This window comes from Ictidomys tridecemlineatus, chromosome 8 (genome assembly GCF_052094955.1).
Source record: "Ictidomys tridecemlineatus isolate mIctTri1 chromosome 8, mIctTri1.hap1, whole genome shotgun sequence".
NCBI classification, from domain to species: domain Eukaryota; kingdom Metazoa; phylum Chordata; class Mammalia; order Rodentia; family Sciuridae; genus Ictidomys; species Ictidomys tridecemlineatus.
The window spans coordinates 128,536,431-128,597,902 of NC_135484.1; the positions used below are offsets into that span (position 1 = coordinate 128,536,431).

The window sequence follows — 61,472 nt, forward strand, 5'->3', positions numbered from 1 at the left end:
GATTGGTTATTTTAAGTCACCTAGAGAAGATTTAAAGTATAGAGGAGGACTACATAGATTATATACAAATGCCAGGTCATTTTATATGAGACTTGAGTTTCTTCAGATTTTGGTGTCCGATAGTGATAAGTAATAGTTGTGAGCAGTGGGAACATGAACCCATAGTGCAGACCCTCACAAGCATTTTTTTTTTAACAAAAACAATTTACCCACAACCCTGCTTGGCTAAAATCAACAGAATATTTACATTCCTTAGCAAACAACTGTTATCTGCCAGAAATACCATAACACAAGTTACCCAAAGGTGGTGGGGGTATTTGTGACCCTTACACAGACCATGTTTTCAGAGCAACATGTCTGAAATCCTTCTGGCATGATCACAAGTGAGAGAGCTACCTCAGCTCTGCAATGGACCCTTGTCACATAACTTTAGGGTCATGGGCAACTGCATATATTTAGATTCTACTTCTGGTTCCCAGCATAGAATTTCTAAAGCTCTTGTCATTTTCCTGGGTGATAGGGATGAAACCTCCAATAAAAACCCTAAACAACAGGGGCTGGGGTTGTGGTTCAGTGTCAGAATGCTTGCCTCAAACATGTGAGATACTAGGTTCTATTCTCAGCACCACATAAAAATAAATAAATAAAATAAAGATGTTGTGTCTATGTATAACTAAAACAAAACAAAAACATAAAACAAAACAAAAACCCCTAAAAAATAAGATTTGGAGAACACATGGAAATTTCTAGAGCATGGCCTCCCTGAATAAAGAATAGATAATGTACCCTTCATGTACCCACCTTGCCTTAAGCACCTTTTTATCTGTACCCTTTGTAATATCCTTTACAATGTGAATCAAGAAATAATAAACAAACATAAAATCAAAGCAATGATAGTTTTTATTTGGGTACAGATTAGATTTGCAAATTAGGTGACCCAGGTTTAAGGGGCTAGGGATATAGCTCAGTTAGTAGAGTACTTGCTTTACATACAGTAAGGCCCTGGGTTCTAATCACCAGAAACAACAACAACAAAAACCCTACATTAGTATCCTGTCTAGGGAAGAAGGACTGAGGACTGAAGTTTTTGAAGATAGGGGAACACTGGAGTGAGTAACTTATTTTGAACAATTTTTTATTGGCTGTATTATTATAGAAGTCATTTTGAACAAATTGAGATTGGCGCTGAGGGTCTAGTCATATATTACTGGTTGCAAGGGGACTCTTATGGGTGGGTTTTTAGTTAAGTAGTAGGTAAATCCTTTGAGATTATCAGCAAGTCAGAAGCCCCAGGGTTGGAAATTGTCAAAGGATCTTGTAAATACATTTAAAAAAAAAAAAGAAACAAAAAGAAAAAGAAACAAAAAGGCAAAGCATTCTTTCTGGAAGTTAAAGATTGAGGGATTTGTGTCTGTAAGGTAAACTGATTGAATTCTTTACTCCTCATTCTTGATATGTAAGCCCTTGTCCTGCTGTTAACAAGAATCCTATTAGGCCAGTTTAGCAAAAAAATCTCTCTTCCCTTGATGTTTCTTCTTAGTAATTTTCCATCCACTAACTCCCCTCCCCTGCTTTTTGGCTATAAATTTCCACTTGTCCCTTTTGTATTCAGAGTTGGGTTCAGTGTTCAGTCTTTTCTCCTTATTGCAATGATATTAACCTATTACAACAATATTAAGTGAAGTTTTCCTTACCATTTAACAAATGTCAAAATAATTTTCTTTCACATATCTTTCATTTGACCCATATTGTGATTTGGGTCAAAACCAGTTCTCATTTTCTTTTGCCTTCATTGCTCTCACTACAAGTTTTCTCTTGTTCTTTCAAGTTTCAGATTACAAGCATTATTTTCTTTGAATCTCTGGGAAATTTTGTTCCCAATTTTGACCCTTTTTCCCTGTCACAATTATGGAACTAATAATAAGACTTGGCACCAATTGAATAGTGGAGACTTTTATTCTTGGTCAAGAATAGGAGAAATGGGAAATAAACTTACAAATCAATTTCCTATTTCCCAAGGAACAGAAGGTTATAGGTAAAGGGTAAAAGAAATGAGGAAGAGGGGTGAGCTAACAATGGGGAGTAATATTCAAGTCTTTTATTATAAAGAGGTTAGAGGTTGTCTAGGTCATGCTGGCAGCCATCTAAGATCTAACCACTTTTAGCTAGCCCTCCTGAAGAGGGCTTTCCAGCCTTCTGGTCTTCTGGCCTTAAATATAAGCAAGATTAGGGTGTGGTAGAAATTCAGCTAGGTCACCTAAGCAGTATAAGCTTTAGGGCAGGGTAACAGTTCCCAGATAGGAATTTTTACTTCTTCCCCAACTTTTCCTTACAGACTGTATACCTTTTCTTGCTTCCTGGTAAAGGGATGAGTAAAACTGTTTTAATTCTTTTAGATTCTCTTTGGTGTCTGAAAGACAATGGTCTCAACTCACTATTTTACAACCCATTAAACATACACAAGAACACACATTAAAAAAAATACAGATAACATATATCAACAAAGAAAAAATAATCTGAAGGAAAAGGGAAAAAGATTATAAGTAACTTCATAGAAAGGAAAAGCAAGTGGCTTTAAAATTTTTGAAAAAATATTTAGGGGAAAAATATCTATAGAATTTTCCTTCTTTCTTCTTCTTCTTTCTTCTTCTTTCTTCTTCCTTCTTCCTTCTTCCTTCTTCTTCTTCCTTCTTCCTTCTTTCTTCTTCTTCTTCTTCTTCTTCTTCTTCTTCTTCTTCTTCTTCTTCTTCTTCTTCTTCTTCTTCTTCTTCTTCTTCTTCTTCTTCTTCTTCTTCTTCTTCTTCTTCTTCTTCTTCTTCTTCTTCTTCTTCTTCTTCTTCTTCTTCTTCTTCTTCTTCTTCTTCTTCTTCTTCTTCTTCTTCTTCTTCTTCTTCTTCTTCTTCTTCTTCTTCTTCTTCTTCTTCTTCTTCTTCTTCTTCTTCTTCTTCTTCTTCTTCTTCTTCTTCTTCTTCTTCTTCTTCTTCTTCTTCTTCTTCTTCTTCTTCTTCTTCTTCTTCTTCTTCTTCTTCTTCTTCTTCTTCTTCTTCTTCTTCTTCTTCTTCCTTCCTCTCTCTCTCTCTCTCTCTCTCTCTCTCTCTAATATTTTTAGTTGTAGATGGACATAACATCTTTATTTTATTCACTTATTTTTATGTGGTGCTGAGGATCAAACCCAGCACCTCTCATGTGTCAGGCAAGTGCTCTACCACTGAGCTACAGCTCCAGCCCACCATTCTTCTTCATCAAATTGAGAAACAAAAAACAAAAGCAAAACCCTTTGTTACAAACCTAGATATATAAGCTTGATTCTTCTGTTCATTCTCTTTAAACAATCTATTTAAACTGAAAAAAAATTTGTTTTCCTATCTGTTAGGTATGGGGAAACAGTAATATTTTCATAGGATTTTTATGAAGATTAAGTCTTAAGAATGTAAAGATAGTAGATGCCCCATAAACAATAAGCCCTAAATAAATGCTGTTACTATTTCATAAACATTGCTGGTCATGGTATGGTAAATAGGTTCTCAAATGTTGCTGTTGGGCATAAAAAATTGTCATTAATGTCTAGGGGATAATCCATCAAAATTACCACATCAATTTTTGATTTATCCATTCCACTGGCAGAAACTTTCCACAAATGTGTGAAATAGTCAATGTTCACAGTTGTTCATGGCAGCTTTGACAGTAAAGGCAAGTGACTGATTGGATAAATTCAACAGAATACTAGCCACCAAAGTAATGGCGGGGGCGGGGGGGGGGGGTGGTTCGTGTTTTTCTATTTGAATCATTATATGATTAAGGGTTAGAGTGTTGGATACCCTATCAGTTAATATTACAGTGGGAATAATGATATACACACATGTACTACTTATATGTGCAGAACATATCCATAGAAGGAAACACAAAAGTTAGTGTTTGGCTTTAAGGCTGGATCTGGGAGATGAGGTGGGGTAGGGAGTGAGAGTTGGGTAAAGAGATGAGGACCATGTGCTTTGACACATTTCAAGTTTGGGACAAGTAAAAAATAAAATTCTATTCTTTTAGACTTCAAATCTTGCCAAAGATATGAAAAAGAAGGGGAAATAAGGAAAAAGCTCTTCTTGTAGCTGAAACTTAATTGCGCTTAATTCATTATGTTAAAGATAAAGTTTTTTCCTGAACACATCTCTTCCAAACCAGCAATTTCCAAGAGGGCAAAACACTGCAGCACAAAACGTGAGCTCTCTCCCTGGACCCCTCTGGGGGCTTATATCCAAGACTCACTTTGAAAATGATGGATGGAAATGGAGTTCCAATCGGCAAACTCCCAAGAGACTAAAACTGTGGATGGCTTACCTACTTTACTTCTACAAAGAGCAAATTCTTTTAGAGGCTATTTCTAATGTTCAAGAGACACGTACCAAATTTGAATTTACTACAAACATTGTGCATATTCTCCATTTCCTTTCAATACACACTCATCAAGAACTTCATGTCCTTTAATTTGGGAAAATCAGAGTTAAAATTGTGTGCAGAGACCTATTCAGGATTCCCACCTGCCAAACATCAGATGCTCCATCCTGCATCATTACTTTGTAGTTCTACCAACTAGAGTTAAAAAAAAAAAAAAATGCCGTTTTAGGTAGCTGTCCCTTGGTTCTGTACTGTCTTTTATGCTACGCAGTTGAAAAGAGGAAGTAGCTTTTACGCCCAGGAGAATAAAATCTTTTAGAGTCTAGAAAAATCAACTTTTGAGATTCATTTGAAAATCACCATGACCAACCTGGTTCTGAGACGGTGGTTACGCTTAGTGATCAAGTTTTCCACCTACGTTTTAGGCGTCATCAGCCGGAAGTTAGTTTTAACATCGCAACTGGAAGACAAAGAGCTCTTCTACCTACTCCCAGCCTCACTGGGAATTCAAATCCCTGCTTTTAAATAAAGTTCTTACTTTGAAAGACATGGAAAGAAATGTCTGTGCAGACAGACCTACTATTTTTTGTTGTTGTTGAAAGTGTTCAAGGCCTTAATTCCCAAAGTTCGGAGCAGAGAGCTTTTGAATTTGAAGAAGGTCTGGGAAGAGTCCTCCCAGTCCCTGAGAAGACGAACCCTGCCGCCTCTAACCCCACTATCCCTGATCTGGGATAGTGCCCGGGTCTCCCGCTCCCTGCCCCTCATCCCTTGGCGGTCTCAGCCCCCGCCAGTCCCTGGGGCCCGGGACCCACAGACTCACCACTACGCCCATCGCCCTTCCCCGGCCTTCCCCCAGGCCCCAAGCCTCGGTCAGGCTCACAGCCCACCCGCCCCAGTTTCTGGTGGGGGGTGAGAGCGGGAAGCAAAGCAGAGGTCACTACAGGCTGCAAGACTGAGATGGAGAGAAAGCGTTTTTCTTTTGCGAAATGATTTTTAGAACTGCCAGAGTGAAAAACAAACAAACAAACAAACAACAACAACAAAAAAACCAAGCTGAGCAGGCGAAGAGGACAAAGGGCGAGAGGACACTTGGCCGAATACTTGGCTTTTTCTTGGTGGGATTTTTTCAAGTGTGCACCCAATACCTTAGACCGGAGCCGCCCCTCTTGCATCTCTGCACTCCTCTCGAGGCTGGCTGGCCCCAGGTGGAACAGATCTTACCGTGGTCCTCTTGAAAACAGACAGTAGGAGGCTCGAAGAGTAACTAAACGGGCTGACACTTGCAGCTGAAGTTAATCTTAAGGCCCGTCCCCTGACAAATCTGGCAGTTTCAGGCACTCCAAGCGAGTTACTTTGTTACTTAGGGACCCCTTTTCTATGCGACTTTTTGAAGAGTCAGAGGTGTGTATTTTATCTGTTTGTAATGGTCTTTATCATATGCTGCATAGCCTCGACTTTCTGAAATGACTTTCCTTGAAATAATAGAGAAAAAAAAATCCTTTGTTTAACGCCGTTAACTGCCGAATACTTTTCCTGGTGTACTCTTATATCTTCAGAGCATCCAAAAGAAATGAAATGTCTTTTTGGAGTTGGTACATCTTGTGAGGACAACTGATAACACCAGATAATAAAAACCAATTTTTTAAAATATCTAGTCCACATAAAATGTGATAGATTCAGTTCTTTTTCCGCCTCTCGTGTGGCTCTATGGCTTAGTTGGTTAAAGCGCCTGTCTCGTAAACAGGAGATCCTGGGCCCTACTCCCAGTAGGGCCTTTCGTTCTCCCTTTTTTCTCGCCCTGGCAAATTAGCTCTTTCTGAAAATCATTTTATGTTGGCCAATTACTGATCATCCCTTCAAATTCTCACCAAACTTATAACAAAGATTCTTTACTTTGAAAAGAAGTAAATTCTTAAAAACGTAACAATTCAAATGCAATACCTTTCGGAAGTGGAATGCATACACCTTCAATCATTTTTAACCTAAGTTTTGCATTAAAATGTTTTTGAGCGGCTACAATGTGTTCAGTTTAACGTACTTAGCTGTATATATGATATCTCTGTATCTTACCAATCTCCAATTCTATAACTTATTTCATAAGGTACGATTCGTCAACTTAAAAGGAAAACTAGAATGTTTGCGGGGCAACCTCGTCTTGTTTTTTTAATTGCTAGAGACTAAACCCAGGGTTTCCCACATGCTAGGCAAGCACTCTGCCACTGAGTTATATGGCCAACTTTGTATTTGCCATTTTGAAGAAAAGAAGAAAAACAGTTATTTGCCGATATTAATCCTCTCAAGGAAAGAACCAGAAACCTTGCAAATGATGATTGACTGGAAGCTAAAATTTCCTAGACCCAAGTACTCCCAGATAGGACAACAAACTGTGAGAAAAGAGCAGACAGAAGAATTGTGCCAAGTATTTAAAGCAACTTAGCTTTGGGATTCACAGAATTTCTAATGCCTTTTGTTTTCCATTTGTTCATCCATTAACTCAACAAACATTGACTGCCTGTCTTTTATGCCCCATATATACTTCTGAAAGCAAGAAATATAGCAATGAAAAAAAGCTAAGAAAAATCCCTGCTCTGATAGATTTTATATGTATGTGTACATAAGTACATATTAATATGTACAATAAGTAAACTTATTAGCTACTTACAAAATCTGTGGAGAAAAATAAGGCAAGGAAAGAATATGAGAAGTACATAGGATGGGACAGGTAATCAGAGAGCATAGCCTCTTGAAATCACTGCAAAATTTTAAATTATGTTTTTACTTTAATGAAAAAAATGACTACTAAATTATTGTAAGTACCATAAATGGCAAGATAATTCTAAAATTATCCTTTATGCCTGGATGTTACCTCTGTTCATCTTGATTGAGAACTTGTTGAAGTAGATCCCACTGTCTATGCTTAAACCTCAGGTGGTCTACGTGATGACTGAGGTACCTGTAGCAGATTGCTTTTCTCATATGTGGAAGGAAAATAGTTATAAACTTACCTAATAGAATTGATGGGGGATTTGAAGAGTTAATGTACATAAAATATTTGAGAAATATTTAAGATGCTTTTTTTGCTACAACATAATATTTTATTATGCAGTTTTCAACAACAACAAACAATTGACATGTGCAAACACACACACACAAATAAAAAACAAACAAACAAAAAACCAAACCTGTGAATTATGATCCATCCTGAAGAAGGGGAAGATGTTGATTTGGTACATAAAAAAAGCAGTCTATAGCCAGGTGCAATGGTGCACGCATGTAATCCCAGCACTTTGGGAGGCTTGAGGCAAGGAGGATCATGAGTTTAAAGCCAGCCTCAGCAGATTAGCAAGGCACTTAGCAACTCCCTGTCTCTAAATAAAATATAAAAAAGGACTGGGATGTGGCTCAGTGGTTAAGCACCCCTGGGTTCAATCTCTAGTACCAAAAACAAACAAACAAACAAATAAATAAAGCAGTCTTTAAAGTTCACTGCATTGTTATTTATATCATTATTATCATTTACTAAATAATTGTTTGAAGCCAAATATTCAATCCTTTTAAAACACTCTGAGGTATTATTCTAAATTTATGGATAAAACTTCCAAGGATGTTGTGAATTGAATTGTGTCCCTTAGAAAGTCTTAATTCCCAGTACCTGTAAATGTGATTGTACTTGGGAATAGACTCTTTGCAGAAGTAATCAAAATCTTTCTTTCCTTTCCTTTTTGTGGTTGTTTTGTTTTTTTGAGGTTCTGGGGATTAAACCCAAGGTTATGTACATGCTAGGTAAGTACTCTACCACCAAGCTATACCCTCAGCCCTTTTTATTTTATTTTAAGGTAGGCACTCCCTAATTTTCCCAGGCTGGCCTTGAACTTGTGATTATCCTGCCTCAGCCTCCCAGGGAGCTGATTTTTTAGGTGTGTAGCACCAAACCTGGAAGTAATCAACTTTTGATGAAGGTTTAGGAGAACCATCATCCAGTGACTGGTGATTTTATGAGTAAAGAGAAAGAGCCAGCTTGGTGGCACATGCTTGTTATCCTAGTGCCTCAGGAGGCTGAGGCAGGAGGATCCCAAGCTTAAGGTCAACTTCAGCAATTTATTTAGACCCTGTCTCAAAATTTAAAAAAGGGGATGTAGCTCAGGAGAAAAGTGCCCCTGAGTTCAATCCCCAGTCAAAAAAAGGAGAGCAGGAGATTTAAACATAGATAACACAGATATAAAGGAGAAAGGTCATGTGAAAGTGACAACTGAGATTCAATTATTGGCCTTAAGCCAAGGAACACCAAGAATTGCCAGGTAAGTAAAAATTATAGTAGGTCATTGTTCTTACATGGAACCCCAACACTCAAAAATCAAAATGGAGTTTATTTATGCTAAAGCTTCACTTTGTCAAGCTGATAATAAGCTGTTTGACCTCTGGGGAAATTAAGATTGGAAAGATAACAGCCAAATTTCCAAAACAGACCAGTTTCAGTGGGCATGATAATGATACATTAATCCTTATGTAAAAGAAGTAACCCGAAATAACCTGATATTAGCTAATCAATTATTTTATTATTGTTATGTCTTCCTGTTCCTTCCTCACAAGGAAAGAAACTATGGAATGAGCAATCTGATTCTTGGTTTCTGTTTCTGCTTTCTTCAAGCTGTTTTCTGTCTGTAAAACCAAACTTTTCCACTCAGGTCATCAGAACACTATTCTATTTTAGGAAATGAAATGTTGCTTGATTCTAGAATAAAAAATAAAGCAAATTAGGTCTTGCCTATGACATGAGGCTCTAGGTTTGATTCCCAGTACAGTAAAAATAAATAAATAAAGTCAATATGTACATTTTTAAGTATTAGTTAAAAATAAATTTAATTTTAAAACAGAAAAAAAAAATGAAGCCAATTTAGATTTCATTTCCTTTTATTATTATTATTATTATCAGGGATTGAACCCAGGGGCATGTTTAACAATGAGCCACATCCCAGTCTTCTTTATTTTTTATTTTGTGACAGGGTCTGGCTAAGTTGCTTAGGGCCTCCCTAAATTGCTGAGGCTGGCCTTGTAATCCTGTTCCTGTCTCAGCCTCCTGAGCCGCTGAGATTACAGGTGAATGCCACTTTCCCCAGTCTCTTTTTCTTTTTCTTTTCTTTTCTTTCTTTCTTTCTTTTTTGTAGTAGGGATTAAATCTAAGTGTGCTCCACTATACCAGACCAATCTTCAATCAAAATTATAATTTTGTCCTTTAAGACTACATAGAAAAAATTAGGCCCCAATGTTTTTCAAGTTTAATTCTACCAACTATTCAAGCAATAAATAATACCAATTTTATACACATTCTTTCAGAAAGTAAAAGAGGAAGGCATACATTTGAACTTACTTTATAAGTTTAGCATCACTCTAATATCAATTCCAGACTAAGCCATATAAGAAAGAAACTGAAGACCCATGTTTCTCACAAAAATTTTTTAAAAATCCTTAAAATAATCAGTATATCAAATCCATGATTTATCATTTGTAAGATGATAATACATCATGGCTAGGCAGGATATTCCTTGGATTAAACTCTAAGAATCCAAACTCAGTATAATGTTCAAAGCAAAGAGAAATTGGAAATTTAAAAAAAGGTACTGTATTTAAAATCCTCAAAACTATGAAATATTTAAGGATAAGTTTTAATGTATGTAAAAGGCCTGCACATTGAAAAACTACAAAGTAAAATTAAAGAAGACTTAAACAACAAGAGAAATACCATTACCTAGAAAGTGACACCATTGTCACCACTAGGTGGGGATGACAGTAAACAGGTAACAGAGCCTATCACCAGATACTATAGGTCCAGGATGTCAACTCATTGCATGGTTTTGTTATGGGGAGCCACTCCAGAAAACACTATAAGTCTGAATTTCAAATCAAAAGAGAGCTTTGTTTACCTGGCCAGGGACTGTCACCCACCACAAAGACTCAAGCTCTGTGGGAGGACAGCAGCTTCCTGGTCCATCCAAGGAGAATATGAGCACAAAATTCACAACCAGTGACTTGCTTATTGTCATATTAACTAGCCAATCATAGAAATTACAACATTAATAAGTGGGACCTGTGGGCTTTAGGCAGGACTGAACTTTTCCAGTCAGCAAGCAAGTGATAAACGGAAGCTAAAAAACATTAGCTTTGCAGCTCAGTTGACCACAGTCCCAGGTTCAGGCAGGTGCTAGACAGTTACATCCTGAATTTGGGCAGGGGTTGCGGGGTGAGAATCTACTTCAAAGTCATGTAGACCCACAAGGCTATTCAAACCCAGAATGTAGCTCACCACGACCACCTCTGCATCCTGAGTAGGGTACAATTTGTGGGGTACAAAGTACAGAAAACCAATTTTTTTTTAAAATAAGAAAACAGCTTTAGTTTCTACTTCCTAGAAATGGGTCATGAAGTTCTCTCTTCACAAGGACAGTAAAAAAGAAACTAAGATGGAGTTTCTATAGTCACATCTTTTTACTCAAATGACTACAGTGACACCCTACCCTCATAATTCAAGCAAGGTGGAAATTGTTGCAAGTGACTAATGAGACTCTACCAGAGCAATTGCTTTACACACTCAGTACTAGTAACTTATTTGATGCCTACTTAAAACTACAGTTATCTTATGGCCTACACACACAGTTTCATCTGTCAGTTTACTAAGTTTATTTCATCTGTCATTTTACTAAGTTTACTAAGTTTATCTATAAACCCTATGTCTTTTATCCTATGCAAGTCTACAAGATCAAGTTGCTATGTTAATCTAACCTTGTCTATATCTATATTAACCTACTTTCTTATATTTATTTATAACTATACTGACACACTGACTTGTCCTATGGTTTAAATCCTATGTCTATTGCTTATTGATTATCTATTTTATCTTGCCTTATACCTATAACCTACATCTATGACATATTGATTATATTAATCAGTTCACACCATTATAGTTTACAGGTACTGGGATCTCCAAGAAAGACATGACTCACACAGGTACTGGATGGAATAACACTTTACTCACAAAGAAAAGATACAAGAAGATCAGCTTCAATAGTATATGTAGGTGCCCTGTGGCCAGCAGGTCTTGCCCTGCAGCTAATAAAGGGAAGTGGCTCTTTTACACCCCTCTTGTGTATTAGGTAAAGAACCCAGCTTTTTTCCCAGCCCACAACAGGTACAGTAGTGATGTAGGCCAAGTATATACTTAAGCAGAATAAAGAAGCACACATTAAGACCAGTACTGGATTCTCCCAAACAAAGTGATAAGCCAACCATAAGGCTATGAGGGTTCCATACCTCAGTGTAAGAAAATGTTCCAGCTCTAAAGCATGCCTTTTTGCAACTGTGCAAGGGTCAAATAAGGTGCAGCATGTCTGCCTTTCCCCAAAGCCTTTTCTTCCCCATGCTTGCTTATTTGTTGAAATAGCAAATAAAGCACATCAAATCTGGTAGGACTGAGTACTGCCTATTCCCAATTTGAAGCTGGAACCGGGGTCCATGAGCAGCCTGTATGGGTGTGGTCTGCTCACAAATCTCTCCACCCCCCCTCCACCTACCTCCACCCATGCTAAGGATCAAACCCTAGGACTTCATACATCTATACAAGCACTCTACCACTGAGCCATGCCTAAAACTGTCCTTGTGATTTTGAGACAACATTGCATCAGTCACTAGGCAAACCAGACTCAGGATCCCTGGAGGAAGGTACTTAATCAGAAACTCCAAGTGTCTGGTTTATGTCAACTAAAGAGGTCAGAAAATGAGTTAAGGGTGTATTTTGGTATACCACTGATAACTATCCCATGTAAGCTAGGAATTGCTAACGTATATATTACTGAACCAGTTCCATCTTGCCTGCCACATAGCATGCCAATCACTGAGACGAGTTTTGCAAGAGAGCTCATTCACAACGGAGACAATCATGGAAATGGGAGACTGAAGTCTCAAATCTGCATGGTTTGGAGGTATTTGTGAGATAAAAAAGTGGGATAATTTGGAAAGATGGTGAAATAGTGGTCTGAGTTATCGAACTTTGTGAATCTTCACAAGACATATGTGCAAGAACTGAGGGTGGAGTTATCTGCCTCCTGACATCAAAAGATTATTCATCAGAAATTTTCACAGGACCAAAAGAAGATTAGGTGGTTTTGACAAAAATGGCTTTCAAGGCCCTGAAGAGTAACCTAGCACTCCATATGCTAGAAGTGTTTTCTATAGCAAAGCTAGTAAGACAGTAATATAAGCTTGGCTATGTGACCAGGGACACTCCACCACTAAGCTATATTTCTACATCCCTATATCCAGGGTCTGATTAAGTTGCTTATGTTGTCCTTGAATTTGTAATCCTCCTGTCTCAGGCACCCAAATTGCTAGGATTATAGGTGTGCATCACCATATCTGGCTAGAACTAGTAATATTTAAAGTCAGCTAAAAGAAGTAACTAAGAGGGAGTCTGGGGGCTCTGAGTCAGAGCTGTAAAAAGTACAAATTGGTTAGTATAAATGAGACTAGGCCTGCTGCAGTCTGGCTGCAGCATAATAACCGGGGGGTGACGAATAACTTCTGTAGATTGATGCAGCAGGAATGGAAGCCGTTTATTATAGGACAACAGAGCTATTTATACATTTTGCACAGCTTATCTTAATTAGCATAAACTAGATACATCAGTCAACCAATAAGGAATCTCCACACTTAATGGCTCGATTTTGTTACTTCTCAAACCACTCCCTCTGACATTTTGCCAGGCACCATCCAGACTTGTTTATGAACTCTAACATTTCTCTGGCAAAATACCAGGTGTTATTTTGACTTGTCTACAGACCTTAACATAGGCCAACTAAGTTTGCTAGCTGGTAATAATAAAAGTAGTAGTTCTTCTTTACTACTTAGATACAAAGTTTATTGGTGTTGGAGACTTAGGTAGGAATCAGAGTCAGTTATTGGCTGAGGTGTTATTTCTGGGCATGTGTTCTGTCCAGAATACTTTATGTGACAGTGTTAAAGTTTAACTTTGATTCAGAAATTCTTGCACATGTGGGAGTCATGCAAGGCATGTAGAATGTGAAGGAATTTCTTTTGGGATTTTTAGAAAGTCCTTGAAATAGTACTTAACTCACACAAGCAGCTGTGAACTTTCCCCTTCATTATTTCCAGGTCCTAATTTTGTCTGACATTAAAAATTTCATCTTGGTATCAGTGACTTTCACAACCTAAATGTAATAATCTCTCCATGTTAGAAGATGGAGGTCCTTGTGAGAGTTAATACCTCAGTGTCCATCACAAACCATTCCTAGGGAATACATTCCAGCAGGAAAAAAAGAATAGTTGGATATTATGAGGTTGCGATTCATCCCATATTACTAAATTGACTACCCCATCCTCCATCTCTCAGCTCAGTATTGCTCAGCACATGTTGTAGAGCTATTTTTTTTCATCTGCTGCAGTGTAGTATTTAAGGCACAAATGACTCCAGTTAAGTAGAGGTACTACTCAAATTGTCTTTCCTGATGAACTTTTTGTAATTGTTGCTTGAATCATCCATTCCAGCACTCCATCATCATCCCTCCCTTCCTGTGACATATAAAGTCCATTGTATGCTGTGATAATGCCAATTTTCTTGTAAAGAAACTGTAAAGAAGCTGCTTTGGTCTGAGTAGAATCCAGTTGAAGAGCAGAAGTGTTTCTCCAAGACTGCAATGGTGGTCATTTTGCATCCACATTGTGCATAGGAATTTCTGTCCTAGAGTGGGAACGTATCAATGGTCCTGAACAGAAGCAGGATCATATTTCCAAGAGTTTATTACCTTTACCTATAGGGCAATTATGACTTCATGGACAGTTTTCTAGGGGATTTTACTCTTGAGGAAGCTGCACTTGTAATACAGCTCTCCTAACAACTCAAACAAACAGTGGTATAGGTTTATCTCTTGTCCCTGTCCCATTTATTCTCTCATTGGAACAGGCCAAATACCTTGTAAGGAGGGTCTTCAGTCTGTTGGCTCGAACTGCGCCACCTGGTGGGAGATATCTGACCTTGCAATGCCCTGTCATAACCAGGCTGCATGAGATTCCCCAGAGGCAGATAAAACAGAAGTAGAGGTCCAAGAGGATGTGACAACCTATAGAAGCTGAAAAAAGGGCAAGGAATGGACTTTTCCCCTAGAACCTTCAGAGGAAGGCAGCTCTGCCACACTTGATTTTAGGTCCATATAACTCATTTTCATACTTCTAACGTCCAGAAGTGTAAAACAATATATTTGTGTTATTTTGAGTTACTGGATTCGTAGTAATTTTCTAGTACAAATGGGTAACTAATACAGGTTCATAATATTAGATGGAGATTATGGCATTATATAATGCATCACAGTCAGTGTATTTAAAAAGTGTGTTGGCCAGGCCCCCTTTATCCTCGATGCTCAGAATAATTAGCAATTTCGAGATAGCAATTTTGAGCCCAATCTAACAAGTTTAGCAAGGTCCCTGTCTTAAAACAAAAAAAATTAAAGTAAAAAGGGTTGGGGATATAGCTCAGTGGTAGAACGCTCCTGGGTTCAATTCCCGGTACTACAGGGAAAAACAAACAAAAAACTATCTTTCAAAAAAGTGAAGTCCTTGAAGGACTGCAGCCTTCTCAGTTGTACTGAAATCTGGGTTTTGTGTTCTAAGTTGAGTGGGTTGAACTATTTTCCTCTGCCCCGAGTGTTTTGTATCAACTTTAAATACGCTGAAGTGACAGAAAGTGTTCTGAACCTGGAAAGGAAAACATACTGCCTTCTCTGAGGTTCGAACTCAGGACCTTCAGATTATGAGACTGACGCGCTGCCTGCTGCGCTAAGAAGGCACACACTGTTTAGGGTTTTTGTAAGTAAATCAATTCTCTTTCAAATTTATGTGCCATTTCTGAAAAGTTATTTTCACGATAGGGTACATAAAAATACATGCTACATTATTACATGTTCACCGAATATGTAATAATTATTGAATCAAAATTTTCAGGATTTTGTCCTTCACTAAATAAACGTACAACACAGTGGGCTTTCCTTTTATACCTTAACCACCACTTACTGGTGGGAGACAACATTTCACTGAGTTCACACTGTCCCAAACAACATTTGTAAACTTGTAACTAGAAGGTGACACACAGATATAAGAGGCCTGAACTGGATCCAGTCCATGAAGACCCCTCCAGCAGCAATGACAAACACAGAAAGCTGATGAGCTCTGGCCCTACACTTCCTTGCCTGCCAAGGTTCTTAGAATCCATGTCCCTAATCATGATACCTGAATGCCCTCTACAGGTCTAGAGCTCGAGAGAACAGATTAAATACAGATGAGGTAATGGGGAGGAGATGAGGTGAGATGATTGGAAACTGAGAAACAATTTATCAGATTTCAAGATAGGGCCATCTGAAAAAGTAGAAAAATGTCCTAAATTTGAAATTGTGGATGGACTGAAATATAAATATTCCATGTTCCATATATTAATTTAGGGGAAAAATTCTCTCTGTTTTATTGTGAATGTTACTTAATTTGACTTAAGTTAACTGCTTGTCTGTACAATGAGATATCTCATAGTACACTTAAAAGACTGAACACTTGACACAAAAAAAGTTGTCAGTAAAGACTATGTGGCACAAATAGTGATAGTAAACTTTACTGAGAGCTTATTATGAGCCAGATACACTTTTAAAAAATGTCTATGTATTTACTAAAAAATGAAATTTCTGTTATCAAATTTTTGTACAGACGAGGAAAGTGAAACTCAGCGAGTTTAACCCGGGATTTTGGGAATGAAGGACGTGAACACATTAAATAACTCCAACAACAAAGATCTGCTTGCACAATTGTGTTCTCTTCGAGGTTTTGCAAATAAGAAATCACAGATAGGCACACAAACCGTGGCTCAAGTTCCAGGTGGATTGGGATGGGAACTCTTCTATTTTCAGTTTGCAGATATTGAAATTGATTTCCCTTCCCACGGAGGATTCCCAAACTGGGATGACAAATTGGAATGCTCTTTATCTCCGCTCCTCGGAGTCCTGGTGCTGCGTCAGCCAGGCTGGTTTCTAACAATTTTGTCAAGGGCTGATTCTCTTTGAGTTTGAAGGACGCTAGGCTTTGGCTTCTTCTCTTTTCCTCTGGGGTTTTAGAGTTCTGGAGGTAAACGTGGGTGTGTGGGTGTCTCAGTTGCAGGGCAAGGGTCCGAGTCTGGACTTGATTGGTGGTTGGGATGGCTACAGAATCATTTGTGCAATATGTTCTAAATAATAATAATAATAATCAAGAGGACATACTTATGTCTTTTAAATTATTAAGATGAATTCCAAAGGAGTTACTGTGTGCTGCTGTGGTGGAGAGGTCTGAGGGCCTCAGATTAAGGTTCCATTCCCAACATGATCTGAAATCAGGTTCACTCCTAGGAATTCTGCAGTTTTCAACTTAAAGTGCTATAAGGTGTTATATATTCTGTAATATGAGGCAGTCCTAGGAAATTTTTCTTCAAGACTTTATGTCCAAGGGAACAATTTTGTTGTGTGGGTGAGTTTTCAAAATGTTCTTAATAAATATAAGTAAAACATATGATTCAAAATTACCACAACTTTCATAATGAAAGTCTACCCTCTCTTCCACCCTGTTCCACTGGGCAAGGGATTCTGACTCCTGAGCAACCATATTAAGATTTTTCTACAACAAAGATATGTGTGTGTGTGTGTGTGTGTGTGTGTGTGTGTATTACACAAAACAACAACAACAACTAAAACCTGTCCTCACATTTCTGGCAATTATAATGTGAGCTTCCATCATTTACTTTAAAATTTTGGTATCTATTTGTAATTTTAGTGCCACAGGTGGTATATTGACTTAAACTTTCATTTTCTTAGATGGTTATCCAACATAATATTTTAAATAAATCATTTCATTTCTACTGATTCAAATTACCACCTTCATCATATACTCATATCTATATATTTATTCCATTTATATTTAGACTTTTTAATTTTGCTACATAGACTACAAATGGAGTATTATAAATGGAGTATTTTGTTTTCCAAGTTCTGGGTTTTTCCATTAGAATAAGTACTATATAGATGGTTCAACTAACAATGGCTTGTTTACTCTGAATGTATTATTTATGAAAGAGTCTGTGTTGATATGAAGTTGAAGTGTGAGAATACAGTGTTTGTTGTGAATTTACAATTCTATTTATAAAGCCGCAAAATTAGCTTCAAAAGGTATTACCAGTCCCTATTAATGCTTTGAGTTTGAAGGATGCTAGGATGGACTGAAATATAAATATTCCATGTTCATATATTAATTTAGGGAAAATTTCTTTCAGTTTTATTGTGAATGTTACTTAATTTGACTTAAGTTATATATGCTTTTATAACAGATTTTGTTGTCTCTGCTTTCAAAGAATCTTAGTTACAGGGCAACTCTCAACCTTATCATAGGCAACAGATAGAAATAAAGTTGACTTCTGATCTTCTTCACCCTTGAACTTTTTAATTATAAATTTGTGTAGACACTTCAGAATTAATTGCTCTAATAATCCTTTTTTTTTTTTTTTGGAAACAAGATTGAGATTCCAGAGAACTCTCAAAAATTCCCTTTAATCTAAATGTATTCCCTTTCCTAACCAAGAGACATAAGTAAACAGATCCCCAGATCTTATTAAATGCAGCCAGGGAAATAAGTTAAAACAGAATGATGCTGGTTCTGAGAATTAGTGCTGAGAACAGGTCTAAAGAAAAATGAACCCAGAAAGCAAATGCTGCATTGATGCTAGCTTTGAATAGGGGTTGCTGACCTCAGTTCTCCCCTCCGAATCACTTCTGTTGAGCCTAAGTGCCTGTAAGGACTCGCATGTGCCCAACTTGGTCTCCCGGTGGAGTTCCTTGGTCTGGGATCCCCAGTTAGGACATTCGAATGAAGAATCCAAGTTTAGATAGATGAGATGCAGTAACAGGAAAGTTTGATTTTTAGAAGACTTTATCTCGTGTGGAAAAAGTGTGTATCCTTCGACTAACTGAAACGTTTTTAGTAATATTTAAGTTACCAAAACCTTTTCTGCTTGTATTAGTTTTGTAGTGCATGTACTTAAGTAGAATGTCTTCTTAGAGTTTATTCATTTTCTCATGATGATAAGTCGCGAACTCAGTAGGAAGAATACTTAGTGAAATTGATACATATAGTGCAAGAGAACTAGGAGCCAAGGGCTCCATGGCTTAGTTGGTTAAAGCGCCTGTCTTGTAAACAGGAGATCCTGGGTTCGAATCCCAGTGGGGCCTCAGGTTTTTTCCTCCTTCCACAATAACTCATGTTTCTACCTAAACTTTCCACAGTACTCAGCCTACTGTAAATTCCAGACATTATAAGCAGTATGACTATATAGTTACCGCTCCCAAAAGGGAGAATTTAACAAATTACAGGGACAATTCTTTTTCTTTGAAAAGTATGTATTGAAATTTATGTTATGCAAAGATTGGAAACCTATATACATGTAAATTATATCATCTCTAGTATCCAGCAACGTTCAGCTCTGTAACTGATTTCAGAAGAGTACATATAAATTAATGAATGGTTAATGCACAACAAACTGACAGAAAAATCATGATATCTGCAAGATCACATTGCCTTTTGGAGAGGAGAAGAAAATAATTATAAATTCCTATTAATAGTCAGTTAAAAACTGTATTTGCCAGAAGCTTATGCACCTCTGAGGTTGAAACAAAGGTGCTGAAAGTATAGAGCAAATTGAGGAAATTTCAAAAATATTGACACTAACAAGTGCCAACCTTAGTTGATTTATTTAATTCCATGTGTTTTCATCTTCTATTTAACCATTAGTTCAACCATTAGTTTTTTCTGCTAACTGTGCACCAGTGCCAAGAATAGGGCCATTTTAAAGGAGCCAACCCCCTAATCCTACATCATTCTCTGAAAGCTTAAAATCTAGTAAAGTGAGGAAGATAATAAACAAATAAACACTCAAAATAAATACTATGTTGGGTTGTGATGAGTTATGTGAAGAAAAATAAAACAAGGAAGATGAGGAGGGTGTATATGAAGAGCACAGAGGATTTTTTTTCTTAATAAACTACTAACACATCTATTTGGTTTTGTTTTCTTGTCCTTTACATGACAAGTACTCACAAGATGACTATGATTTCCATGTTACTCTAGTAAGGATAAATATCATCCTTATATAGTCAATTGGCCCTCAGCTTTACTTTTGCCCCATTACTGACCATGTGGTAAGAATCCATGTGATGTTATGTCAGAATGCCTTGGCGTAGCTTTCGTATGTTAGTGAACTACATAAATCCACTGAGTCTCATTTCCCTTATGTATTTGATGATAATAGAATAGCTATAAACATTTGAAAAATAAAAATAAGTAATCACTTTTTTTTAACAAAATGCTCCCCCCTAAAGCTTAGCTTTATTAGTACTTGAACCAATTCTTTTACGTATTATTCAGTTTGAGGTGGACACAATATCTTTATCTTGCTTTTATGTGACACTGAAAACCAAACCCAGAGCCTCCTGCACGCTGGGCAAGCACACTACCACCTGAGCCACACCAACAGTTCCTTGAGATTGTTTGTTTAAACAACTTTTAAGCTCTTACACTATCTTACAATGAAAATTCCAAAGTTTAAAAATTTAATGATTTCTAATAAGTAAACAAAAATATATCATTTTTCCTATTGGTTTGGGTATAGAAGCAATAAAAAACTTTAAAACAGTTATTAGGGAAATAAATTGACAATTAAATAAAATTATCAAGAGTACATGTAGTCAAGTGGGGTTGTATACATTATGATCCTAGCTATTCAGGAGGCTGAAGCAGGAGAATTGCAAATTAGTTGCCAGCCTGTCTCAAAATAAAATAAAAAAGTGCTGAGACTATAACTCAGTGTTACAGCACCTACCTAGTAGTGGCAGTAGACACTAGGTTCAATCCTCAGCACTGGAAAAAAATATATATGAGATAGTGATGGGCTCATATATTCTATTTGAGCTAACAAATATTCATAAAAATTACAAAATAATAAAAGGCAGGGTCAAAATTATTTTATGGTGCTTTTTTTTTTTTCCTGTACTGGGGATTTAACAAGGTGGGGACACTTAACCCCTAATCTACATTCCCAGCCCGGTTCATATTTTATTTAGAGATAGGGTCTTGTAGTTGCTTAGAGTTCTGCTAAAAATTGCTGAGGCTGATTTTGAACTCACATTCCTCTGCCTCAGCCTCCCAAGCTGCTAGGGTTACGCAACCATATCCCACAAAATTATTATATTGCATCATAATTCTAATCTTTGTTGTCAAACCAACACCCATAACATTAAGAATCTGAACTTTTGGGCTGGGGATGTGGCTCAAGCGGTGGCCCGCTCGCCTGGCATGCGTGTGGCCCAGGTTCGATCCTCAGCACCACATACAAACAAAGATGTTGTATCCGCTGAAAACTAAAAAATAAGTATTAAAAAAATAATAATAAAAAAATAAAGTGGAGTTACTCAGGCTCAGGCCTAAGGCCATCCTAACACTTAAAAAAAAAATCTGAACTTTTAAGTAAAATGTTAATTTTTGACTATTTCATTGCATTTAGAGCATTCATTTCCATTTAGATATTTTACTTATTAATATCCAGATATTATTTTATTAATAAAGCCCAAGTCCTTCAAGAAAATATTCTACTTTAATTTTATGAATGTGAGTTGTATAGACAATAAAAGTTATGCAAAATGACAATTTATTGTAGTTTTGAATATGCAAGTGTTAATTTTAAATAAAAAACTATTAAAATGATTATTACAGGCAACTAACCTGTAATAATCATTATTTTTGAAGTTGGAAGATTTTTTTCTAGTTTTCCCAAGCTATGAATATAAGGTACTCCTTCTAGAAAGCACATCGCCAAAAGTAATTTCCTCTAGATTACATTATGCTATGCACAAAAAATTAGTGCATAAATGTCCATTTTAGTGAATGAAGTGTATATTTTTATTATGACCATTAGACATTTGGATATGTAGAAATACTTGGAAAATTTTTTTAAGTTTAATGACATGTATGTTTAACAGGTAGAATTATGCTTTCGCCTTATTTGTTTCTCATGAAATTTCTGGATCTCAAATTGCTATCAAAAGCCGGGTGCGTTGGCCCACGCCAGTAATCCCAGTTTCTAGGGAGGCTGAGGCAGGAGAATCACAAGTTCAAAGCCAGCCTCAGCAAAAGCGAGGTGCTAAGCAACTCAGTGAGACCCTGCCTCTAAATAAAATAGGGCTCAGAATTATGGCTCAGTGGTCGACTGCCCCTGAGTTCAATCCCCAGTACAAAAAAAAAAAAAGAATTGCTGTGCATCTGGAGGCTCAGGTTGTGGCTCAGTGGTAGAGCGCTTGCCTAGCATGTGTGAGGCACTGTGTTCTTTTTTGTTTTGTTTATAGTTTTCTAATTTATTCTTTGTTTCTTTGGTTGTAGAAATTTAAGTTGTGTAACAGTATGTTTCACAATATGCACAAAGAAAAATTAGTGAGATAGGTAAGCAACTTAAAATATGCATCAGAAAGTATGTTATGTATTCACATAGGGGTATTATAATCCAATCATAAACAAAAACAAGTTCCTGTAATTTTCAGCAAAATAGATGGAATTGGATGACATAATGCTATGTGATGAAAGACAGACACAGAAGGAAAAGTATCACATTCTGTTTAGTATCTATTATATATGGCAGCTAAAATAAAATTGATATGAAAGTAGAGTACTGACTCTGGCTGGGACATCAAGTGTAGAAGGGGGGGTTGGACATTATCAGTACATGTGTATGCATTTATGAAATATCACACCAAATTTCATTAATATGCATAGTGGATATGTACTAATAAAATTCATCATCTCACATATTTATTCATTCTGCAGTAAGAACACCTAAAATTCTAGGCTCTTTGGAATTTATAGTATATGATGCACTATTATTAATGATCATCCTCTAGTAACCACCATTCTCTATGCATTCACTGTTTTTTCCCCAGATTCCCCACAAAGAGTATACAATAGATTTCTTTTTGTGTCTGGATCATTTCACTTACCATGAAGTTCTCCAGCTTCATCCATGTTATTTTAAATGGCAGCATATTCTTTGCTTTTGTTACTGGGATTTGAACCTAGGGTTGCTTTGCCACTAACATGTATCCCCAGTCATTTTTACTTTTTACTTTTCAGATAGTATCTTGCTAAACTGATGAGGCTGACCTTGAAAACTTGCCACCACTTCCACCTATAACATCCTTCTTCTTTATTCAGAGACACAAAAGCTGAGTGATAAGTCAGATGTGGTGGCACATTCCCATAACCCGAGGGACTGAAGACTTTGAGGAAGAAAAATCACAAATTTGAAGCCAGCTGCAGCATCATAGTGAGAACCTATGCACCTTAAAAAGATAATCTTAAGAAATAAAAATTATTATATATGTATGCGTTTTTATATATTGACAGGAAAGCTGAGAGTAATCACCTTACACTCAGATGTTAAACATCTTTGTGCCTCTTCTCCATTTATCCTCCCTAGGCACAGTTACCATATTAGAATGTTGTTTTGTTGTATCTCCCCTCCGGAATCTTGACAGGTTTATATGTCCTTACTTCCTGCAATATCTTTTCCACATCTTGCATTTAAGACCTGCATGAGACTGACACCAGGTATCGACAGGTGCTTTGTCTCTTAAGAGTTCCTAGAGATTATCAGCCTCTGTGCACTCCTCTCCTGATAGAGAATAGCTTGAGTTTTGGGGATGGAGTCTCTTATGGGAGCAGCTGGATACCCTGGAGAATACAGAAATATCTCCAGTAAAGCTTTTGAGGCATTGGATTCTATTCTCAGCATTGCACATAAATAAAAATAAAAGTCCATTGATAAACTTTTTATTATTATTATTTTTATTCTACTTAGTTGTACATGACAGCAGAATGCATTTCAGTTTATCGTACACAAATCAAGTGCAACATTTCAATGCTCTGGTTGCACATAGTGTAGAGATGAACCTTTTGTGCAATCATACATGTACCTAGGGTAATTATGTCCATCTCATTCCACCATCTTTCCAACCCCCATAATCCCTCCTCATCCTCCCCTTTGCCCAATCCAAAGTTCCTCCATTCTTTCCATTCCCCACAACAACCAAAAAAATTTTTTTAAATAGCACTTGTGATTGACAAATTATTTAAATAATTGAAAAAAAAAATTAAAAATCAGATAACTGCCAATGATAACGGAACATTGTGTGTTCATAAAATAATTATTGCAAAGTTAAACATGTCAAGTTCCTGCTGAGTATAATTACAGCTGCCATTTTCAAAATTCTTCTTTATTCAGAGACACAATGTGTGGGTAATTTTGGAAGTGTTTTCTTATGTATTTGTAATAATGTTCAAATGAAGAGGAATAGTAGATATTATATCTTTAAGAAAACTGCACACAGCAATCCCAGTATTGCAAAAAATCATAGGTCTTGAGATCAAAAGGTTTTCTTACAATACCTTTTGCAAGTATTCTCCTATCAGGAGTCCAGGATGGAATATAGACTTATAAAAGAATATAACTATATTATATATCTTTAAATAAACTTCACTGAAGAGAGTAAAATGGAATGATGCTGACTCAAGTAACTTCTGAAATTAGTAGTCTATAGACTAAGACAAAAGGAACTGTTCATAGAACAGTACTCCAGTTGATAAAGTTGTTTACCATGGGGATATGGTTTAACAATTTTGAAACTACTATATATGTACACTAGAATTGAACAATCAAATAAATGAATGATAGATAGTGAGACCCAGGTTTCTCAATGGCACCGAGGGTATAGGCAAGAAAGGGAAGGAGACTAGATGGATCCATATGGTAATAGAGTTGGGGATATAAGTATAAACTCATAATTAGTTTGCCATAGATACAAATGAATATGCATATGTGTAGACTTACACTTGAATATGAAGATGTGTTGACTTACAGATGCGTTGACTTATTATGCTTTGATAAATTCATAAGGTGAAAATATCGTAAGTTGAAGATGCATTTAATATCAAAGTTTAGCAACACAGTACACTGTAGAGCATACGTTGTTATTTTTAGGACTGGGTGGCAAGAGCTGCAGCTTGCTGTCACTACTGAACATCTTATAAGAGTACTGTGTTGTGTAAACCAGGAGAAGATCAAAATTTAAATTATGATTTCTACAGAATGTGTATCACTTCCAGACCATGGTATAATCAAAAAATCATAAAGTCAAAACAATTTCTAGATATATAGAGGCATTTATAAATATTCATATAGATGTGCTCTGTATCATGTATATTCATATACATATACAGAGCGCGCTCGAGCACACACACACACACAGTGTTGCTTTCCCAGCTGAGAGAACCTACAAGCAAAAACACCCATTAGCAATAAGGACACCCAGTGCCCTGATTTTGTTTTTTATTTCTGTTCTCCAATGAAACCAGGAACCAAGGCTCCTTGGAGAAATAACTGACTGTAGGATTGGGGCAGGAAATATGCAAGAAAATTCTGGAGTATCTTTTTAGTGCCGGAAAGTAAGAAAGTGCTCAAAAAACAATATAAGACGGGATTATGTCAAGGGCATAGGAGCTAACTGAAAGACCTCCCAATTGCCATAAAACCCTCTGCGGATCTTGACGATTCTTTCTCTGTAGGCACTCTTTTCTTCGGTATTCTGCTGTGAATTCTAGTCACTTCAGCTCCCTGAATATTGATCTCTGTCTCTTTAACTCAGGGACATTGTTTTTCCTCTGTTTAAGTTTCCCTGCCCTGAGCTGCAACCTAGAAACTCTCTAGGCAGTGAGCTGAGACAATCATAGCCCTTACTCATTTTATTTTCCTTTTTTCAGGGATCATTGCCCTGAACTGTCTGTTGTCCAATGTGTGAAAAACACATAGCATACTTTTTGTCCAATTCTTAGTAGTTTAAAAAAGGAGAATGAAATCAGTCCTTTTGAATTATCCAGTTACTCTATCAAAATCTAGAATGGAAGTCCACAGAGTACACTGTGTTAATTATAGAGGTGTTATAATATGGATTATTATCTGACAGGGCTAGATGCTTATCCTATGTTGCTCTTCTCTTAGAGGGTTTCCTTAGCTATTCCTATGTGTTTGTCTTTTATGTAAACTATATAATTAACTTATTTAGGTTGAGAAAAATTGATAGTGCTTTAAAAATTGATAATATATTAAATTTAAAATTTTATTTAATTTATACAGAAAAATAATACATTTACAATGAAATACCCAGTATCCAGGAACACAGAATTAATTACAGACAATTTTTTTAAGAGAGAGAGAGAGAGAGAGAGAGAGAGAGAGAGAGAGAGAGAGAGAATTTTTAATATTTATTTTTTAGTTATTGGCAGACACAACATCTTTGTTTGTATTTGGTGCTGAGGATCTAACCTGGGCCCCGTGCATGCCAGGTGCGCTACCACTTGAGCCACATCCCCAGCCTCAAATTACAGACAAATTTTAAGGATAAAAAAATATCTGTCGACTATGTAGCACATAATAAACACTAAATAAATAGTAGTTCATGGTGGAGTCATCCCTCAGTATCGGTAGGAGATTTGTTCCAGAATCCCCATGAATTGGGGCTGGGGATGTGGCTCAAGTGGTAGCACACTCGCCTAGCATACATGAGGCACTGGGTTTGATTCCCAGCACCACATAAAAATAAAAATATTATTTTCACCACTAAATAAATATTAAAAAAAAAAGAATCCCCACGAATGCCAAAATCTACAGATGCTCAGCTGTCCTTTATTTAAAATGGCACTGTATTGGCATATAGCCTGTGCACATCCCCCTGAATGCTCTAAATCATGTCTAGATTACTTGTATTACATAATAAGATGTAAATAGTTGTTATATTGTTTAGGAGATAATGCCATGAAAAAAAAAGCTGTACATATTCAATATGAACACAATTATTTTTCAAATATTTTCAGTCCAAGTTTGGTTGAATCCACAGATAGGGAGTCAACTGCTCTTTTGCTACCTTATCTGAGTAAATATAAATTAAAAGAAAAAAAATATATATAGTAATTTATAAGAGGAAATCATACACATTGCATTACAGAATATATTTAGAGTTCTTGAACATGATTTTTTAGTTTCTGTGCTCCTTTTGTACTGGAAGTTGCCTAGCCTCAGATTGAGTACCTTTAGTCTTTCCAGAGCTTTCTTTGTTACATCTTTGCTGAAGTTCTTTCTTATCCTCTCCTTTTTCTGGGGGTTGGGGGAGTGAAGGGAAGAACAAGAAAAATGTTCCCAGTCCTTGAAGCCTTTTTTTTAAACTTAAATATAATTTATTATTGATTCTAGAGAATCCAACTTTGTTATTTATTTTCCAAATGATTTCTCAAATAGTACTAAAATATAACAATAATAACTTATATTTGCTTATATCTTTAGTCCTCAAGGAAATCAATAAATTGGCCCCACTGGAAATTGAAATTCTGCAATTTAAAAAACAGAATGAGACTTTCATGTCCTGATTCTTCATTTAAGTGTAGAAGTGAATTACCTAGGGAACTGGTTAAAATAGTTTCTTGGGACTAATTTCCAGAGGTTTTAATCTTGGTTGGTCAGGAGCCTCAAAATGTGCACCTTTGAACAATGCACTCCAAATGATTTTGCTAGTTTTGCGCTTCTGAGAATTGAACCCAGAGTTTCATGTACACAAGGCAAACAGCTCTACCATTGAGCTACAACCTCAGCCCCTCAAATTTCCTTTTGAGACAGAAATTTACTAAATTTCCCAGACTGCCTTCAAACTTGCAATCCTTCTACCTCAGCCTCCAGAGTAGCTGGGACTAGAGGCACACATCACCACACCTGGCTTCAAGAAATTTTGAAGCACATGAATCACATTTGCAAAACTCTGGCTTAAAATGTTACACAAAGGGATGAACTAAAAGTGAGGTCCACCTATGCCATCAACACTTCATTTGCCCTCTGATCAAGGAGAGAAGGGGAGTTGGCTATTAGAAATCTATATTCTAGTTATTTTAGGACACAATCTTATTTAATTAACTAGACAATCCTGTCCAAATATGTATCATAATCACCTCTTTGAAGATGAGGAAACAGGTTCAGTGATGTTTATCATATCATAGTAAGTGGACTAAGTTCAGTTTCAAACCTGAGTCAGTCTGACCCTGGAACCCATGCTTTTCTCATGGTGTCTTTCTTCTATTTTATTAGAGTTGAGGATGAAATTAATGGTCATAGAGCTAAACAGAATTAAGTGACTTAGACTGGTATCAAACCAGTCTAAATAACTGAAATAACTTTCTGTTGTCTCCTTTCTATGAAGGGAAGATACCAGCCTAGAAAAAAGTTGCTTAACTTATTTTATTCTCATAGGAAGAAAATATGAAATAAAACTTCAGATATGTAGGAGGTACTCTGAGAAGAATAAACAGGCCATGTAACAAACTAAATTAATCTCCTTTAAGGCTTTATCTGCTCCACCTTGGAATGCTCTGTTTATTCCATGATTATATTCAAAAGTAAGAAGAGGTATTGTATACCATATCTCTGAACAACAGCTTGATTATGACAGCATCTAATAGCTGCTGAGGGGCATCCTGGAGCTTTATGGATGTGAAGAAGTATTGACATAAAAGTATTGTCTAGTGTTAAACAAGAATTTAGCCTTTAAAGCACTTTCCAAGTAGCTGCTTGTATTTTGCCTTATCCTCAGAAGTGATTTACTCTGAGATATTCTTCATGTGATAGATAAATTGTACAATTTGTTCTTATGTAAGAAACAAAAATAGCCTCTGAATTTAATTAGCACCATGGTTAAACCAGTTGAACAAGAGGACATGAATGACTCTTGTCCTCAAGGAGTTTTCAATATGATTGAAAAGACCAAACAAGCCATATGTACCAAACACTATAGACAAAACCAATGTTTATTCATGACATTTGCAAAGCATTCCCTTCATATCTGAGCTCTGGAAATGTGAGAGCCTTATTAACCTTGGAGAAATTAATTTCTTTAAATTTCAATTTCCTCAACTATAAGATGAGGACAATAATAGTGCCTACTTGTTGAGAGCCACAACCAAGTCAAGATGGTGCCTGGCATTTTGCCAGAAGTAGTGGTTGAGAAGTAATGCCAGCAAGCCTTAAGATGATGATAATTAAGTTAAGCTGTGTATAATTATTAAGATAATGACTGATTGCTGTAACTGGATGATGCTAAATTGAAACAAGCTGTGTATTCAGTTGTGTATATAAACCTCTGCTGTCCAGTAAAAAGGCGACTCCTGCTACCTCGGGTGCCCGCTACTTTTGAGTTCTCGTGGAGTTCCCATTGAGTTCGCGTGGGTTCTGGAATAAAGTTCGTTCCTGCTTGAATCTACAAGTGGCTTGTGACCTCCCGGTTATTTGTGCCCCGCCAGACTGCGGCACCTACTTCAATGAGATGTTAGGAGCATGATATGAGATAATTAAGATACTATCTCATATCACATTCTAGACACATTCTAGAATGTGTTGAATTATTATTCTCATCCTTGTTATTAACATAATCTTTGTTTGCTTTCTGAAAATTAGGAGGGTAAATCCCACTCTCCCCTACTATTAAAATGAGATTAATGAGTGGAAAAATGATGCAATCTATAATCATAGCAAAAATGGTAAATGCAAGACTGATGTGAATTCTCTAAGGAGATTCATTCACCAATGATAGTCTCTAAGGAAGCACTGGCACACTGGGTGAAAACTGGTTTTATCTTCCTTTGACTCAGATTTGGAACCCAAAGAGAATATTTTCTGCTTCTAGAATTCATTCACTCCAGTCAGCCACATCAAGACTTTTGGAGGGTCCTGTTGGAGTCCTGGCCTGATTATACCTGCCCTGCTCCCTCTTTCAGAACCTTTGGAACCAGACCCTTCTGCAACCTTTTTCCTGACTAATCTTCTACGATGATACTTGTTTAATATAAGATCAAATGAAAAGAGGTATGTTCTTGTGATGTCTCTGGCTACCAACACTAGCTAGAGAGCCTGGGGTGGCTTTTTTTTTTTTTTTGGTGTGGAGGGGTGAAGGGTGGGATGGGTTATTTAGTTTTAAGAGAGACAACGAGAGTTTTGAGTTGTGCAAGATCAGTCAGGCTAAGATGCTTCAATGAGCTAACTGAATTTTCATTATGCCAAAACAAATGGCTATAGCTTGTTCATCTTATCTCAGAAGTATGTACAAAAGATCCAGTTGTCTAGAAGAAAAGAAGAAATGAGAGGGCAAGCAAGTCACTAAATATAAATTTTCTATAAGCCCATATTCTCAAGATCGATTTAGGATCAAACAATACAATGACCAATGAGGCAAGGCATTTTTGAGGGGACGGACCTTGATTTGTTATTTTCCACTATTACTTTATAATCAAATTGCTGTCTTTCTTTCAGTTGTAGTTTATTATCTTCTTTGTTTTTCGAGACCTATTTCTCGGCCAGTGTCTACCTCTATGTGTGTCCCAGTCCCTGCCCTTGGTGGTTAAACAGCTATAAGACAAGGATCCTAGCAAAGGATTAAGATAATTTTAAGGTATTTTGTAAATGTGTAGCTGGTAAAATTGACATAGATGTGTCTGGGAGAGGAAGGAATTCATCCTGGGGTGAACCCTCAAGCTAATTCTTACAGGCCAAACTGAAATTTTACCTTTTTAAAGAAGTTTTTGTTTTTTTAAATTAAGTTATCTATTCCAAGAAATTCTTACATGTATATCCCTTTCTGATCATTGTATTTCCTCTCTCCTAGCATCTCAGATTAAAATTTCAGTTTCTTTTAACACCTTCCTCTATCTCATATCCACACTTTGTTCTTGATTTCTAATGCCACGATGCCAGCGAACATTGTATCTTTCCTGTAGCCTCGTTCATAGTTTCTAGAAAGGAAGAGGAATTTATCTGATTAGTATATGCTATAGTATGGATCTTAAATGTTCCCCAAAGACCCAGAAGTTGAAGTCTTAGTTCCCATGATGGTGTAATTGGGAGGCAGTGGGATTTTTAAGAGGTGGGGTCTAGTGGGATATCTTTAGGTTTTTGGAGTATGCCCTCCAAAGGGATTGTAGGACCTCAGTCCCCTCTAAACTCATCTTTGCTTCCTGGTCATAAAGTCAGTTGTTTCACTCTGCTACATGTTCTTGCCATCATATGCTGCCTTGCCACAGCCCAAAGCAACAGGCCAACTGATCATGGACTGGAACTTCTAAAATTGTGAGCCAGAATAAATCTTTTTTCTTTATAAGTTGATTATCTCAGGTATTGTGTTATAGTGATAGAATGTTGACTAACACAGTAAATTGGAAAGATAGAATGGATCATTCTTGAATTAGCCACTTTTCCTTCTCTCTAGTTGAACTCAGGATTAATTTTATTCTGTTCCTCTAGTCCCTGAATTACAGTGGCAGATCTTCTCTCTTATGTGGTTGATGTGTGTGTGTGTGTGTGTGTGTGTGTGTGTGTGTGTATGCAGTTTTGCTGTCCAACTGTATCAATCAGATGGGTAAGCAAGATGGAAAGCAAGATGATTTAATATGCATGACTAAAACCACAATCTCCAAATAGCACTAATAGCAATAAGGTGAACACTTTGATCTCCATGTCTCTGGCATTTTTCATGTTGCTCTGAATTCAGGCAGAGGAAAGAAGTGTTATTAATTAACACCCTTAAAATCTGACCCATCTCTTGGTTTGATCCCTTAATGTTTTAGCTAAATTTTCAGTCATTTTATTTATAAAATATTCTTACTTTAAACTATGATTTCATATTTTATAAATAGCACTCACATTTCTAGAGATTTTATTCATGTTTCATTGTTGCAGTGTCCTCAGATGTCCTCTCCTTTCTACAAGGGTCTCTGTTATATTTGAATTATTTTTTTAACCATGTGTTTTTTTGGTGGGGTGGGGAGGTATACTGGGAATGGAACTCAGGGGCACTCAACCACTGAGCCACATCCCAGCCCTATGTTGTATTTTATTTAGAGACAGGGTGTCACTGTGTTGCTTAGGACCTTGCTGTTGCTGTGGCTGGTTTTGAACTTGCACTCCTCCTGCCTCAGCCTCCTGAGCCACTGGGATTACAGGTGTGTGTCACTGCAACCAGCTGTTTTTTTTTAAAATATTTTTTTAGTTGTAGTTGGACATAACACCTTTATTTTATTTATTTTTTTTTATGTGGTGCTGATGATCAAACCCAGCATCTCACACATGCTAGGTGAGTGCTCTACCGCTGAGCCACAACCCCAGTCCCTGTTTTTGTCTTTTTAATTAGAAGCTTTCCTCAGATATTTGGTTGTTCTGACCTGTTCATATTTCAAAGTGAGACACTAAAATGCTAATTATTAGGGTTGGGTTTGTGGCTCAGTGGTAGAGCACTTGCCTAGCATGTGTGAGGCACTGGGGTTCGATTCTCAGCACCACATATAAATAGATTAATAAACAAAATAAAAGTCCATTGAAAATTTAAAAAACACTTAAAAAATAAAATAAAATGCTAATTATTAGCTAACAGATAAATATATAGAGCCTGGTGGTGGATGGTTTTCACTGTAGGGTTATTAAGTATGGATGCAGCTTTTCATTTAAAAATCTTTATTTGAAATTATAGGTCATTTCAAGCACTGTTTCTCAAATGACAAGTCCTCCAAAATATTGTGTAGCTTGTGTAGGCATGACTATCAATGTAATGATAATTGAGAGGGCTTGAGAATTGAGTGTCTCAGAAATTGATAAGCAAACTGCCACTTAATAGTTCCAATTTCATTGTTTTCTTTTACTCTTGTCCTTAGGTTTGCCTGGTGTCCCCAAGTCCAGAGTGCCTTTAGTTCAGACTTCTTCCAGGGTAGGGGAGAAGCAGAGTTACCTGGTAGTGTGAAAAAATTTGGGTGTCCGGAGCTCTGTTTTTAATACAGTCTCTCAGACAATCTTCTTGTTTTCAATTCCATATCACACCCATCACTTTCGGGGGTCTGGGTCCTCTGATTCCTTTGTCCTTCCAGGTTTGCTTGGTATCTCTCTGAATTGCAATGCTTCCCCTCACCCCTTTTCTTGTTATCTTCTTTCTCATTCTCTTTTTCTTTATGAGTTGTACCTATTCTACCCTTTTAGTGACATTTTAATAGGTGGAGACAAATTCATAGGCTATATTTACCTGAAATCCAGGTCCAATTCTCAAGATCTTATTTTCATGATTCCACCACTTTCTAGATCTTTACCTACAGGTAACTTCTTGCATCTCCAAATACTCTTTATCTTTTACTTCTGTACATCTAGGATGAAATTTAGCACATTCTTTAAAAACAACAACAACTAGGGATTGGACCCAGAGGGGCTTTAACGCTGAACTATATCCTCATCCCTTTTAAATTTTTATTTTGAGACAGGGTTTTGCTAAGTTGCTTAGGTTCTCACTAAATTGCCGAGTCTAGCCTCAAACTAGCAATCCTCTTGCTTTGGCCTCTCAAGTGGCTGAGATTACAGATGTATGCTACTGCACCACACATTTAGCACATTTAAAATTATTATTAGATATTTAGTACATGAAGAGAGGTCCTCGTGTAGAGTTTTCTTGGAACAGATGATGGGTCTGTCTGATTTTCTTGTCCTATGGTGCTTAACACAGTGCACTAAAGTGGGTAGACATATAAGTAACATTAATTTAATGAGTGAATATAAAAACAAATAACTGGATAGTTAACCAATATATTCTTTGAACTTAAGACTACAGTTATGTTTTGGTAATTATTGATATGTTAATTTTCATGCATCTTATGTCTTTTGTGTCATTTCTTGTAGTTATTACCTTGTTCTTCAGAAATGAAGTGCTCAAAAAATAATTTTTTCTAGGTGGGAGGTACAGGAGATGTAGAGCAAATATCTCCAGCACCTAGAATAGTCACTAATACATAATAGGTATTAAAGTATTCTTATTGAATAAATTATTTCCTAAGGCATAAATATTTCTTAAAGTGTGATCCAAAGGTTATTTGAATCATCTGAAATACTGGCTGGAAATGTCAATTCCTGGGTCCAGCAAAGGCTTACAGAATCAAAATCTATGAAAATAAGAGAGATGAATACATATTTTGAATTTTAACTAAACAATTATAAAATGAAGATGAAATAGCTTAAATATGTGCTTAAAGGCAAAATATAGAAGAGTGAAATGAAATAATGAAGTGTAGATGGATTTGTTTATAGGTGCCCAAAAATTAAAAAAATAACAAGCAAATATGAGTAAAATCAGTCAGAAGAGTTTCTTGGGGTTGATATAATGATAATCTTGTCATCACAGTCTGCTCACATTAATTGATTTAACATAAATATTACCAATAACTTTATCATACACTAAAGGAGTTCTGGCAAATAAACATACTTTAAGACCATATTTTAGTCATCTAACAGAAAAAAATCAATTGAAACTACTTCATAGATTCAGTCAGTAAATAAAAACAGGTATCTCTGGTTATGATAAATTTGTATCTAATTTCTTTGGTTAGACAATCTCAGAATTCATTGCCATATACGAAGTCTTCAAATCTCTGCTTTAAGCTAGTAAAATCCTGCAATTTAAAAAAATGTATTATTTTCTCAGATTGTCTTCTAATTGACCTTGACAATGCCTGCTAGAACTTAATCTTGTTTACTTGGAGGGTTTTAACCTTGTTTACTATGGAGGGGGTTTTGAGGAGAACTGGCTTCTTTTTAGCCTATATTCCTCTCAGTAAGTAAGAATAACCTTTTTTCTTCCAGACTTTATTTTTTAGAGGAATTTTAGGTTTGAGCAAAAGGTAGAGATTTCCCATAGTCCTCCTGCCCCTACACATGTATAGACTTCCCCATTATCAACATCCCCTTTCAGAGTGGTGCATTTATTACAACTGATGAAACAACATGGATTCATCATCATTACCCAAAGTCCATAGTTTACATTGGGGTTTGCTTTTGGTGTTGTACATTCTGTGGGTTTGAAAAAATTTATAATAACATGTATCTACCATTATAGAATTATATAGATTAGCTTCCCTGCCTAAAAATTCCCTGTGCTCCAATTATTCATCCACTGAATAATTTACTTCTCCATAGTTTTGTCCTTTACAGAATGTCATATAGTTGGAATCATACCATATGTAGCCTTTTCAGATTGGTTTCTCTCACTAATATGCATTTAAGTTTCCTTCATGTCTTTTCATATAGTATATTAATTTTAGTGCTGAATTTTAATATTTTATTGTCTGGATAGATGATAGTTTTTTATCCACTCACCCACTGAAGAACATCTGAGTTATTTTCATGTTATGTCAAGTATGAATAAAGCAGCTGTAAATATCTGTGTGCTAGTTTTTGTATGAACATAACTTTTCAACTTTGGATAAAATCAAGCAACTGCTGGATCATATGGTAAAATTATGTTTAGTTTTGTAAGAAATTGCCAAACTATCTTGTAAGTGACTGTGCCATTGTGCATCCCCACCAGCAATGAATGGGCATTCCTGTTGCTTCACATCTGCACCAGCATTTGATGGTGTCAGCATACTGAATTTTGATCATTTCAATAAGTTGAACTGGTATCTCATTTCTGTTTTAATTTACATTTCTCTGATGACATATGATGTACAGTATCTTTTCATATGCTTATCTGCCATCTGTATTGCTTTGGTGAAGTGTCTATAAAAGTCTTTGGCCCGTTTTTAAAATCAGGCTGTCTATTTTGTTATTTTGAGTTTTCAGAATTCTTTGTATGTTTGTAACAGTTTTTATCTGATATGTCTTTTGCAGATATTATTTTCCAAGTATGTGGCTTCTCTTTTTATTTTCTTGAGAGGTATAGAATTTTAAGCAAAATGACCTTATCAGATCAAAGGAAGACTGCCTTGGCTACAAGGGGAAGGCGGAGGGTGGGTTATCTTGAATACTCTGGATGCCCTATAGATTCTCATTCTAATTCTTAGAGTCCTATTCTATCTTCGTCAGTTCCCTGACTCACAAGACACCTGGAGAATATTTCAACTCACTTTCTTGTACCACTTTCTGTATTTGTCTTGTTGGCAATGAGGAATGTAATACTAATAACATAAGCAGAAATAAAATATCAGAAGAATGGTAGTTCACAGAATCAATGGGAAGAATGAAGAACAAAATTTGGTAAAAAAAATTTAGAAATAAAGAGAAGCAAGACACAGACAAGCTCCTACCCTAGGAAGGGACTGTGTAGGACACATCCTTTGGTATTGTCATCATGAACCATTATTAGAAATTTAGCTGCTCTGATTTTATGACAGGCCCTTTCGCTCTCTTCATTCCTCTACATGATTTCACTAGGTTCTAATCCTGGATAGGAGCATCTAATTAACTAAACTTAACTGTCTGGAGAATAATACACTGGCCACCTTCCACTGGCTTGTTTTGTCAAAAAGAAAAGACATGACAACTAGTATCCACTAATCTATTGCATAGAGCTTTGATTTAGAAAAAAAAAAGTGAAACAATTTCTGTATTGAAAAAACTTCCCAAATATTTATTTACAATGCTAATTATAATAACTATTCTACTCAATATTATTTTTGTGATTTCTACATACCATCTCTCCCCCATGACATATATTTTTCCTAGTGTTTACAGAACTTTTTCCAACTCAGAATTTTTAATATCACCCTTTTCTTTCTTGATTCTAGCAGGTCTCTTCTTTCAAAATTCAATGAAGCATATGAAAGAAAGTTTTCCAGTGGATTTTATTCTTATGGGCCTTACCAAATATCCATGGCTGGATTTTCCTCTCTTCTTTGTCCTCCTGGTGTCTTATATGTTCACATTGTTGGGAAACATTGCTATTATTCTGGTCTCTCAACTAGACTCCCAACTCCAAAATCCCATGTATTTCTTCCTTACCAATCTTTCCTTTCTGGATCTCTGTTTTACCACAACAACTGTACCTCAAATGCTGTTCAACTTAGGGGGGCCCAACAAGAACATCACTTATATAGGCTGCATGGCCCAGGCCTATATATTTCATTGGCTAGGCTGTACGGAATGTATCTTGCTAGGTATCATGGCCTTAGATCGCTATGTGGCCGTGTGTAAGCCTCTGAGGTACTCTGTAATCATGGATCATAAGCTCTGCCTACAGCTGTCCAGCACTGCTTGGCTCACTGGTCTGGCTAATTCACTGCTGCAGTCCACACTTACACTCCAGCTGCCCCTGTGTGGGAACCAGGCACTGGACCACTTTTTTTGTGAGCTGCCTGGTCTTATTAAGATGGCTTGTGGGGACACCATAATCAATGAGATTATTTTAGCAGTAGTGGCAACCCTCCTGATAATGGGTCCCCTCTCCATGATTCTTATCTCTTATACTTACATCGCCAGAGCTGTATTTCGAATCCCTTCCACTTCTGGGAGACTTAAAGCTTTCAACACTTGCTCCTCACACTTATTGGTGGTGTCTTTATTTTATGGGCCTGGGATCTACATCTATATGCAGCCCTCAGGGGATGGTTCTCAAGACCTTATCAAAGTCTTGACTCTGTTTTACTGTGTTATTACTCCGATGGCCAATCCATTCATCTACACTCTGAGGAACAAAGAAGTTATAGAAGCTATGAGGAAGTTTTTAAGGAAGGCCATTTCATCTAAAAGAATATGAGAAAATATGTCTTATTTTGAATGGGAAGGTCCAAGAATACCTGCAATGTCTTCTTCTTAGTATATGTTCCAGTAAAACCATGCTCAAAAGTCAAGAAAAACTTTACTTATAGAGATTTGCACCTAACAAAACAACTAAAGAATACTTTGATACTACTTTTAAACTTTTGGTATGGTGTCAGTAAAAAATTCCAAGGGCATCTGAACTTTTGGAATAAACAAAGCTGAAAGTCATTACCTTGAAAATTGTCTCACTGTGTTGAAGATTTAAAAAATCTGTAAAAAATTAAAACTGCATGAAATTCTCTGTAAAATGCAAAGTTACTTTTATGAGTTCTTAAATCTAATTTTTAAGTACTTACCAAATAAGCAGAAGGAAATATCAAAGGAAACACTATTATTAAATAATGTTGATCCTATAGGATGTTTGTATGGTGAATAATAAATTTGGGTCCACATTTCATATTACAAATTATAATAAACTATATTTGGATCAAAATGTTAAAAATTTAAAATTCTTTCCATCAAAAAATAAAATGTATTCCACAGTTGTGGAAGAGAAATACATTTCTGAGAATTGATTATTATTATTAAAGAGGATTTATTTAAAAATTGAGAGAACTGTGTATAACAAACTAAACATTAAAACTGAAGTTATTGTTTATAAAAACTATAGCCAATATTACCTATCAAGTAGGTAGGGATATATATAATCATTAAAAAAGCAATAGTAAATGAATAAATCCATAGATATTTTATTTGTGAGGGAACATAGGTAAGATATCATTATATGACAAAACTAAGTTTTACAAGAAAAAATTTTAAAAAACAAACAAGAGTACATTATATGACAAAACTAAGTTTTACAAGAAAAAATTTTAAAAAACAAACAAGAGTACAAACTGACATGGGTTCCTAGATTTTTCTGCCAATTCAAGTTGTGAAACGTCATAAACATGATCTTTCATGTTTATTTATTATTTATTCGTCATGGAATTCAGAAACTAATTTTTAAAATATTTATGAGAAATGTTTTAGGATATGGAAGTTAGCTGAGTCCTGTTATCTGGAACAAAACAAAACCCCAAAGAAAGAGGTTTGAGAGCTAAGGCTAGAGCATAATCTGGGAAAATCTCTCTCCCATTTTACATAAGAGAATCCTAACCCCATCATCATCATTGATGCAAATGCAAGAAAAATAGAATATACATTCATCTTTGAATTTCAATAAGTTACTGGCAAAATAGAAAATAACATGGTAGCATATTATATTGTTATTTTAATAGAAAAATAGCCACATAATTCCAATTTCTATCAGTTGAAAACTGACTGAACTTTGAATGCTATAAGCAAAATGGAGTCCTATGCAGCTGTAAAAGGGGTAAAGAAAATGACCAATTATTTCTATAGAGTGAAACCAAATATGTAGTGTTAAGTAGAAATGAAAGCAAGGCACAACACAATGTATATAATATAACCTTTTATAAGGAATGGAGAACATACAATATAAAAATGAATTTTCTTATATTTGAGAGAAAAAACTGAAAACACGAAGCAAATTTAATGAAAAGGTAAAAGAAGAGAATGTGAGGAAGGAAGAGAGATGGGAATTAGACATCCCCAATACATCTTATTACATAACTTATACTTTAGTAATTATAAAGTGTTTTAAAATATTCACTTATTATTTTTTGTGGTGCTGGGAATTGAACCCAGGGTCTCATGCATGCTAGGCAAACTGTCTACCACTGAGCTACATTCCAAGCCCTTAAATGTTTCAACAATATTACTTACATAAAATATTTGAAAAGAAATTGCTCCCTAAAAACCTGAAAACAAACTGAAATGAAAACCTCACTATATATCAAGTTGGTGATGTAACAATACACAGGGAAGAAAAAGAAACTTTTTAGTTGACTCTAGAACACAACACATACTACATTCTTTTCTCCCCCAGACTTCTTGAGATATAGTTGACTCTTAAAAATTTTATGTATCAAAAATTTTATGTTTCAACATATGTACACATAATGAAATACCAAAACCAAGCCAATTAACATGTCTATCACCTTGCATAGGTACTGTGTGTGTATGTGTATGTGTGTGTGTGTTTGTGTGTGTGTGTTTGTGTGTGTGTGTGTATATAATGTGTGTGGTAAGAACACTGAAGATAGGGGCTGGGGCTGTAGCTCAGTGGCAAAGTACTTGCCTAGCATGTGTGAGGCACTCGTTTGATCCTCAGCACCACATAAAACATAAATTAATAAACAAAGATATTGTGTGTCCCTCTGCAACTAAAAAAAATTTTTAAGAACATTTAAGATCTACTCTCTTAGTAAATTTCAAGTATACAGTCTGATATTATTAACTGTAATCACCATGATGTACATTAGATTCCTAGATCTTTTTTTATCCTGTCTAATTTAAAAGTTGTACCTTTAAAAAAAATCAACATTACTCCACTTCTCCAACTTCCAGCCCCTGGCAACCACCATTCTATTCTACTTCAATGAATTAAACATTCTTAGATTTCACATATAAATGAGATCATGCAGTATCTATTCTTTCTGTGGCTGGCTTATTTCACTTAGCATAATGCCCACCAGTTTCATTCATGCTATCACAATTGTCAGTGTTTCCTTCTTTAAGGATGAATGAATGATATTCCATTATGTAGTGTGTTTGTATGTACATGAGTGTGTATTATATTAAACCACATATTCTTTTTCCATCCATCTGTTGATAGACAGGTTGATCTATATCTTGGCTATTTTGAATTATGTTGCAAAGAACATGGGAATACATATATCTCTTCTTCAAGGTACTGATTGCATTGCTTTTGAATATATACCCAGAAGTAAAATTGTTGGATCATATGAAAGTTCTATTTTAACTTTTAAAGAAACATCTACACTGTTTTCCATTATGACTAATTATGTTCTTACCAAAGGTGTTTAAAAATTCCTTTTCTCTATATCTCATCAACACTTGCTATCTTTTTTCTTTTGGGTAATAGCCATTCTAACAGGTGTGAGGTGATATCTCATTGAGTTTTTAATTTGCATTTCCCTGATAGTGATGTTGAGTCATATCCTATTGGCCATCCGTCTTCTTTCAAGAAATGTCTATTCAGATCCTTTCACTATTTTAAAATTAGGTTATTTGTTTCTTGATATATATAGGTATATATATTTAGTTACATGTCTGTTTATAAACACACACATAATATATTTTAAATTTTGGTACATACTGGGGATTGAACCTAGGGATGCTCTATATTGAGCTGCTTCCCTAGCCATTTTTATTTTTTATTTTGAGACAGGATTTTCCCAAATTTCCCAGGCTAACTTTAAACTTGTGATCCTTCTGCCTCAGTCTACTGAGTAACTGGGATTACAGGCACATGCAACCACTCACGGCTCTTTACGTATTTTGGATATTGATACATAGTTAGCAAATATTTTCTTCCAGTTTATAGATTGTCTCTTCACTCTGCTGTTCCTTTGCTGTGCAGAGCCTCTTAGTTTAATGTGATGGCATTTGTTTATGTTTGTTCTTGTTGCCTGTGCCTTGGAACATATCCAAAAACAAAAGCAAAAACTCCCAACATTACCCAGACCAATGTCATAAAGTTTTCCTCTCACGTTTTCTTCTAGTAATTTTATAGTTTCAGAGCTTTTTTTAAAAGAGAGAGAGAGAATTTTTTAATATTTATTTTTCAGTTTTCAGTAGGTACAACATCTTTATTTTATTTTTATGTGGTGCTGAGGATGGAACCCAGCACCCTGCACATGCCAGGTGAGCACATTACTGCTTGAGGCACATCCCCAGCCCAATAGTTTCAGATCTTAAACTTAAGTCTTCAATCAAATTTTAGTTGATTTTTGTTTATAGTGTGAGATAGGGGTCCAGTTTCATTATTTCATGTGTGGATATCTAATTTTGCTAGCACCAGTTATTGAAGAGAATTTCCTTTACCCACTGAGTATTCCTGACAACCCTATCAAAGACCAGTTGGCTGTAAAAACAGAATTATTTCTTAGCTATCTTTTCTGTTTTATTGGTCTATATGTTTGCGTTTGTGATGGTACCATACTGTTATGATTACCATAGCTTTGTAATATATTTTGAAATCAGGAAATATAATACCTTCAGCTTCATTCTTCTTTTTGAAGACTGTTTTGACTATTTTGGGTCTTTTATGGTTTTATGTAGATTTTAAGATTTTTCCCTCTATTACTGTGAAAAGCCCATTGGAATATCGATAGGAAGTGTATTGAATCTATAGATCATTTTTAGCAGTATGAATATTTTAAGAATACTAATTCTTCCAATCCAAGAACAGAGGATATATTTCCATTTATTTATCATCATTTTCACTTTCTTTCATCAGTGTTTTATAGCTTTCAGTGTACAAATCTTTTACCTTCTTGGTTAAATTTATTCCTAAATATATTATTATCTTGATGGTATTATAAATGGGATTATTTTATTAATTCATTTTTCAGATAATTCATTGTTAGCATACAAACACCCAACTGATTTGTATGTTGATTTTGTATCTTGCTACTTTATTGAAATCATTTGTTAGTTCTAATAGTGTTGGTGGAGTATTTGGGGATTTCTATATATAAAGTCATGTCAACTGCAAACAACCAATTCTACTTCTTCCTTTCCCATTTGGATGCCTTTTATTTGTTTTTAATTGCCTGATTTCTCTATCTAGGTATTCTGGTAGTATGTTGAATAGAAGCTGCTAGAGTGAGAATCATTGCCTTTTCCCTGATCCTGGGAAGAAAGTTTTCAGTTCATGATAAGCTGTGGGCTTATCATATAAGCCCTTCATTACAGTGAAGTGTATTCCTTTAATACTGAATATATTGAGAGTTTTTATCATCAAGTGATGTTAAGTTTTGTCATATGATTCTTCTGCATCTATTGAAGTGATCATAACCATTTAGGGGCATTTTGATTCCTATGCACAGAATTTCTAGAACATAATATCTGACCATGAGATCAAAGCAAAGGAAATGAGAAGATGATTCTGATGATGGGGTTCACTCATCTATTTTATTTCAACTTATTGTATTGTAATACCAAAACTATATCTCTAATTTTTAGTTGTTTTTTATCAACTTTTCCTTTTGAAGCCACTAAATAAACCCAAGCTTCATATTTTACTTCAATTTCTCCCAAATATCCAATAAGTAGGTAATCATTAAGAATGCCAGCATGAAAAAATTAACCCAAAGTGGAATAAGGCATCAGACCAGAGATCCTGTGCCTACTAGAAGAAAATGTAGGACCAAATTTCCATCATCTCAGCTTAGGAACAAAATTCCTCAGTAAGATTCCTAAAGTGCAAGAAGTGAAACAAAAAATCAATAAATGGGATGGCATCAAATTAAAAAGCTTCTTCACAGCAAAGGAAACAATCAATAACATGAAAAGATAGCCTACAAAATGGGATAAAATCTTTGCCATATTCACCTCAGATAGAGCATTAATGTCCAGGATATATAAATAACTCAAAAAGCTTAATAATAATAATAACCCAATCCATAAATAGGCAAAGGAACTGAACATGCATTTCACAGAAGATGAAATACGAATGATCAACAATATATGAAAATATGCTCAACATCTCTAGCAATTAGAGAAATGCAAATAAAAACCACACTGAGATCCCATCTCACTCCAGGCAGAATGGCAATTATCAAGAAGACAAGTAACGGGAGTTTCAACATGGCACCGGGCAGAGGCAGCGCTTTCAATATCCCCTCAGTGATGGGGTCATAAAGACACATAGATAACGCTTAGATTCTACCAATGGAGAATCTCCTAGCAAAACTCCACTGAAGAGAGACTGGCTGGGAGCTAGTAGAATTTTTTGAAGTGACAGTTTGCCCCAGCGAATCCCCGCCACGAGACGACACGCAGAGGTCCAGATCCGCCAGCCGCAGTCTACGTGCTGCAGCATGGCTGCTGGCGCGTCCACCCGCAGGCAACGTGACTGGGCCCGTTAGCCTCCGAGACATAGCTTGGCAGGAAGAGGTCTTTAGCCAAGCCTTCATGAAATATCGAGCCGGGAGCTGAGGCCAACCGGGGACGGACCAGTCCCACCCCTCCCTTCGGACACTCGGGCAAGGAGCTTGGGGCCCGCCATAGTAGAGAGGTGATGTCTTTGGAGTTCGGCTGACGGAATTCCTTCCCAGCAGAATCCACTTTAGCAGGTATGTGACTCCCTCCCCATCCAGATACAAGCAGCCAGGAAACTTCAGGGATCTCTCAGGGGTCATGTCTGTAGGGAAGCAGAGGGGATCCCCGACCCCCAACCCCCCATATCACCAGTGGTGACTCCCAAGGTCTTAGCCACCAGTTTACCACAGCACTGGGGCTTAAATGGGACATGCAGTGGGGCTGCAAGTGTAACTAGATCTCTGGGGAACTGTTTCTGGCGAACAGGACCTGGCTGGCTGGCTGACAGGAGGAAGGGGGGGAAGGGCCGGAGAAGTGAAACAGCTCTGGACTGACAAGTCTGAAAGACTCTCAGGAGATGCCTTACAGGGATTGCTATCGGCAGGTAGAGGGCAGAAGCTCTGCTGGAGGGCACAGCTCCGCCTACTGGAAGAGAAGAAAATGGATCTCTAAGATTTCAATTTTTTTTCTTTTCTTCTTCTCTTTCTGTTCCTCTCTCCCCTTTCCCTTCTTTCTTTCTTTCCCATTTCAAGTTTTATTGTTCTTTTCATTCTCCTCTAATCTATGTCTCTCTCCTTCTTTCTTTTTAAGAGCACCTTCATTCCCCTACCCCCCAACTTTCATCCCAAGCATTACGTCTTCCATTATGTGTAACTGTCTAAATGCAAATAGGTGAATGTCTCGAGGCTGTCTATAGGGCTCCTAAATACCTAGCTACTACCAACACCCTGATCAAATTGCCTGTTAGTATCCACCTTCAGTAGAGCAATCTTCTAAAGTAGCCAAGATATACTAACCCTCATACCATCATAGCACCTAACCTAAACATAAAGTCCTAAGAACAAACAACAAATCACTATATGCATACAGAACCTGGAAGCCTTTTATGAATTGAATGAATCAGCTTTAAAGTACAATAAAGCCCAACATTTCTAGGCATAATCTCCCACCACAAAGGAGAGACAACAGAGATATACAAAGCCAAAACAAATGTATAGGAGAGAGTTACAAAGCAGTAAAACAGAGCTGGAAAGTAACGTGAACAACATGAAAAAAACAAGGGAAAAAAGGATTACAGATAATGCAGGACAACTTAAATCTATAGAAGGACCTAGAAGCATCAGAAACATGGACAGGGAAAGAAATCAAGGCATACCTAACTCAGATGGAATGGAATATTAGAGAAGACATGAGATAGCAAGTCCAAGCAATGAAAGTATATTTTGAAAATGAATTAAACAAACAAATTCAAACTGCAAAGAATGAGCTTTACCAGGAGATAGAGATTTAAAACAACAACAACAAACAGTAATCCTAGAAATGCAGGAAACCATAAACCAGATTAAAAACTCTAATGAGAATATTAAAAATAGACTAGATCAAGTAGAAGTCAGAACATCAGATAATGAAGACAAAGTTTATCAACTTGAAAAGAATATAGTCAACACAGAAAAGATGCTTAAATCTCATGAGCAATCTATCCAAGAGATATGGGATCTCATAAAAAAACCAAATTTGAGAGTCATTGGGATAGAAGAAGGCACAGAGTTTCAAACCAAAGGAATGGACAACCTATTAAATGAAATAATCCTAGAAAACTTCCCAGAGATGAAATATGGAATGGGTTGCCAAATCCTGGAAGCCTACAGGACCCCAAACATCCAAAATCATAATAGACCAACTCCAAGACATATAATTATGAAGATAGCTAACATACAGAACAAGGAGAGAATATTAAAAGCTGCGAGAGAAAGGAGGTAGATTACATTCAGGGGTAAACCAATTAGGTTAATGACTGATTTTTCATCACAGACTTTGAAAGCGAGAAGATCCTGGAACAATGTATTTCAAAGGCTGAAAAATAATGGATTCCAACCAAGAATACTGTATCCAGCAAAATTAAGCTTAAGATTTGACAATGAAATTAAAATATTTCATGATAAACAAAAGCTAAAAGAATTCACAGCCAGAAAACCAGCACCACAAAGCATTTTGAGCAAAATACTACAAGAAGAGGAAATGAAAAATAGCTCCCAAAACTAAAAGTGGGAGGTATCTCAGTAAAGGGGGAGAAAAATAACAAAAGAGGAAAAACTAGCCAAACTAAAATAAATAAATAAAATAAACATGACTGGAAGTACAAACCATATTTCAATTGTAACCTTAAATGTTAATAGCTTAAATTCACCAATCAAGAGACATAGGCTAGTAACCTGTATTAAAAAAACAAATCCAACAATATTCTCCCTTCAGGAGACTCATATGATAGGAAAAGACATACACAGGCCGAAGGTGAAAGGTTGGGAAAAATCATACCACTCACATGGCCCTCGGAAGCAAGCAGGAGTGGCCATACTCATATTGAATAAAATCAACTTCAAACCTAAGTTAATCAAAAGGGATAAAGAAGGACACTATATACTGTTAAAAGGAACCATCCACCATCAAGACATAACAATTATCAATTTGTATGCACCAAACAATTGTGCTGCAAAGTTCATAAAACAAACTCTCCTCAAGTTCAAGAGTCAAATAGACCACAACACAATAATTATGGGGAACTTCAACACACCGCTCTCGCCATTGGACAGATCCAGACAAAAGCTGAACAAAGAAACTATAAAACTCAATAAGACAATCAATAACCTAGACTTAACCCACATATATAGAATATATCAACCATCATCAATTGGATACACGTTCTTCTCAGCAGCACATGGATCCTACTCAAAGACAGACAATATATTATGCCATAGGGCGACTCTCAGTAAATATAAAGGTGTGGAGATAATACCATGCACCATATCTGACCATAGTGGAATGAAACTGGAAATCAATGATAAAAGAAGGAAGGAAACATCCTGCATCACCTGGAAAATGAACAATATGTTACTGAATGATCAATGGGTTACAGAAGACATAAAGGAGGAAATAAAAAAATTCTTAGAGATAAACAACAATACAGACACAACATACTGGAATCTATGGGACACAATGAAAGCAGCTTTAAGAGGAAAATTCATTTTCTGGAGTCCATTCCTCAAAAAAAGAAAAAAAACAACAAATAAATGAACTCACACTATATCTTAAGACCCTAGAAAAGGAAGATTAAAACAACAGCAAATGTAGTAGAAGACAAGAAATAATTAAAATCAGAGCGGAAATCAATAAAATTGAAACAAAAAAAACCATTGAAAAAATTGATAAAACTAAAAGTTGGTTCTTTGAAAAAATAAATAAGATCGACAGACCCTTAGCCATGCTAACGAAGAGAAGAAGAGAGAGAACTCAAATTACTAACATATGGGATGAAAAACGCAATATCACAACAGACACTACAGAAATACAGAAGATAATTAGAAAGTATTTTGAAACCCTATATTCCAATAAAATAGAAGATAGTGAAGATATCGATAAATTTCTTAAGTCATATGATCTGCCCAGATTGAGTCAGGAAGACACGATTTAAACAGACCAATAACAAAGGAAGAAATAGAAGAGGCCATCAAAAGACTACCAACCAAGAAAAGCCCTGGACCGGATGGGTATACAGCAGAGTTTTACAAAACCTTCAAAGAAGAATTAATACCAATACTTTTCAAGCTATTTCAAGAAATAGAAAAAGAAGGAGCTCTTCCAAATTCATTCTATGAGGCCAATATCACCCTGATCCCAAAACCAGACAAAGACACTTCGAAGAAAGAAAACTACAGACCAATATCTCTAATGAACTCAGATGCAAAAATTCTCAATAAAATCCTGGCGAATCAAATACAAAAGCATATCAAAAAAATTGTGCACAATCATCAAGTAGGATTCATCCCTGGGATGAATATATGAATATATACCCATCCCTGGGTTCAATATATGGAAATCAATAAATGTTATTCACCACATCAATAGACTTAAAGATAAGAACCATATGATCATCTCGATAGATGCAGAAAAAGCATTCGACAAAGTACAGCATCCCTTTATGTTCAAAACACTAGAAAAACTAGGGATAACAGGAACTTATCTCAACATTGTAAAAGCTATATATGCTAAGCCTCAGGCTAGCATCATTCTAAATGGAGAAAAACTGAAGGCATTCCCCTCTAAAATCTGGAACAAGACAGGGATGCCCTCTCTCACCACTTCTATTCAATTTAGTTCTTGAAATACTAGCCAGAGCAATTAGAAAGACAAAAGAAATTAAAGGCATAAAAATAGGAAAAGAAAAACTTAAATTATCACTATTTGCGGATGATATGATAATATATCTAACAGACCCAAAAGGGTCTACAAAGAAACTGCTAGAGTTAATAAATGAATTCAGCAAAGTGGCAGGATATAAAATCAACATGCATAAATCAAAGGCATCCCTGTATATCAGCAACAAAACTTCTGAAATGGAAATGAGGAAAACCACTTCATTCACAATATCCTCAAAAAAAAAAATACTTGGGAATCAACCTAACAAAAGAGGTGAAAGATTTATACAATGAAAACTACAGAACCCTAAAGAGAGAAATAGAAGAAGATCTTAGAAGATGGGAAAATGTACCCTGTTCATGGATAGGCAGAACTAACATCATCAAAATGGCGATATTACCCAACGTTCTCTACAGGTTTAATGCGATGCCAGTCAAAATCCCAACGGCATTTCTTGTGGAAATTGATAAAGCAATCATGAAATTCATATGGAAAAACAAAAGACCCAGAATAGCAAAAGCAATTCTAAGCAAGAAGTGTGAATCTGGAGGTATAGCGATACCAGATTTCAAACTGTACTACAGAGCAATAGTAACAAAAACAGTATGGTACTGGTACCAAAACAGGCAGGTGGGCCATTGGTACAGAATAGAGGACACAGAGACCAATCCACAAAATTACAACTTTCTTATATTTGATAAAGGGGCTAAAAGCATGAAATGGAGGAAGGATAGCATCTTCAACAAATGGTGCTGGGAAAACTGGAAATCCATATGCAACAAAATGAAGCTGAACCCCTTTCTCTCATCATGCACAAAAGTTAACTCAATATGGATCAAAGAGTTTGATATCAAGTCAGAGACTCTGCGTCTGATAGAAGAAAAAGTTGGCTCTGATCTACATATTGTGGGGTCAGGCTCCAAATTCCTTAATAGGACGCCCATAGCCCAAGAGTTAATAACAAGAATAAACAAATGGGACTTACTTAAACTAAAAAGTTTTTTCTCAGCAAGAGAAACAATAAGAGAAGTAAACAGGGAGCCTACATCCTGGGAACAAATTTTTACCCCTCACACTTCAGATAGAGCCCTAATTTCCAGAATATACAAAGAACTCAAAAAATTAAACAATAACAAATAACCCAATCAACAAATGGGCCAAGGACCTGAACAGACACTTCTCGGAGGAGGACATACAATCAATCAATAAGTACATGAAAAAATGCTCACCATCTCTAGCAGTCAGAGAAATGTAAATCAAAATCACTCTAAGATACCATCTCACTCCAGTAAGATTGGCAGCCATTATGAAGTCAAACAACAATAAGTGCTGGTGAGGATGTGGGGAAAAGGGTACACTTGTACATTGCTGGTGGGACTGCAAATTCGTGCGGCCAATATGGAAAGCAGTATGGAGATTCCTGGGAAAGCTGGGAATGGAACCACCATTTGACTCAGCTATCGCCCTTCTCAGACTATTCCCTGAGGACCTTAAAAGAACGTACTATAGGGATACTGCCACATCAATAATCATAGAAGCACAATTCACAATAGCTGGACTGTGGAACCAACCTAGATGCCCTTCGATAGATGAATGGATAAAAAATGTGGCATTTATACACACTGGAGTATTATGCAGCACTAAAAATGACAAAATTATGGAATTTGCAGGGAAATGGATGGCATTAGAGCAGATTATGCTAAGTGAAGCTAGCCAATCCTTAAAAAACAAATGCCAAATGTCTTCTTTGATTTAAGGAGAGCAACTAAGAACTGAGCAGGGAGGAGGAGCATGAGGAAAAGATTAACATTAAACAGAGATGAGTGGTGGGAGGGAAAGGGAGAGAGAAGGGAAATTGCATGGAAACGGAAGGAAACCTTCAACGTTATAGGAAATCACATATAAGAGGTTGTGAGGGGAAAGGGGGGGAAAAACAAGGGAGAGAACTGAACAACAACAGATGAGGTAGAGAGGGAAGATGGGAGGGAAGGGGAGGGGGGATAGTAGGGGATAGGAAAGGTAGCAGAATACAACAGTCACTAATATGGCATTATGTAAAAATTGTGAATGTGTAACTGATGTGATTCTGCAATTTGTATTTGGGGTAAAAATGGGAGATCATAACTCACTTGAATCAAATGTATGAAAGATGATATGTCATGAGCTTTGTAATGTTTTGAACAACCAATAAAAAAAAGAATACAAGTAACAATATATGTTGGTGAAGATGGCACATTGATACATTGCTAGTGGGAATGCAAATTGGTACAACCACTCTGGAAAGCAGAATGGAGATTCCTTAGAAAACTTGGAATGAAATCACCATTTGACCCACTTATCCCACTCCTTGGTATATACCCAAAGGACCTAACATCAGGATACTATAATGATGCAGCCACATCAATATTTATAGTCATTCAATTTACAATAGCCAAGCTATAGAACCAAACTATTTGCCCTTCAACAGATGAATGAATAAAGAAAATGTGGTACATGGACACAATGGAATATTACTCAGCCTTAAAGAAGAATGAAATTACGGCATTTGAAGGTAAATGGATGGAGCCAGAGAATATCATGCTAAGTGAAAATAAGCCAAACCCCAAGCCAAAGGCCAAATATTCTCTCTAATATGCAGTTGCTAATTCACAATAAGGCAAGATGTGAGAATAGAAGTTCAGTGGATTAGGCAAAGGGAGGAATAAAGGGAAAAGAGGGAGATGGTAATAGGAAAAACAGTAGAATGAATTGGACATTAGTTTCCTATATTCACATATGAATACATGACCAGTATAACTCCGTATCATGTATAACCAGAAGAATGGGAAGATATACTCCATGTATGTATATTATGTCAGAATAAATTCTATTGTTATGTATAACTAAAAAGAACAAATAAAAAAATTAAAAAAAATAAAAGAAAGCAAGGTTAAGTTATAGATCCCTTAAAATTCAGTCCATTATTGCTCAGATTATTTTTTAATAATAAAATAAATATTTAAATCTAGTAAAAAAAAGCATGAAGAAATTTGTTTAAAATCTTTCTCTGACATAACATATTCATTTGCAAAGCCCTCATTACTAACTTTCCTAACAAACTCTGTAATAGAAATAAACACCCAACTTCTCTTGGGCTCCTATTTAAACATGTTATTCTCTTACATTTTGGATGTCCATTTGTGACAAGTAAAGACAGTTTTTTATTTATTGGAAACTTCTCAGATATATCACTAGCAGATGGTTTATATATGTTTGTTGAGTAGGTAAACTGTAGGACTCAGGCAGGTTTCACCCTACAGCCCAGTGGGCAGCACATTGAATTTCTCTGTAAACAATTCTGAGTGACATTGGCCCCAACTTCTATGTTTGGAGTAAAAGTTCCCCACAGTAGTACTTTGATAAGTACTACAGAGGCATAGTTTTCAACTTAGATTTGTAAATTCCTGCAAAAAAATATTGAAAATGTTACACCAACTCGGAGATTAGAGACATAGTCTGGCTGAGAGTTGGAATTGCTTGGTGAAGGCACCATCTCAGAGGTGATATTATATTCTGCAGGATTTCAAGAACCAGATTTTCTAAATGGATCTGTACCTCCAATAGGAGGAATACATGTTCAGGAATCAAAAATACATGTCCAGGTGGAAGCAGGATTGGCCCTATTAATCATTACTTTCAAGGAACCACTGGAGAATTTGTGCTTCCCATTTCTATAACACTGAGTTTGGCAAAGGATACAGTAAGAGGCCCATGGAAGTAGAAGCTATAACTTATCATGTAGGCGTTTCGGAAGCCTTGTGTACAGGAATTTGCTTGCATATTAATTGCAAGGGAGATTGCAAAGTGAGTTTTTCTGGCATCTACCTTGAAGATGTAGAAGTTAAAAATGGAGAAATTAAGAGCTATATGTATGCTCAAAATATTTTGGGTAGTCACAAATAGTTAAATACTCACAACATCCAATATGATTGGAAGATTGACACACTTCATTATATTTGCTATTCCATTCCTGAGTAAATATCATAAAGAAAAGCTAAATTCACTAGAGACACTCTCACACATTTGCAAAGGGGAAGAGGAACAAGGATGGTCAATATAGCATTTCTTGTAATGGAAGAAAATAGTAAACAACATAATTATCATCAATAGCAGAATGGTAAATAAATTGGAGTATATTTATAACCTGAAATGGTATACAACAGTGAAAATAAATGATTTAGAGACAAGTCTATCAGCATTGCCAAATCTCACATGTAAAGTACTGTAGTTTCTATCTGAAATGTACCCACTAAGGCCTTGTGTTGAAGACACAAGCATTACTGGGAAATGGTAGAATCTTAAGGAAATGGGATTTAACAGAAGGAAGTTAGGTCATTTGGGTCATGTATTTGAAGGGAATATTGAAGTCCTGACTCCTTCTATTCTCTCTTTTGCTTCCCAGACACAATACACAAGCAGCTTGCTCCGTGATGAGATCCCCACTGTGTTGTACATACACTTAGCTACAGGTCCAAAGCAATGGGGATAATTGGTCATAGGCTGAAATCTCTAAAACAATGAGCCAAAATGAACTTTTATTCATTTTAAGTTGATTATCTCAGGTATTTCTGTTATTGTAATGGAAAGATGCCTAACAAAGTATTAAGTAAAAAAAAGTAATAAAGGTTTATGTAAATATATATGCATGCTAGATTTATGGACATTTTAAATACTATACACACACACCTAGCACCACCACCACCACCACCACCACCACAAAATCTGGATAGTTATTACTTCTGTGGAGGGAGAACAATGGGGTCGAGAAGATACCTCCCAATACAGTTTTATCTAGAGTGTTTTATTTTGTAAACTGAATAAAGGATACACAGGGACTTCTTATTAAAACTAATATTGCTAATATTTCCAAGCAAATATAAAAGTAGAAGTGTTAATTTAAGGAAAAACCATGTGCCTGTTGCCCATATTTAAAAAGTACCAACTCAAGGTTACCTTTACCACAATCTTCAATATGTCACTCTCTGGATTATATCAGTGGAGATTCCAGATATCATATAAACTTTATCTGTTAATAAGTCAAGATGTAACCCTAAAAGACATGAACTTTTTTAAAAATTTTTGTTCTAATTAGTTATACATGACAGAAGAATGCATTTTCACATATCAAACATAGATGGAGTATAACTTCTCATTCTTTTGATTGTACATATTGTAGAATTACACCAGTCATATAATCATATGTGTACATAGGGTAATAATGTCTGATTGATTCTACTATCTTTCCTACCCCCATACCCACTCTCCTCCCCTCACTTTCCTCTGCACAATCCAAAGTTACTTCATTCTTCCCTACCCCCCATCCCCATTATGAATCAGAATCTTCATATCAGAAAAAGCATTTGGCATTTAGTTTTTGGGGATTGGATTACTTCACTTACCAAAATATTCTCTAACTCCATCTGTTTACCTGCAAATGCAATGATTTTATTCTCTTTTAATGCTGAGTAATATTCTATTGTGTATATATGTCACAGTTTGTTATCCATTCATCTATTGAAGAGCATCTAGGTTGGTTCTACATTTTAGCTATTGTGAATTGTGCTGCTATAAACATTGATGTGGCTGCATCCGTCTAGTATGTTGTTTTTAAGTCATTTGGGCATAAACTGAGGAGTGAGGTAGTTGGATCAAATGATGGTTCAAAGAATCTCCATACTGCTTTCCATATTGTTTGCGCCAATTTGCAGTCCCACTAGCAATGTATCAGTGTGCCTTTCTCCCCAAATTCTTGACAACACTTATTGTTTGTATTCTTAATAGCTGCCATTCTTACTGGAGTGAGATGATATCTTAGAGTAGTTTTGATTTGCATTTCTCTAATTGCTAGAGATGTTGAACTTTATATATATATATATGTATGTATATATATATATATATATATAGAGAGAGAGAGAGAGAGAGAGAGAGAGAGATATTGCTTCTCTTAAAATGGTATGACATAGGCAACATCTTCTGAGAAGTGTTTGTTCAGTTCCTTGGCCCATTTACTGATTCAGTTATTTATTTATTTATTTATTTATTTTTGGTGTTAAGCTTTTTGAGTTTTTTATATATATCCTAGAGATTAGTACTCTATCTGATGTGCATGTGGTAGAAATTTTGCTCCCATTACGTAGGCTCTCTATTCACGTCACTGGTTGTTTCTTTTGCTGAGAAAAAACTTTTTAGTTTGATTCCATCCCATTTAAAGATATTGTGTCCATCTACAACTACAAAAATATTTTTAAAAAAATATGTGGCAAGAAGATTGTGGACCTGTTCTATTTAATGTTTTTATTTTACTGTCTTATGTCTCAAATCATAGTTACCATACTGCATAAAGGAAAGAATTCCTGAACAAAATTTGTGACCATCTTTCCAGTTAACAGCTTTTGTTAGTCATTGTGGTTCTTTTCAACAGGTTGTTCTTGACTATGACTTACTGTGTATTCCCTGTTGTAGGCATACTGGGAATACTGCACTGTACAGAACACATAAAGTTCTTTGTACTTATATTTTTGTGGAGGTAACATATGAAAAGCAAATTCTGTTTGCTTTTATTATGTTTTAATGACAGCTGGTGCTGAGTGTGACAAAGAAAAATTTAGCAGAGGAAGAGGATGAATGGTGGTGGGAGAGCTGTTTTATATAGAGTGGGATATATATATATATATATATATCGGTCTAAGGAAACAATTTGTAACATACTTTAATGAAATGAAAAATTCCCATTGCAGACATCTGAGTAAGAGCATTTCAAGCAAATAGGCCATCAGATGCATTATGGTATGCATCTGACATGTCTAAAAGGATTTAATTGAAGTAGAATAAGCACAGAAACATTGGTAGGAAAAATACTCTTTATTCTAATAGTCATATAAATTTCCATTATTAGGAATGTGAAATCCTCAAATCATATGCATTACTTTTAGCAAAACTTCAGAAATCTTTCTGCTTTGCTTCTCTTAAAATGCTATGGCATAGGCAACATCTAATATTACAAGTCATGGGAAGCCGCTTCAAAAGACATTCTAAGTCAGAATTCAAATCAAAAGAGAGCTTTATTTACTTGGCCAGGGATTGTCACCCACCCATTAGAGATTCAAGCTCTGCAGGAGGACAGCAGCTTCCTGGTCTGTCCAAGGAGAATATAAGGATGAAAATCACAACTCAGTGATTTGCTTATCGTCATGTAAACTTGCCAATCACAGAAATTAAAACATTAATAAGTTGAACCTGTGGGCTCTAGGCAGGACTGGACTTTTCCAGTCAGCAAGCAAGCGATAAAGAGAAGCTAAAAAACGTATTAGCTTTGCAGTTCAATTGACCATAGTCCCAGTGCTACCCAGTTGCATCCTGAATTTGGGTGGAGGTCGGTGGGGCAAGAATCTACTTCAAAATCATGTAGACACACAAGGACATTCAAACCCAGGATGTAGCTCACCTCGAGCACTATTACTTCCTGAGTAGGGTACAATTTGTGGGGTACAAAGTACAGAAAAACAATTTAAAAAATTAAGAAAACAGCTTTAGTTTCTACTTCCTAGAAATGGGTCATGTAGTTCTCTCTTCACAGGGACAGTAACAAAGAAATTAAGATGGAGTTTCTATAGTCACATCTGTTTATTCAAATGACTACAGTGACCCTATTCCCATAATCCCAGCAAAGCGGGAATTGTTGCAAGTGACTAATGAGTCTCTACCAGAGCAATTGCTTTACACACTTAGTACTAGTAACTTATTTTTCTTTAAAGAGAGAGAGAGAGAGAGAGAGAGAGAGAGAGAGAGAGAGAGAGAGAGGGGGAGGGAGAGAGAATCTTAATATTTATTTATTTATTTTGTAAGTTTTTCGGCGGACACAACATCTTTGTTTGTATGTGGTGCTGAGAATCGAACCTGGGCCGCACACATGCTCGAGCCACATCCCCAGCCCCACTAGTAACTTATTTGATGCCTACTTAAAACAACAGTTATCTTATGGCCTACATACACAGTTTCATCTGTCATTTTACTAATATCTATAAACCCTATGTCCTTTATCCTATGAAAGTCTACAAGATCAAGTTGCCATATTAATCCAAACTTATCTATATTAACCTACTTGCTTATATTTATCTACAACTATACTGATACACTGACTTATCCTATGGCTTAAATTCTATGTTTTACAGTTACATGATTTTTCTACTATTACTTAGGCTTATTCCTGATGAACTTATATCTTACTATCGCTTATCTATGTTATCTTACCTATTCCTATAGTCTTTAATCTATGTCTATTGCTTATTGATTATCTATTCTATTTTGTCTTATACCTATAATTTATGACTTATTGATTATATTGATCAGTTCACACTATAACATAGGGATCTCTCTCCTGAGTGACAATGGATACAGAATGTATCATCCAGGATGGAGAAAAACAGAAAGGACCTGTAGTAGTAAAGGTCCAGGAAGATAATTTTTTTTTTTGATAAGAAGTTGATTTGTAGCAAAACAACCAGCCTAGTCAGGAGGTCTTTCACCAACACTTTAGCCAATTCTGCTACCAGAAGACATTTGGACTCAGGGAGACTCTAAGCCAACTCTGGGAACTTTGTTATAAGGGGTTGAAATGAGAAAGTCACATCAAGGAGCAGATATTAGAGCTACTGGTTAATGGAGTGGAGCAGTTCCAATCCGTTCTGCCAGGACCTCCAGTCTTGGGTACAGGAACATCATCCGTTGAATGAAGATGAGGCTGTGTATTTGCTGGAGGACTGAGAGACAGAATTTGATGATCCAGGATTTCAGGTGGGAAGGGAAGGTGTGGTGGCAAAATGAAGCATTTAATGGTCAGTAGGAAAGTAGTGATGACAGCATTGCCAAGTTTTTGTCCTTATTAGCCTTTGTTGGTTCTGTCACTCCGTTTTTCTACTTCATCTCTTCTTAGCTCATTGGATCCCTTTTCCCTGTTCGATACCTGGGTAATTGTTTGACGTTTCATTGTGTTCTCATAGCAGTTTTCTTTGGAGCCTAATGATCTCTAAATGTGTCTAGGGCATATCTTAAATAGATGGACTGTAATTGCCTTGGAGGGAAGTTTCCTTTCCAAACTCTGTACATGCATTCTATTTATCTCTAGGAGCTGCACAGAAATCATCAAATTATCAACTCCAGCACTTGGAGACTCTTATCAAGCATGACTTGAACTCCATTCCCTACAAAGAGAGTTGAGGAGGAATCTATGTGAGGAAGTAGTTTAGGTAGGAGCTCTTGCTCTGTCAACCAAAACCATTTTTTATAGTTTAATCAGTATCTCTAGCCTAAACTCTCCCCAAGAACCCTCCCAGACTCATCTACATCTGTCTTTATAAAGTACAACCTTTATTTTAGGCCTCTAGAACAAAAGATTTCTATTTTCTTTGTTTTCACATATGCATATTTGCTTTTCATTAGTCATTAATTTATTACATCATTATGATACTTTTTATACCACCTTTCCTTTGGTAGAGACCTCCTAAATATCCTCCTTATCTTTATGCCTTCCTCTTCTCCTTTTTTCTACCCATCAGTAATAGTCATATTTTAAATCTTTCACTTTGACATTTCTCCTTGCTCCTTCCACATTATATTCTTTTTTAATCACTTCCTTCTCCTACATGTCATTCCAGTCTAGATTAGGTACCCACTTTCCTTTCCACACTCTGTACATGCATTCTATTTACAAAAAGTATGACAATTTTTATATCCAAAACTTTTTTATAATCTGTCACCAGAAAACAACAGTAAAGTAGTAGGAGAGCCAAGAAATCAGTCCTATTCATTTTTTTCCTGTGAGCTCATGTATAATCTCCATTTTAATGAGCTTGATGGAACATTTACTTTATCTTCTTCAGGCCAAATTTTCCTAAAATATATTTTTTATTTTGTCTATAAAAGAATACTGACTTCTGTTTATTAAGGAATTATTAAATTGACTCTGCAAGCAATGAACTATTTTGGGGAAGACTAAGACAAAGAGTTTTCTTTCCAAGCAATAAAATGAACATACTTTTACCTTTCTGCTATAATATTTGCAATTTGAAGTATTTCCTTTTTTACACACAAACTTTTTCAATTCAATTTGATGATTTGCTCATGTTTTGGTGGTAAGGATTGTTCTCAATCCCACTTTAGTAAGCATAACATAGATTATCTATTCTTAGAATATTTCCATTTCATCTTTTCTTTATAGCACTTTCCTTCCTTGAAAGAGATATTTCTTGATTGTTGGGGGAGTGTAACTAAAAAAGAAATGATATCTTGGGAGTTTAATCTTTCATCAGTTCATAAAGGTGACATTTTAATTCGGTTTACTTTTACATATGTTTATGATTTTTCATAATGAAAAGTTTAAAAAGAAAGTGACAATTGCATGATTTATTTCCTGGAAAATGAGCTCCAAAGCAGGAAGCAGCCCAAGGAGTGGAGTCACAGAGGATGAGATTCAGTAGAATCTGTAGAGGCAAGAGCATTCTCCAAGCCAACCATTTTGCAGACTTTCATGAATGCAAAGGCAGGTTTAAGAGGCATCAAGGAAGTTCAGAGGAATGAAAAGAACACGGATGTGATCAATGTGGGAAAAGCTTCATGTGTAGCATCTACATTATCTAAACAGTATAGAATGTGGCAGAGCCTTTAGTCAAAACTCAACCCTTTTTTAACATCTCCCTATTCATACTGGTATGAATAAAGAAAAAATCCTATATATGTAATAAGTGTGAAAATCTCTTCACATAACCACCCCACTGAATATAAATAAAAAAAATCTTATCAGTATAATGATGGTGGCGTAAGTTTTAGTCAAGACTCAGTCCTTATGAAAATTAGAGAAATCACACTGGGGAGGAACCCTCTGAGTGCAACAACTGTGGTAAAACCTTTGGTAACAACATAGTACTTACCCAGCCTCTAAAGTCACTGTGTGATTTTAGGAAAATCATCCACATTTTTTTAGTCTTAGATGACTCTTCTCTGTGAGTTTTGGAATTAGAATATGTAATAACTCTACAGTCCTTTTTGCTTCTACAATTAAGTATTTTTTAAATGCTGTCACACCTCTGTGTTTACTATCTTAGCCTGACATTCAAGAGCCTGCTTCACAAATTGGTGCCAGTATTTTCAGTGTTATTTCCCCTTATCATCATCCAAGTGCTCTCTGTTCCTATTATCTTGATCTTACATTCCCTTGCCACCTTGAGTTTTTATGTCTTTATCTTCTGTTCTTCATTCCTTACATCATGAATGTCTTCTTTGTTGTACCAGCAACTAGCTTTTATATATTTCTTACTGTAATCCCTTTTAGAATAAACAAGCCTTCTGAATGCTGAGTCTCCGAGAGGTGATGTAATACTGTCCCTAATATGTCACTAAAAATGGCCTTGGAATAAATATTAGTGACCAGTGGGCACCTATCTTTAAGAGCCTGGGAAGCTTTGCTTGTATGCTTTCATTTAATCTAGTGACAATGGGTTTGCTTTCTAAAAATTAGATATTACTACTTGAGGAAGAGAAGAACAATTCCCTCTCTGGAGATATTGAAAAAAGGCTAATGCTCAAAAAGGCATTGGTCACCCTACCTGAGGAGGTAGCCTGTGATGTTGTTCCAGATATATGCCAGACTATAAGGGGAGACAGAGAGAGCTTCTTTCCAGAGGATTCTCTAAATTGCTGATATCATTGTGTGCTATACATCCAAGTAGGATAATCCTAAGAAGTGCTCCTTGTTCAGGCACTTTTATTTATTTTTTAGATGGAAACTTTCTATGGTATCCAGGCTGGTCTCTTATTCTTGTGCTGAAATGATCCTCATGTCGCAGCCTCCAGAGTGGTTGACACTATAGGTGCAAGCCACTCTGCTCAGCTAGGTACCTTTATTTTATGGCCATGCAGAGAAAATTCAGTTGGAGCTGAAACAAAAAGTGAAGTGTGACCAAAAAAAATCCTAAAAAGTAACCTAGAAATTCCACTGGATTAGAGGACAGGCAGCAGGGCTCAAATCAGGAAAAGCCACAAGTGAACCAGAGAAATATCCTCCTTCAGTATTAGGAAAAAAGATTTATTTCAGGGACATTCACTGTTATTTCTGTTGAGTCTGGTATTGGAATGTTAAAAATAGTACTGTCCTTTTGATGAGATTAGCTGGTGTATTTATAAGTGGACAGATGTTGAACTTCACTCAGGCTTCTAAGTGAGAGCTTAACCCTCCAAATGGAACACCCTACAAGGGTAGCTCAAGCTATGGACACGTAAGACTCTGATGACAATATAGTGGGGTTTTGTTTGTTTGTTTGGTACTGGAGATTGAACTCAGGAGTGCTTAACCACTGAGCCATATCCCTACCCTTTTTATATATTTTACTTGGAGACAGGGTCTTGATAAGTTGCTTAGGGCCTCACTAAGTTGTTGAGGCTGGTTTTGAATTTGTGATCCTCCTGCCTCAGCTTTCTGAGCCTCTGGGATTACAGGCATGTGCTGCCATGCCCAGCTCAATATAATGTTTTGAACATTATGAATTACTGAATGTCAGGTGAACCACCTAATGCAATATCAATCTTGCTTGAGTTCATGTACAATATCAATCTTGCCTGAGTTTTCTCTTCCCCCTTTTCTGCACTTTTTCTCCATTCTCTTCATCTCTCTTTCCTTTTGTCTCTTGGGGAAACCTCTTCCTTTTTTTTGTGACTACCAACATTTATACTATTGTTGTAAACATAATTTATTTTTAATTCCCTTCCCTCTTACCTCCAAACTTATATTTCCTAGACATCAGTGCTGTGGGAAGGAAACAGATACTGGGTTTAATCAGAGATGGGGGTCACACTTTTTTACAAAAGGGAAAGAAAATCTTAAATAGAGACTCAAAATGTAGGAAACTGTATATCAGAACTTATAATTAACTATTAATATCAAAGGTCTGAAAAAATACACAATTTGTAGTGCTTGTCATGTAAAAGAGGCATAAAAGCAAAGTTTATAGAGTAGTTGCTTTTGCTCCGTGGAATCCAATTCTGACCTTGTCCTTGTTCTCTGCATACAGTTTCTTTTCACATGGTTGTTGAAGCTCTGGCCATAATTTCTGTATTTTAGCCTGTAGAAAAGTAGAAAAGAAGGATTATCCTAGTTAAGTAAGCTTTTTTTCTTGATATGGGGGATTCCTATATTGCCCAGACTGGCTGGCCTCAAACTTTGGCTCAAGAGAATCTCCCCATCACTCTCCCAAGTACCTGGGATTATAGACACAGGCTACTGTGCCTTGCTAAGCCAGCATTTTTTCCAAGGAAACTCCTAAGAATGAACAGTTTTTTTTTCTTGTATCTAATTAGTCAGAATTTAGTCACATGATCATACTTGGTTGCAAGGATAGCTGAGAAATGTAATCTTTATTCCAGGAGTCAATATACCTAGATAAAAAGTCTGTTATTTGATGAAAGGGAAAATAATTATTTAGTAGGCAGTTTTTTTCCATACTCCTAAAAAAGATATGACATTTCAAGTTCTGGGGTACAGGTATCAATTCTCAAGTGGGTGCTGAAAGATAAGATAAATGGACAGATAAATGAAAGAATAAGAGGTAAAAGGATGTTGAGACCAGGATGGGAATAAAGCAAGGAGAAGGAAAGGAAGTGGGACACAAGAAAAAAACTGCCAGGACTTTCAAATATACCTGTAACTCCAGCTATTCAGGAAGCTGAGGATTTTAGGGGATTTTTTTTTTCTCTTAACAAAATCCTTTGAAGCATATTCTGTAATTCCAACAACTCAAGCTCAAAGGTGGAATGGTCCTGGGTTTAATTCTAAGCACACTGATTCAGAGAACTCTTAACTTGCCAAATTTATTTCAATAATAATAGTAATCATCATATTGAAAAGTGTTGT

The 61,472-nt window shown here is 36.1% G+C and overlaps 1 protein-coding gene and 2 non-coding genes across 3 annotated transcripts; 2 read left to right on the forward strand and 1 right to left on the reverse strand.

The window, feature by feature from the left end:
- The first annotated feature begins 4,753 nt into the window (after positions 1 to 4,753).
- Positions 4,754 to 37,142, forward strand: LOC101968516 (olfactory receptor 2B11). The gene is made up of 3 exons (XM_005341923.2): positions 4,754 to 4,833; positions 4,939 to 5,261; positions 36,175 to 37,142. The coding sequence occupies exons 1-3, from the start codon at positions 4,754 to 4,756 to the stop codon at positions 37,140 to 37,142; spliced, it is 1,371 nt and encodes a 456-aa protein (XP_005341980.2).
- Trnam-cau (transfer RNA methionine (anticodon CAU)) lies at positions 15,169 to 15,241 on the reverse strand. The gene has a single exon. It is a non-coding gene; the product is annotated as a tRNA-Met (tRNA).
- Positions 18,616 to 18,689, forward strand: Trnat-ugu (transfer RNA threonine (anticodon UGU)). Its single transcript has one exon. It is a non-coding gene; the product is annotated as a tRNA-Thr (tRNA).
- Positions 37,143 to 61,472: the final 24,330 nt, after the last annotated feature.

Bases quoted from the DNA above. Each gene is read 5' to 3' on its own strand.
- LOC101968516 (XM_005341923.2), top strand. From the start codon at position 4,754: ATGACCAACCTGGTTCTGAGACGGTGGTTACGCTTAGTGATCAAGTTT. The intron at 4,834-4,938 runs GTTAGTTTTAAC...TTACTTTGAAAG, and splicing joins TTAGGCGTCATCAGCCGGAA to ACATGGAAAGAAATGTCTGT. The intron at 5,262-36,174 runs GTCAGGCTCACA...TCTTGATTCTAG, and splicing joins CCCCCAGGCCCCAAGCCTCG to CAGGTCTCTTCTTTCAAAAT.